Below are 72,089 nucleotides of genomic sequence, written 5' to 3' on the forward strand. Positions count from 1 at the left end.
CAGATGAGAGAGAGAGTTGTGCTGTGTGTGGCACTCTTCGTCCACACCACAATATAGGATCGTATTCTGTGTTGCCTGGATCACTGTCCATCCCCACAGACACCAATGTTTTGTCATTAAGATGACACAGGTGAGGGGGGAAAGTTAGACCAAGATTAGAAAACAGGCAATCTAGTACCTCCAGTATCGGCCGTGCTTTTAAACATTTAGCAGATTCAAGTCCGGTCCCAATTATATCCCTCACTCTGGGTGATGAAGAAGTAGTCCCGTTTTTGATTGATACTGGAGCAGCCAAGACAATTGTGCACAGCAAATATGGCCTCCTCTGACTTAATCTCCAAAAACACCAGTCCTTTAGTAGAAGTGGATGGGAAAGTAGTACACTCCCCTTTTTAACAGAACCCATCTGTGTTAGATTTGCCCTTACCCAAGAAGTTCTTGCCCAGTTGCTGGTCAGTGGTAACGTCCCCTGTTGCCTCCTGGGTACAGACTTGCTTGCAAAAGTACGTGCCAGCATCTCATACCAGGAGGATGGCACTGTGAAGCTCACAGGTGCCCTCAATGTCCAGGAATTTTGTTTATTAGCCGTTAGTGATAAAACTCCCTGGTCCATCTTTTTGTCAGTTCTCTTGGAAGATGAGAAGGAAGCCCTGCTTGCGGCAATGTTGGGCCATCTGTGGGCTATTGGACCCACGGATGTTGGCAAGCTCCCAGTTCCTCCTGTGGAAGTGCTGATGAAACCTGGTGCCCCACTTCCCAGGAAGATGCAGTATCTCTTGAGTATGGCACAGTCAGATGCCATATCTCAAACAGTCCGAGACTTTTTGAAAAAGGGGTTATAAAGGAGATTGTATCCCCTTCTAACACTCTTTTGTACCCTGTGAAAAAGAAAAGTGAAAAGGGCAAACCAACCTGACACCAGATGGTACGTGACCTATGTGCTGTCGATGAAGCAACAGTTTGTAACAGGCCCATTGTGCCCAATACACACCTTGTTGGCTCAGGTTCCCACTACCCCTACCCACTCCACTTTGATTGATTTGACAAATGTTTTCTTTTGAGTACCACTACATCCAGACAGTTGGTATTTGTTTGCCTTCACACATGTGGGTAAACAATATACCTGGGTGGTGCTGCTGCAGGGAGCCCAGAACTCACCTAGTATGTGTACTGCAACCATGTCACTCTTGTCCTTTTTTACAACATGGCTGCAAGTGAGAGAAAAAATAGAAACATTTCTGTTGTGTTGCATTACTGATGCCTTCCTGGGGTGAAACATCTCATCCGTGAATGTAAGAAGACTGTGGAGGACATCCCTTTGCCCAGAAACATGAATGCACAGAGGACATCATTTTTAGGCCCTGTTTTCACAGGTGAGGTGGTAGATGCCTTTTATGCCTAAAGATGACCAGTTGTTCTCCCCACACTGGGTCTATCAGATTACCACATTTAGATTGTATTATACAGAAGTGAATGGCCATGCCTCAGCTGTCCTCACCCAACTGCACGGCCAGTTACAACGCCCTGTGGCATATTATTCAGCCAGACTTGACCCCGTGGCCAGAGGTGCCCCTTTTTGCATCAGAGCTGTAGCAGTTGTACAAGCCATGCTTTATCAAGGTTCTGAGATAGTCCTGAACCACTAAGTGACAGTCATATTACGTCTATCCTCATGAAAGTACAACCCAAAAACCTTTTTGTTGCCGACAGAGTTAGATGTGATAACTTACAAAGTGTGTGGTTTAACTCTGCTAAATCCTTATGTGCCGGAAGAAGGCCACAATATGGTTAGGACTGAACCTCGGTATATCTCTGCTTGCTGATTTGAATGTTCATATTCATCCTGACTAAGGATAAGCGAATTGGTTCTCATATAGTTTTATAGGGCTTAGAAAAGACATCTGCCAATCCAGCTCAGCTCAGGAATTCAGTCCAAATTTCTCAAAAAGGCAAGAGAGAGACAATGACTAGTATACAAATGTTTGTTTCTCAACGGTATATACAGTACAGACCAAAAGTTTGGACACACCTTCTCATTCAAAGAGTTTTCTTTATTTTCATGACTATGAAGGCATCAAAACTATGAATTAACACATGTGGAATTATATACAGAACAAACAAGTGTGAAACAACTGAAAATATGTCATATTCTAGGTTCTTCAAAGTAGCCAACCTTTTGCTTTGATTACTGCTTTGCACACTCTTGGCATTCTCTTGATGAGCTTCAAGAGGTAGTCCCCTGAAATGGTCTTCTAACAGTCTTGAAGGAGTTCCCAGAGATGCTTAGCACTTGTTGGCCCTTTTGCCTTCACTCTGCGGTCCAGCTCACCCCAAACCATCTCGATTGGGTTCAGGTCCGGTGACTGTGGAGGCCAGTTCATCTGGCACAGCACCCCATCACTCTCCTTCATGGTCAAATAGCCCTTACTTTCAAAGTTTTCCCAATTTTTCGGCTGACCTACTGACCTTCATTTCTTAAAGTAATGATGGCCACTCATTTTTCTTTACTTAGCTGCTTTTTTCTTGCCATAATACAAATTCTAACAGTCTATTCAGTAGGACTATCAGCTGTTTATCCACCTGACTTCTCCTCAACGCAACTGATGGTCCCAACCCCATTTATAAGGCAAGAAATCCCACTTATTAAACCTGACAGGGCACACCTGTGAAGTGAAAACCTTTTCAGGGGACTACCTCTTGAAGCTCATCAAGAGAATGCCAAGAGTGTGCAAAGCAGTAATCAAAGCAAAAGGTGGCTACTTTGAAGAACCTAGAATATTACATATTTTCAGTTGTTTCACAGTTGTTTGTTATGTTATAATTCCACATGTGTTAATTCATAGTTTTGATGCCTTCAGTGTGAATCTACAATCTTCATAGTCATGAAAATAAAGAAAACTCTTTGAATGAGAAGGTGTGTCCAAACTTTTGGTCTGTACTGTATGTTTTAGTACACCAAAAAGTTACTAAATTAACAGTTAATAACTGATCCCGACCATATGTTTATTGTGTTGATTTCTTAACCTACTACTAACACATAGGATCATGTCATGGACTTTCATTCTAGATTGTATTACCTTTCTTGGCTTCTCACAATTGACACTGTTACAGACGCTCATGACGTATCACAAACTTATTTCCTAAAGCTTATAGATCAAGTGTTTTATGTACTATCATGGATTCATCGTGTTGATTATTTGTCCTAATTACTAATATATGGGACCACTCTAGATAATATTATCTTTATAGAATTGTTTCTCTATCACAGAATTCCTGCTATTGTAACTTTTTCCATCAATCTATTCATCAAAATATTGTGCCTATCAGGGATATTATTGTGTTGATGTATGATCATTCACTTTCTTTGATTAATGTAATGTGTTTTCATTGGCAAAGGGTATTCACATAACATCTGACATGTTCAAAGTTGTAATATTTTGGATCCAGCCTGTTGCCTCTGGATCAAGGGGGAGGGAAGAGTTAGGGCACTTTTCTTCCAGATCCAGAGGAAGAGGCTCATGACTGTTTGCAGATAAATGTCACAAGGGACAGCGGGATTTGGTAAATCAGCTTTAGATAATCCAGATCATGTGCTCTTTGTGGATGGATTAAGGTATGGCCAGGGTGGCAGTTACTATACAGGTTGGGCAGTGGTGATTAAACATGACACTAAGAAGCAGAGTCCTTACCACCACATGTGTGCCCAAGAAGCAGAGCTAAGGGCTTTGGAGATGGCTTGCAGATATGCAGATGGAAAAGCAGCCAACATTTACGCTGGTTCCAGGTACAGCCCATGACTATGGGCCCATTTTTAAAGCCAGAGACTTCCTGACCGCTTCAGGTAAACCCATCAAAATGGGGAAGCAGTGAGGTCTCTTATAGAAGCCCTCATGTCGCCAACTTGAGTGGCGGTGATAAAAACAAAGGTTACTGTAAAACAGACTCAGAGGAGGCAAAGGGAAAAGCCGAGACAGATCAGGCGACAAAAATGGCTGCCAAATTGCCCAGGCAGACCCCTGCCTTAAGTGGCTACAGCTGAGGTCCCTGAAATAACTCCTCCTATCTCGCTGGAAGTTCTTAAGACCTTACAGAACCAGGTGGGGAAGGAGGAAAGGGACCAGTGGATGTAAAAAGGGGGGACTGCAAATGAGGAAGGCCTAACACAGTTTCAAGGAACACTATGCATTCCCAGGTCCCTCTAATCCACGATGGCACAGGCAACCCATGGGGTGACGCACCAGTCAGAAGCTGCTGTGTGTTATTTAGTACATAGCGCATGGTACGCCCCAGGGTTTAGCACTGTAGCAGTTAGATATACTCAAGGATGTATGATTTTTGCCCAGAAAAACGTTAGACAAGGTGGTTAAGGTACCCCAGAAACACACGTATTGCCCTTTGTATCTGTTTCAACACTTGCAGACTACCCTCAACTACCCAAGGTGGTCATGTATGAGTACGCATTGGTGTGTGACGACTTGTTTTCAGGATGGCCAGAAGCATACCCGGTAGCTAAGAACACAGCAAAGAAGATTATGGCCGAAGTTGTATGCAGGTATGGGGTACCTGAGACCATTGAAAGAAACACAGGTGTTCACTTCACAAGTGAAGTGATGCAGAATATAATGAAGGTTTTCGGTATAGAACAGGCCTTACATGCTTCGTACCATCCACAAAGCAGCAGTAGAGAAAAAATAAAAAAGGAACTGAATGGGACACTAAAGGTAAAGATTAAAAATCCATGGCAGAGACTGGTAAGCCATGAACATGAGTGCCTGCTGGTAGCGTTTTTTCAGTAAGGTATACCCCTAACCGTGAGACACGCCTTAGTCCCTATAAGGTCCTTTGTGGGTCAGGCCCTAGGACAGGATTGTATTTCCCACAGTAGCTCCAGATGCAACATGGTTGTCTGACAGATTATGTGATCAGTTTGTACAAGGATTTGATTAAAATACATTCTCGAGTTTTTGCTTCACTTCCAGATGTTGATAAAGCACCAGGAACCTACCCACTTGTGTCTGGAGATTGGGTGGTGATAAAAAGACACGTTACAAAAGTCCTGTCCTCAAATCCTGGTTTGATGGTCCATTCCAAGTGTTGTTGACCACAAGCACATCAGTGAGGCTTGAAGGAAATCCTAATTCGAGTTATTTCATGAAAGTATTGAGTCGGGAGACTTTAAAGGATGTTTCTTGTTCCCCCTTGTGTGACTGCTGATCCTGACTAAAAGAATATGGATTCTTATTGAGATAGTAGAAATAGGTTTCTGGGCTGGATAAGAGGTGTGCAAAAGGAAGAACAAAGTTGTTACAGTCCGATACTTCTAGCCCAGTGACCCATTAATAGTATAGCCCAAAGACTCCCAGTATTGATAGTTCTTATGTTCACACTAATCAATGACCAGGTCATGAATGCCCTAAAAGGACTTACTTCCTATTCCTGAATTTTATCTTTAATTCTGCTATTTGCGTTAATTGTTTGATGTGTCATCCCCTGCATTAGAAGGTTTTTGTTTAAAGTCGTAGCTGAGGCTACCCCTGAGATGCTCATGGGAGATCTCCGTGAGGATGGGAGACAAAGCCCACTTAGCTCTGTTGGTCCCCCTTCCTGCTTACAACGCCACCTGGAGATCATCGACCATAGGGACTGACATCTGACTTTCCCATGCTAAGTCCAGTGTCATGGGAGGCTATACACTAGGCTAGGTCGTCATAGAAGCTGGCAAAGAGGATTCGAAGCATGGGGACAGATGTGCTAGGCTTTTGTTAGGGAAAGAATAAAGTCCAAAGGGGGACTGATAGAGATGTGGACTACATTCTTTGAATTCAGCTAAGAAAGATCCCAGATACTTTAGCTCTCAGACAACACCTTATCTTCTCCAGAGCCCAAAGGTTCCATCCTACAGAAGAGAACACGCCTCCTTGCTGCGTCATATATGCTTTTCTGTTGCTAGTACAGACTCCATTACAAGATGGCTGCTAGAGCTAGATATTTACATACCAGAGTAATGTACACCTGATTTTGTCCCCTACTTGGTTGTGCAGGGAAGGGATGGCTCGCCTGGAAAAGTAGTGGCGGCTGGGCACGACGTACTGTGGGACAGCCACCGCCATAAGGCCTTTAAAACTATCCATCTCCACCAGACGGAATGACAGCATTTCAAAGGCCAGTAATTTAGAAATGCTGGCATTCCGGGCTAGGGATAATGGGTGGGTAGGGGAGTACTTCCTCTTCCTCTCTAGTGTTTGGGAGATGGAGAGCTAAACACTTCCGTGGGACATTGTGGAGGTGCTTTGAGACCCAGGTGGTGGTGTTGCTGGAAGATCATCTCTTTGCAGGGTGGCAGGTGGCACTGTCACTCCAGAGGTGGATGAAGAGGCCGAGACTGCAGCAGAAGAGGAAGCAGGAGGAGCCAGAGACCTTTCTTGGTTTTTGAGGTGTCTACTCCACTGGAGCTCGTGCTTAGCACTTAAATGCCTGGTCATGCAGGTTGTGCTCAGGTTGAGAACGTTTATGCCTCGCTTCAGGCTCTGATTGCACAGCGTGCAAACCACTTGTGTCTTGTCGTCAGCACATTGTCTGAAGAACTACCACACCAGGGAACTCCTTGGAGCTGGCTTTGGTGTGCTTGGTCCCTTGCTGCGGTGGGCAGTAGCATGCGTACTGTCTAGAGGATGGCCGCTACACTTTTGCACCCTGCTCCCTCTTCTGCTGTGCTGGTGGCTCTGTGCGACCACCGCCTCTTCCTCCAAACTGCATAGGTCACTCGCATGACCTTGATTCCATGTGGGGTCGAGGACCTCATCGTCCTCCACATCATCTTCCACCCAGTCTTCACCCCTGCCCTCCTTGTCGGTCTGCACACTTTCGAAAGCCCCAGCAGTTGGCACCTGTGTTTCGTCATCATCCGAGACGTGCTGCGATGGTCCTCCCATGTACTCTGAAAGATAAGTGGTTGGGCATCGGTGCACTCAATCTCTTCCACTTCTGGGACAGGGATAGGTGGATGGCCCTGGATAACCCTGCTAACAGAGTCATCAAAAAGCATTAGAGACTGCTGCATGACTTGGGGCTCAGACTGCTTGGCTGATTTGCAAGGGGTTGAGGTGAAAGACTGATGGACATCGGCTGCAGGTGCCAACTCTGATCTTTCAGCAGGAGTCTGGGTAGGAGACAATGTGAAGGAACTGTAGCCACTGTCAGCAACCCAATCTACTATCGCCTGTACTAGTTCAGGCCTCACCATTCGTAGAGCCGCATTAGGCCCGACCAAATACCGCTGCAGGTTTTGTCGCCTACTCGCACCTGAGGAAGGGGTTTCACTTGTCGATCTGTGCCAGCTACACAAACCACGTCCACTTCCTGCAAAAGGAGCTCTACCAGCAGCACCACGACCTGGGCCACGTCCCTTATTTGACGCTCTCCTTATATTTCTTGAATTTAGGATCTTGCCCTAAATGGGTGTTTAATTAATAGTAGAATAGAACGACAGTATGTACAGGGTGTATCTCACACGCCCTGAACCAGACTAGGCCTCAATTAAATTTGTTTGCCCAAAATGGCTGTATTTCAAATACCTGAATAGAACCCCTGTATATAAAGGATGTATCTCACACGCCCTGATTCAGACTAGGCCTCAATTAAATTTGTTTGCCCAAAATGGCTGTATTTCAAATACCTGAATAGAACCCCTGTATATAAAGTGTGTATCTTACACGCCCTGATCCAAACTAGGTCTCAATTAAATTTGTTTGCCCAAAATGGCTGTATTTCAAATACCTGAATAGAACCCCTGTAAATAAAGGGTGTATCTCACACGCCCTTATCCAGACTAGGAACTAGTGTTAGGGACCACTCCATGGAGGCGACCTTGACGTGGTGAGTGGCTTATTACGCTTTGGCCAAAATGTACACCAATGCCTCATCCAGCATAGAGGCAGGGCAGAATGCTGGTTGCAGAGTGCCATTGCATTTGTGTCTTTTTCTTTGTATATGTATTTCGCCATAGCAATGTGCACCTACATATAGGGTTGTGCTGATTGAATCCCCCACATTTTTTCTTTGTAGTATATATTGGAGGCGTGGCGATCTCCATGCAGTCATGCACACCTGACCAGTCAATCTGTCCTGGAGGCTGGTTTTAAAGTCAGTATAAAAATGAGTCTGCACCTACCAGTAGCCATTTGGCTCCAGGAGAAGTGTATAGTGGGCTCAGCATGCATGTTGGTACTTGCATCCCTGGATCCGATGAAAGCTGTAATGGCACCGGACGGGGTTAAAAGCAGAGTGTGCTTGGCGTGCATGCTGCACCTGCATTCCCTGGACTTTGTGTGGCTGTCATGGCCCACAAACAGGTAGGAACTAGTGTTAGGGACCACTCCATAGAGGCGACCTTGACGTGGTGAGTGGCTTATTACGCTTTGGCCAAAATGTACACCAATGCCTCATCCATCATAGAGGCAGGGCAGAATGCTGGTGCAGAGTGCCATTGCATTTGTGTCTTTTTCTTTGTATATGTATTTCGCCATAGCAACGTGCACCTACATATAGGGTTGTGCTGATTGAATCCCCCACATTTTTTCTTTGTAGTATATATTGGAGGCGTGGCGATCTCCATGCAGTCATGCACACCTGACCAGTCAATCTGTCCTGGAGGCTGGTTTTAAAGTCAGTATAAAACTGAGTCTACACCTGTCATTACTGGAATAGTGGATCAGGTATGGAATCCTTTGGCAGGGACGAAATAATCCCCTGGACTTTATATTCATCATTGTTATCCACCTGAATGGGAGCGGGTGGCACCGGCACTCTGCCCACAAGGGTGTTGGCACGGTAGGGTTTCAGTAGTGATACATGAAACACCGGATGGATGGTAAATGAAGTAGGCAGGTTTAGTCTCGCCGCGACGTCGTTGACCATTGAGGCGATAGTGAATGGTCCCAAATAGCGAGGGCCCAATTTTTTGGACGGGCAGGTCAGTTTAGGGTGCTGAGAAGATAACCATACCCTATCCCCACTTCTGTACTTGGGGCTCTCGGTGCGTCTCCGATCGGCCTGAGTCTTTTGCTGTTGCTGGGTAGTGCGGAGCTTCCGCACTAGGGTACGTAGCAAACCCCGGAGACGATGGAGGCGCTGGGCCACTTCAGGTACGGGAATGTCCACCGGAAGGTCTGGAAGAGTCAAGGGATGGTACCCGTAATTCGCATAAAAGGGCGAGAGTCCCGTAGAGGTATGCTGCTGTTGATTGTATGCATATTCTGCCAGAGGGAGAAGGTCCACCCAGTCGTCTTGTAGGTATGACGAATAGCAGCGGAGATATTGCTCGTCCTCTCTGTCTGGCCGTTGGACTGGGGATGATAAGCAGAGGACAGGATGCGGGTGATGTGGAGGCAGCGGCAAAATTGGCTCCAGAAACGGGAGGTGAACTGCGAACCCCGATCAGATACAATAGAGGAGGGGAGTCCATGTAGGCGGAACACGTGCTGTAAAAACAATTTTGAGGTATGTTGGGCTGTTGGAAGGCCGGTCGTTGGAATAAAGTGGGCCATCTTGGTGCATCTATCTACTACAACCAAGATCGTAGTGTGGCCCTGTGAAGGAGGTAAGTCCACCACAAAATCCATGGCGAGGTCCCTCCAGGGCACTGTTGCCACGGGTAGAGGTTGTAGTGGGCCGACTGGCCGGGTGTGCGGTCTCTTGTGCATGGCACAGATGGTGCATGAGCCCACAAAGGAACGTACATCCGCCGCTAGGGAAGGCCACCAGAACTGCCTTTGCACGTACTCTAAGGTATTGCGTATTCCCCTGTGACCTGCGGTTGGGTGGTCGTGATGATGTTGCAGGATCGGCACCCGATGGGAAGTAGGCACGTAGATCTTTCCCTGATGGTAACGTAGACCCTGCCTTTGTGGCAGGTGTGCTGCTTCTGACGGTACGGTCACGCTGGCTTGTCGGATCTCTTCGAGTAATGAATGTTGTGTGGCCAAAAAGTAGGTGCTTGGAAGGATGGTTTCTGGAGGTGAAAACACGGCATCAGTGTCGTGAAGACGGGAGAGGGTATCGGCCTTCCCATTCTTTGATCCAGGACGATATGTTATCTGGAGGGTGAAGCGGGAAAAGAAGAGGGCCCACCTGGCTTGCCGGGGCCATAACCTCTTAGCAGTACGAAGGTATTCTAGGTTACTGTGATCAGTATAGACAGTTACCGGGTGCTTGGCTCCCTCCAGCAGATGCCGCCACTCCTCCAGCGCATTTTTTATGGCCAGTAGTTCCCTCTCGCCCACATCGTAGTTTTGTTCCGCCTTGGTTAACTTGCGGGAGTAGAACGCCACTGGGTGTAGGAGTTGTTTCTCCCCTTGTCTTTGGGAGAGAACTGCCCCGACGACTTTCTCTGAGGCATCTGTCTCCAGGTAGAAGGGGAGAGCAGTGTCAGGCTGCGCCAGTACCGGAGCTTGTGTGAAAAGCCTTTGGAGGGTTTGGAAGGCCTTATGAGCGGCAGGGGTCCATACAAATGGAACGTTGTTCCCGGTTAGGACCGTAATAGGAGCGCATATGGCCGAGAAATTCCGGATGAAGCGACGGTAAAAATTCGCGAAACCGATGAACTGTTGGACCATTCATCGGTTTCGTGGGATAGGCCATTCTAGGACGGCCTGAACCTTCTTGGGGTCCATCTGCACTTTTCCGGGGGACAGTATGTATCCCAAGAATTCAATAGAAGGAACCTCAAAAATGCTCTTCTCCAGCTTCCCATAGAGTCGGTGTGTCCGAAGGCGCTGGAGGACTACCTTCACATGTCTCTCATGCTGCTGGAGTGTGTGGGAAAAAATAAGGATGTCATCCAGATACACTACCACATATGTGTCCAGAAGGTCACGGAAGACATCGTTGATAAAGCTTTGGAAGGTAGCCGGGGCGTTGCAAAGCCCGAAGGGCATCACCAGATACTCATAATGGCCGAATCTGGAACGATTCCATTCATCGCCCTCACGGATTCGCACAAGATTATAGGCCCCCCGGAGGTCGATCTTGGAGAAGACTTTGGCATCCTTCACTCGGTCCAGGAGATCAGGGATGAGAGGGAGAGGGTATTTATTTTTCCTGGTGATGTTGTTAAGGCCCCGGTAGTCCACACAGGGCCGAAGACCCCCGTCCTTCTTCCCCACAAAAAAGATACCTGCACCGACTGGGGAGGTGGACGGGCGGATGAAGCCTTTCGCCAGGCTTTCCTCAATGTAATCCCTCAGCGCCTGGGTCTCGGGTTCAGACAAGTTGTATAACCGTCCGTACGGCAGCGGGGCCCCGGGGAGTAGATCAATGGGGCAGTCATAAGGTCTGTGGGGAGGTAAGGTGTCTGCCACTTCATTGAGTCCGGTATCTGGTGCGATCTCCCGGAACTCCGTAATGTAGTCCTCCACTGGACGCCTTCCTTGTCGCAGGGAACGGAGAGTGTCCCTAGAGGTGGAAGCACGCAGGGGGTCGTCAAAGAGTGCCTGCATGGCGGAAACAAAGGAGCCCCAAGAGGACAGCACTGGGCTATCAGTTTGCAGGAGCTGATGGGCCCAGGTCTGTGGGGGTCCCGTGAGCAGGGAGATAGCTGTCCGTACTTTGACGTAGTCCGAGGAGTAAGTGCGGGGTTTCAAGGAGAACAGTAGCTCGCAGGAAATAATAAACGAACGGCATTTCTTCCTGTCTCCAGAAAAGCGTTCTGGTAGAGCTACGGCTGGTTCACTGTTCACCACTTCTAGTGAGGTGCGTGGAGCGGGAGGAGGTGAGCGTGGTAGTGCAGCTCCTGGGCCTGGCGCAGCTCCTGGGCACGCATTCTCCCTAATAGGTGTGCATGGCTGGCCTGCATGTCCTGAAGGGCTTGCGCCATCATCGTCAGTTGTTCGGACAAAGAAGGGGCACCATCTGCAGGTCCCGCGGATTCCATGGTTTGGCTGAGTTATTATGTCAGGACTGGAATAGTGGATCAGGTATGGCAGGGACGAAATAATCCCAAAAATTAGCGTAGTACAAAAAAGGTCAATCCAATCGGGTAGTCGGTTCCAGTTCCAGGTCGTGGCGGGCAGCAGAATTCGTAATCGAGGAAACAGGCAAGGAGTCGGTAGCTGGGAAGTCAGATTAAACAACAGGTTCACAGGAGGGAGCTGGGTGTTCACCATAAGGTTGAATAACTCAGCAATGAGTCAAGGCTCTGACTGGCTTTAAGTACACAGTGAACCCAGGACCGCCCCCCTGGTTGCCGGGCAACCAGGAGGCTTCCTTAGTCAGAAGCCAATCATAAGGCTGAGGGCGGTGACAGAGGCTGAAGCCCTCCCCCAGCCTGAGTAGCACCTGTGGTCTGGAGTGGAGCATGTGCACTACGCTTGTATCCCTGCGCACGCGGCTTGTGTACCGCGTACGCGCACCCGGCGTCCGACTCGCGCAGGCGCACTGGCCACATTGACGTCAGGTGTCCTGTCAGGAGGAAGAGGAGGAGCTATCTGCGCCCGCCGCCCGCGCCTGCGAACCCGATGCGAAACGGCCCCCCTGGTTCCCTGACAACACCTACCCGTAGCCATTTGGCTCCAGGAGAAGTGTATAGTGGGCTCAGCATGCATGTTGGTACTTGCATCCCTGGATCCGATGAAAGCTGTAATGGCACCGGACGGGGTTAAAAGCAGAGTGTGCTTGGCGTGCATGCTGCACCTGCATTCCCTGGACTTTGTGTGGCTGTCATGGCCCACAAACAGGTAGGAACTAGTGTTAGGGACCACTCCATGGAGGCGACCTTGACGTGGTGAGTGGCTTATTACGCTTTGGCCAAAATGTACACCAATGCCTCATCCAGCATAGAGGCAGGGCAGAATGCTGGTTGCAGAGTGCCATTGCATTTGTGTCTTTTTCTTTGTATATGTATTTCGCCATAGCAATGTGCACCTACATATAGGGTTGTGCTGATTGAATCCCCCACACTTATCCAGACTAGGCCTCAATTAAATTTGTTTGCCCAAAATGGCTGTATCTCACAATGACATATTCAGCAAAGGCTGAAAAATAATTCCCCATTTTGCCTCCACCACTGCCTGCTGCTGTTTTTATTAACCCATGTACTGCTAGTGTGACAGTATACCACTCCCGCTTTTGGTTCCAGATCTCCCACTGCTTTGATCCTGCTGTCTTATGGACACGCTTCTGTAGTGTACGGGAACTGTAATACCCGTCACTACCAAAGTGTCACTTGGTGTGCTGTCGTCCCTCCTAATTATGGGGAAGTTGGTATATGTCAGTTTTATAAAATGTTATGTAATGTAATGTTATGTATTTCCCTGTTACTGTGAAACTTGCATGTACAGGCCTGCAGGGGTGTCATTCCAGCTTCTAGTCGCTAGAGGGAGCTAGAGAGCCCTAGTTTATATAAGGCCCAGACAAGGAAGTAAAAGTCAGTCTAGACCACAGCTCAGAAGTTTCTAGAGCCTGAGGAAGTGTCCAGAAGTTGAGAGAGACAGAGAAGCAAAGATCAGGAAAGCAAGAGGTACTCAGAAAGACAGAGGAGGTACTGATTAAAGCTATAGCCAAGGATATAAAGCCAGAACTAGGTTAATGGGCCTTGGTGAAGATATGCTATATTCCAGGATCAGACAGAATTAGAGTGCAAGCTCCTGTGCTGCAAGTCCTGTGTTCAACACTCTGTAATTACCCTGCTATAACTGAATTGCCTGCATCGACCGAATTGCAAAATCGACTGTATGCTTAGGAACTGCATTTCCAATATTGTCTCTGCTTGCAAAACTACTAAAGTTGGAGTTCTGTTTTAAGACCACGTTTCCTCAATTTATTCCTGCATCCGCAAACGGCGTGCCACTGTTTACTTGGCACTGGCGTCACGAACTATTTCTACCTATACCTGCCCTTGCAGAGAGTCAGCCGTACCAGGTTAGTGTCTATTGCACTACATCACCCAGAAACACCTATTGCACACAACTTGAGTACGCTGCGCCTCTCTTTTGGCGTCACGAACAGGATACGCACGCTTTCTAGTGCAAGAAGCGTGAACTTTGTGCCTTATACAGTTGCCCTGTGACCAAAGTGACAATTTGCCTGTTTATTGCAAGTGGACTTTGTGGACTGAAAATCATACCCAAAGTGTACAAAAAAACTCTAAAAAGCGCTGTGCAGTGTTGCGCTACCAAGAGGAAGAAAATCGCCACATTGGAGTGTGGTTTTGTGGACTTTTTACAATCCTGCTTGCTGTCAGTGAATGGACAGCGTTTTGCTAAAGATGGCCACTGGCTGCCTGGAGTAAAGTTTCCCGCGCCGCTGAGGACCTTCGTGGGCGGATCCCTGCAAAGACACAGAGAGTCCCGCCCCTCTTCATCATCGCACCGCCGCGGCCCTGCTTCTCCTGCGTCACCGCGGTCTCAGGACGTCCGGAATCTCGCGAGACTTGGCCTGCGCAAGACCAGCGATACCGGTAAGCACTTGTAACCGGAGGGAAGGGGAGTGTACCGGCCCCTTTAGTCGCCAGCGGCCACCTCTCAATAGACTACCATGTCAGAGCCAGGAGTGCCTGAGCAGCCGGCCCCAGGAAAGCTTGCGGCTCCTGATCACCCTACAGCCCCTAGCATGATGCCCTTTACCATGCCCTACTATTTCGGGGCCCCATGGTTCCCCCGCTACAGGGGAGAGACCCATACCCTACGGGACTTTGAAGAAAAGTTGCTGGCACTATTCCGATTATACCCTATAAATGCCGACCAGCAAATGGAAATCATGCTGGCGCAACTGGAGGGGGCTGCCCGCAGGGAAGTGTTATCATGGCCTGCTACTGAGCGGAGTACTCTAGAACAGATATTCACCCGCCTCAGAGCCACTTTTGAAACTAGGACTGCCTCAGAGATAAAGATGCACTTCTTTGGCAAGAAACAGAAGTCCGGTGAGTCCCTCAGTGACTATGCCCTCTCACTCCAGGAGGCTTTAGGGGCTGTAATTCAGATAGATCCCAAAGAGGCTGATAACCAGGACCAGACCCTGAGGGAACAATTTATCAACGGGGTGTCTAGTGAACAAATAAGGACCCAGTTAAAGATGCTGTCTGCCCAGCACCCTAACAGTGCCTTTCTAGACTTTAAAGAACTGGCTATAAAGATCCTGGGGTCCACAGTATCTCCTGAGTTGAGCGCCCTATCTGAGTCATCAGCCTGCAGGCCAAAACCGCTTATCACTAACCGAGCTGAGGCCGGCCAAGCTGTTCAAGTGTCAGCTACTGATACTATTGCCATGCTGACAGAGCAAGTAAATCACCTCACTAAAAGTCTAGAGAAGGTGTGCAGAAAAATAGAGGAATGGGAAAAACCCATAATGACAGAAGAAGAGTTCCTGTCATCTCCTAGGCCGTTCTCACCTCCATACCAAGAGACTCACCCCAGGGATCCTGGGAGGCGTAATAGAGGTCGCAAGAAGCCCGTGTGTACATACTGCAAAAAGCTGGGACACACAGAATCCACGTGCTGGCAGTTAAACGGGCAACCCCTGAGGCTGAGGACCACCCCTCGGGAGGTAGAACACTAGGTCCAGAGGATCCAAATTGGATGCCACGTTATGTAGGATCCCATCCTAAAATCAATATAGAGATCAACGGGGTCCCCTTTGAAGCCCTATTAGATACTGGGTCTCAGGTCACTACTATTCAGCTGCCTGCATTTGAAAAGTTCTGGGACACCAACCAGTTGACCCAACCGCCTGACTCCTGGGTGGAAATTATCGCCAGCAATGGCAAACCAGTAAAGGTTCATGGATACTGGGAACCCACCCTGCAGGTGGGAGAAGTAACCCTGCCTCAACAGGGAGTGATCGTAGTACAGGCCGGTGACAGAGGAGGACATCCTGTCATTCTAGGCACCAATGTCTTCAAAAACTGTTATTCAGAAATACTTGCTGTATTACATCAGACTTTGCCCACAGCTTCCTCTGCATCCAGGAGGGTGATTCAAAAGACTATCACTGTGTTAAGTGCCCAGCAGAGGTTTGCTAATGGGAAAGGAGAAATTTGTACTGCCAGGATCCGTGATATTAAGCCTGTGACTTTGCCTCCTAATTCTCAAACTCTTTTGTGGTGTCGTGCTGTCCTGGGAGTCGAAGGCCGAGATTATCCAGCCCTGGTGGAACCACTCCAGATGGAGGATTATCCTTATGTGAGAGCTGCCAAGTGCCTGGTGAACGTCTCCCAAGGTAAAGTACCTGTCCGTCTGATTAATCTGAGTAATCATCCTGTTGCGCTTACTAAGCATTGCCCTGTTGCCCAGCTGTCCCAGGTGTCCTTCCAAGACATCATTCGTCTTCCAGTGACAGAAAAGCCGCCAGCTGCAGACAGCAGATGTTCGCCGGTGACCCAGCCACAAGTGCCCTGGTGGGAAGAGCTCCATGTCGGGGACGAGAATACCCCCCAACGGCAACAAGAAGGGATTATACAGCTTGTCAAGGAGCACCACCAGGCCTTCAGTAAGCATGCCACTGATTATGGAGAGGTGAGTGCCATACAACACACCATACCTACTGGCTCTCATCCTCCTATCAAGGAGAGATACCGACCTTTACCGCCTACTTCATATCAGACTGTAAAGGAAATGATCCAAGAGATGAAGGACTCTAATTTAATCCGGGACAGCCGTAGTCCGTGGGCTGCACCCCTGGTCCTTGTAAAGAAGAAGGACGGTGGTATCCGTTTCTGTGTGGATTATAGGAAAATTAATCAAATAACCCACAAAGATGCATACCCACTGCCCCGCATTGAGGAGTCACTAACTGCTCTGGGCTCTTCTGCCTATTTCTCCACATTGGACTTGACCAGCGGCTACTGGCAAGTACCCATGGCCCCTGCAGATAGGGAAAAGACTGCTTTCACTACTCCCATGGGCCTGTTCGAATTCAATTGTATGCCGTTCGGGCTATGTAATGCCCCAGGAACTTTCCAGAGACTAATGGAACGGTGTTTGGGTCACAAAAACTTCGAAACAGTGCTGCTGTATCTAGATGACGTCATTGTGTACTCAAAAACATATGAAGACCATCTGAAACATTTGGCAGAAGTATTTGAAATCCTTATCAAATATGGCTTGAAGGTAAAGCCATCCAAGTGTCACCTGCTCAAACCTGCAGTAAGATACCTGGGGCATGTAGTAAGCGGAGAGGGAGTGCAACCTGACCCTGATAAATTAGCAGCTGTCCGTAATTGGCCGGTTCCTACTACCGTCAAAGAGGTGAGGAGTTTCCTTGGTTTTGCCGGCTACTATAGACGTTTTATCCCCCATTTTGCTCAAATAGCTGATCCTATCCAGGAACTCTTGAGGGGGCAACCCAAAAAGAGTCCTAGAACTCCTGTGCCCATTGAGTGGAATGAGGAAAGAGAGATAGCGTTCCAATTGCTAAAAAAGAAACTGACCGAGCCTCCCGTGTTAGGTTACCCAGATTATAGCAAGCCTTTCCATCTTTATACCGATGCTAGCAAGCAAGGCCTGGGAGCGGTGTTAGCCCAAATTCAAGAGGGAAAAGAGAGAGTGATAGCATATGCAAGCCGCTCCCTGAAAGGAGCTGAGAAAAATGACCAGAATTATAGTTCCTTCAAACTAGAGTTCCTGGCATTAGTGTGGGCGGTGACAGAAAAATTCAAGGATTATCTAGCCGCCACCCCGTTCATTGCATTCACTGACAATAACCCTCTGGCGCATCTAAATACAGCTAAATTGGGGGCCTTGGAGCAGAGATGGGCCTCTCGCCTTGCCAACTATAATTTCTCTGTAAAGTATCGTGCTGGACGCACTAATGATAATGCTGATGCTTTATCCAGACTTCCCACAGAGACAGCTCCTGATGATGTACGAGATGCTTGGGAAGATGTAGAGATGCCGGCTTTCTATAACAAGTTTGCTCAACAGGACCAGGCTCGAGCTACCAATAACAGAGCTGCAGTTCCTTCACCCTCCAGTAGGCCTGATCCTAAAGAAGAAAGGTGGGTGAAACTACAGTCTGAAAGTAGAGTGCTGGGCGAGTTGTTGGACTTCATTACTAGTGGCAGAGCCCCTGAGAGGATCCGGCGTAAGAGTGCAGATCCTGAGCTCATCAAACTGTGGAGACAGCGCCATCAACTCTTCATACAAAAAGGCCTACTGCTACGGAGAAGCCTAGACCCAGTGTCCAACGAAAGAGTACACCAGATTCTCATACCCCGACGAGATGCAGGTATGGTGTTGGAGATGTACCACAATCAATCCGGTCACTTTGGGGTCCAAAAGACTGAAGCTACTATCCGCCAGCGGTTTTACTGGGTAGGCATGAGAGAAGACATGGAGAAGTGGTGTCGAGAGTGTGTAGCCTGTGCCTTGAAACGAAGTGAGCACCATGATCAGAGGGCACCACTGAGACCCATTGTAAGTACCCGTCCTCTTGAACTTGTCGCCATCGACCATGTGAAACTGGAGCCTAGTCGCTCAGGGTATGCTTATGCCATGACTATTATTGACCATTTCACAAAGTTTGTTGTAGCAGTGCCTGTGAGAGACCAGACAGCCAAGACTACAGCCAAAATGTTCTGGAAGCACTTCCTCCTGCCCTATGGATGTCCAGAAAAGATCCTCACCGACCAAGGACCTGCTTTTGAGTCCCATCTGTTCCATGAACTGTGCCGCTTACACAACTGTAAGAAGATCCGGACAACGGCCTACCATCCTCAAGGTAACGGATTATGTGAAAAAATGAATCAGACCTTGATAGAGATGCTGAGGGCCGTGCCTCCTGAGAGCAGAGGAGATTGGCCCAGTCTGTTGCCACAGCTCATGTTCACATACAATCATACCATACATTGTTCCACCGGGTATACCCCTTTTTACTTGATGTTTGGGCGCCAAGGGACATTGCCTGCTGATCATTCATTGGACATACATGTACCTGATTGCATTAACCCATTACCTAACACCGACTGGGTTGCTGAGCAACTGTCATGGTCTTACCTTCTTGCTGTTCTCCTTCGTTTGACATGTGCTGGCGGCCATCTTGGTTTCTGGGTTTCTTGTAGCCTTCCACCCTGCGGCTCCTCCTTCCCACTGGGAGGAGATGGATGCCTAGCTCATATATATAGGAGGTCTGTGGCTTCAGTTCCTTGCTTGGTCCTCTTGTGTTCACATGCTTCTAAGACTGCTGCTGCTTCTGGTTCCTGATCCTGGCTTCGTCTGACTACCCTGCTGGTTCCTGATCCTGGCTTCGTCTGACTACCCTGCTGGTTCCTGATACTGGCTTCGTCTGACTACCCCTCTGGTTCCTGACCTCTGGCTTCGCAAAGACTCTGCTCGGTTTCACCATCCGTTTGGACTTTTGCTTTACAGCTTTATTTTCAATAAAGCCTTCTTATTTTCTCTTATCTCTTGTTGTACGTCTGGTTCATGGTTCCGTGACATTAGGACCAAGCCATGACTTCTGACGGTACAGGGCCATCCTCGCTACCCACGCTGGTTGCCAGACTTGATCAGCAGGATCACCTGTTGGGTCGGTTCGCTGTGGCGTTGCAAACCCTGCTTGAACGCACGGCTCATTTCGCTCCCGTTGCCGATGGGTCGGTTGTCGCTCCTGGGCTCGCTCCTACTGCCGCTCCGGTTGTTGCGCCAGAGTCTACCCCGACACCTGTTGTTGCGCCTGCGGTGTTTCGGGGTATGACCGGTTCTGCCCCTCTTCCACGGCGCTTTGGGGGCGAGCCAACTCAGTGCCGAGGTTTCCTTAACCAGGTGGGCATTTATTTCGAGTTGCTGCCACATGCCTTTCCTACTGAGAGATCAAAGGTGGGCTTCTTGATCTCGCTGCTCTCGGACAAGGCCTTGGCCTGGGCCAGCCCTTTATGGGAGAACAACAATCCGGTGGTTGCCGAGTTTTCCGGTTTTGTTGCTTCTCTTCGGAAGGTATTCGATGTGCCGGCTCGTGCTGCCTCTGCTGCGAAGCTCCTTATGTCCATCAGACAGGGTTCACGATCGGTAGCTGAATACGCCATTGAGTTTCGTACCCTGGCAGCAGAGGTGGGCTGGAATAATGAGGCTCTGGTCGCTGCTTTCTCTCATGGTCTCTCGGATGCCTTGAAGGATGAGGTTGCAGCTAAGGACCTACCAGTTGAGCTCGAGTCTCTTATTTCTTTCCTGATTTTGATTGACACCAGACTCAGGGAGAGACCTTCCTTTAAGGAGAACCTGCGGAGGTCTTCTAACAGATTGGTGCCTACGTTTGCTGTCCCACCCGTGCCTCCCTCTCCTCCCACGCCTCCTGGGGATGACTTGTCTGGGGGTGAACCCATGCAGCTGGGGTTTGCTCGCCTGTCCGAGGGGGAGAGGGCACTCCGGAGACGCGAGGGCCGATGCATGTACTGTGGTCTCGGTGGGCATTTTCGGTTGGCATGTCCGAACCGTCCGGGAAAACGCTCGTACCTGAGATCCTGTCGGGGGCAGATCTTGGGTGGAGTCTCCTCGTCCCCGGTTTCCCGTGTTGACAAACCACTGATCACTGTTGTCCTCTCCTGGGTCGGGGGCTCGGTGACGACCCAGGCGTTGGTGGACTCTGGTGCTGGTGGTTTGTTCATTGATAGTGTGTTCGCTGCCGCCAATTCCATTCCTCTGCAGGCTCGAGGTTCCCCACTGGCTCTTGAGGCGATAGACGGCAGACCCCTTCTGCCGCCACACGTGACTCATGAGACCCTTCCAGTGGGGATAGCCATTGGTGCCGTTCACAGAGAGTCGGTCTGCCTCCAGGTTATTTCGTCTCCACACTACTCGGTGGTCTTGGGGTACCCCTGGCTCCAGAAGCATAATCCGACTTTCGATTGGAGATCGGTCGAGATCCTCTCGTGGTCACCGCAGTGTGGGGCTAGTTGCATCCATGGGTCTGTCAAGTTGCTGTGTACTGCCTCGGACTCTCTGTTGCCTCCTGAATACGAGGAGTACCGGGATGTATTCGATAAGGCGCGCGCGGTTGCCCTACCTCCGCACCGCCCATACGATTGTGCCATAGAGTTACAATCTGGTGCCGTTCCTCCTCGTGGCAAAGTCTATCCACTGTCGGTAGCGGAGAATGAGGCCATGGAGGAGTACGTGAGGGAGGCGCTTTCACGCGGACACATTCGCAAATCTTCGTCCCCGGCAGGGGCTGGATTTTTCTTTGTGAAAAAGAAGGGCGGTGAGTTGAGGCCTTGCATCGATTACAGGGGTCTCAATCGCATCACGATCAAGAACGCTTACCCGATACCCTTGATTTCCGAGCTGTTCGATCGCCTTAAAGGGGCCACGGTCTTTACCAAACTCGACCTGAGGGCGGCATATAACCTGGTAAGGATCAAGGCGGGCGATGAGTGGAAGACCGCTTTTAACACCAGGACCGGTCATTACGAATCCTTGGTTATGCCCTTTGGGTTGTGCAATGCGCCCGCAGTCTTTCAGGAATTCATCAACGATGTTTTCCGTGACCTGTTGCAGCAGTGTGTGATGGTCTATTTGGATGACATCTTGGTATATTCTGAATCCATGGAGGCCCACATTCTGGATGTCAGACGAGTGTTGCAACGGTTACGAGAGAACAAGCTGTTCGGTAAGCTTGAGAAATGCGAATTTCACCGATCCCAGGTAACCTTCTTAGGTTACATCATTTCCGCTGAGGGGTTCTCCATGGATCCTGAGAAGGTTTCGGCTGTCTTACAGTGGCCCCAGCCCAGTGGTCTTTGTTCCCTGCAGCGCTTTTTGGGCTTCGCCAATTATTATCGGAAGTTCATCAGGGACTTTTCCATGCTGGCCAAGCCTCTCACGGATCTGACCAGGAAGGGCAGTAATTCCCAGGTCTGGCCGCTCGAGGCCATCCGAGCTTTTGAGGCCCTAAAGTCCGCCTTTGTATCGGCTCCGATTCTGTCGCATCCCAACCCTGGGTTGCCCTTTGTCCTCGAGGTGGACGCGTCTGAGACGGGAGTAGGCGCCCTTCTGTCTCAGCGTAGAACACCAGAGGGTCCTCTGCTTCCTTGTGGGTTTTACTCCCGGAAACTGTCTTCCGCGGAGTGCAACTATCAGATTGGAGACAGGGAGTTATTGGCCATCGTGCAGGCCCTTAAAGAATGGAGGCACTTGCTCGAGGGTTCGGTGGTTCCGGTTCTCATCCTGACGGACCATAAGAATCTGACCTACCTTTCTGAGGCCAAGAGATTGACACCACGTCAGGCCAGATGGGCTCTGTTCTTGTCACGTTTTAATTACGTGGTCTCCTACCTACCCGGTTCCAAGAACATCAGGGCGGATGCCTTATCACGGCAGTACTCCGAGCTGTCCAGGGAGGAGTCGATTCCGACTTCGGTCATACCTCCGAATCAGATCCTGGCCGCCATTCGCACCAGCCTGACCTCTCCCCTGGGTGAGCAGATTTTGGCGGCTCAATCTGGTGCTCCCTCTGGGAGACCCAACGGCAGATGTTTTGTGCCTGAGGAGTTGCGCACTCGGTTGTTGCGAACCTACCATAACTCCAAGACCGCGGGGCATCCTGGAAAGAATTAGCTGTCCTGGGCTGTTTCACGTCTGTTCTGGTGGCCTTCCCTACGTTCCGACATCGCCGCATATGTAGCGGCATGCTCCGTTTGTGCCCAGAGTAAGTCCCCTCGGCACCTTCCGTTGGGCCTTCTGCAACCCATAGCCACCGGGGAGCGCCCATGGTCACACCTGGGGGTGGATTTCATTGTGGACCTCCCTGCATCCCGAGGCCATACGGTCATTCTCATGATTGTGGATCGGTTTTCCAAAATGTGCCACTGTGTTCCTCTCAAGAAGTTACCCTCTGCACAAGAGTTGGCCACGATTTTTGCCAGGGAGGTCTTCCGGTTGCACGGTTTGCCCAAGGAGATTGTGTCGGATCGGGGGAGTCAGTTTGTGTCCAGGTTCTGGCGCGCCTTTTGCTCCCAGTTGGGGATTCATCTCTCCTTCTCCTCGGCCTACCACCCTCAGTCCAATGGGGCCGCAGAACGATCCAATCAGGCCTTGGAGCAATTCCTTCGTTGCTATGTCTCCGATCACCAAGACAATTGGGTTGACCTCCTGCCTTGGGCTGAGTTTGCCAGGAACACGGCGGTGAACTCTTCCTCTGGGACGTCTCCCTTCATGGCCAATTATGGGTTCCAACCTGCCGTGTTACCGGAGGTATTCTCTCCCCAGGATATTCCGGCTGTGGAGGATCACCTTTCCGTCCTACGTGCTTCTCTGGTACAGATCCAGAAGTCCCTTGAGGTCTCTGCGCAGCGCCAGAGACTCCAGGCTGATCGCAGACGAGCGCCTGCTCCTTCCTACCAGGTCGGAGACCGTGTATGGTTGTCCACCCGCAACCTCAACCTTCGAGTGCCCACTCCCAAGCTGGCGCCTCGCTTTGTTGGTCCCTTCCGAGTGCTTCGCAGGGTAAACCCGGTAGCCTATGCCCTTGCGCTTCCTCCTGGCATGCGGATCTCCAACGTGTTTCATGTCTCCCTGTTGAAGCCACTGGTGTGTAATCGTTTCACTTCCTCGGTTCCTCGGCCTCGTCCGGTCCAAGTGGGCAATCGTGAGGAATATGAGGTGAGCAATATCCTGGACTCACGTCTGGTCCGCGGTCGGTTGCAGTTTTTGGTCCATTGGCGTGGTTATGGTCCAGAGGAGCGTTCCTGGGTTCCCTCCGCAGATGTCCATGCTCCTGCCTTGCTCCGAGCCTTCCACGCACGCTTCCCTCAGAAACCGTTTTGTGCTCCGCGGAGGAGGGGCCCTTGAGGGGGAGGTACTGTCATGGTCTTACCTTCTTGCTGTTCTCCTTCGTTTGACATGTGCTGGCGGCCATCTTGGTTTCTGGGTTTCTTGTAGCCTTCCACCCTGCGGCTCCTCCTTCCCACTGGGAGGAGCTGGATGCCTAGCTCATATATATAGGAGGTCTGTGGCTTCAGTTCCTTGCTTGGTCCTCTTGTGTTCACATGCTTCTAAGACTGCTGCTGCTTCTGGTTCCTGATCCTGGCTTCGTCTGACTACCCTGCTGGTTCCTGATCCTGGCTTCGTCTGACTACCCTGCTGGTTCCTGATCCTGGCTTCGTCTGACTACCCCTCTGGTTCCTGACCTCTGGCTTCGCAAAGACTCTGCTCGGTTTCACCTCCGTTTGGACTTTTGCTTTACAGCTTTATTTTCAATAAAGCCTTCTTATTTTCTCTTATCTCTTGTTGTACGTCTGGTTCATGGTTCCGTGACAGCACCAAAGGCGATTGGATGCAGCCAAAGCCATTGTTCAGGAACGTATGGACTTTGCTAGAGACCGACAGCAGAGAGACTATGATCAGGCAGCCCATGCAGAACCCTTGACCATAGGGGCCGTGGTATGGTTAAAGAATAACCGTCGTACCAGCAAATTGGACAGTAAGTGGGAGCGAAGTCCCTATGTTGTCACTGCAATCCCAAATGTTGGAACTCACACTTATGAGATCACCCGGGAAGACAAGGGATCCCAAATTGTACACCGAAACAGGTTGAAGCTCTGCCTAACACCAGAACCTAGTGCTGAGAGTTCTGGATCTGAATATCCTGTGTCAGAGTCAGCAATACAGCCCGAGGATCCTATGCAGGCTGTTAGTAATCTGAGGTATGACGCTGATCCCATGCATTGGCTTCTGACACCTTGGTTGAACTTGCTGGTGCCTGCTCCGGCACCTACTGTAGCTTCACCTCCAGAAGAGCCGGTTCAAGATGCTCCGGATCCAGTTCTCCCTCTCGTGGATATTGTTGTTCCAGTTGTTCCTGTTGTTCCAGTTGTTCCTGTTGTTCCAGTTGTTCCTGACCGAGGTCTCACGGATGGAGACCCTCCTGTTGCTCCTCTCCCTTCTACCTCGTTGCTAAGGGAAGAGGAGACCCCTGTGTTGAGAAGGTCTACCCGGATGACCAGGGGACGTCCGCCAGTCCGTTTAGGAGACTTTGATTATTCTGGTGGTGTCTCCTCCCAAACAGTTGCCACGGGCAATACCTTACTTGACATTTGTGCGCAAGAATGGACTCCTCCACGTGAGCCCTTGCCTGTGATACACCCACGGGAAACTCCTGGGTAGTTCCGTTATTATACTGTTTTACCGTTTCCTACTGTTCTATCATGGACTTATTCATTGTCATGGACTATCCTGGTTATAATGTTACGCTGTGCCAGGTCAGCGCCCCCGTTCCATTCATTATCCTGAGAGAAGAGAACGACGCCCCTTGTCACTACCCTTCACCTTTGCCAATTGGACCTGATGTAAATGTAAATGCAGCTGAATTACATGTATGTATGCCTGCATGTCTCTTTTTTCTGTTTCAGGTAGAGATTCCAGTTGGGCGACCCATGATGGAGTACGAGGTCGTACTCAGCTTAAAGCAGTGGGGTATGTAGTGTACGGGAACTGTAATACCCGTCACTACCAAAGTGTCACTTGGTGTGCTGTCGTCCCTCCTAATTATGGGGAAGTTGGTATATGTCAGTTTTATAAAATGTCATGTAATGTAATGTTATGTATTTCCCTGTTACTGTGAAACTTGCATGTACAGGCCTGCAGGGGTGTCATTCCAGCTTCTAGTCGCTAGAGGGAGCTAGAGAGCCCTAGTTTATATAAGGCCCAGACAAGGAAGTAAAAGTCAGTCTAGACCACAGCTCAGAAGTTTCTAGAGCCTGAGGAAGTGTCCAGAAGTTGAGAGAGACAGAGAAGCAAAGATCAGGAAAGCAAGAGGTACTCAGAAAGACAGAGGAGGTACTGATTAAAGCTATAGCCAAGGATATAAAGCCAGAACTAGGTTAATGGGCCTTGGTGAAGATATGCTATATTCCAGGATCAGACAGAATTAGAGTGCAAGCTCCTGTGCTGCAAGTCCTGTGTTCAACACTCTGTAATTACCCTGCTATAACTGAATTGCCTGCATCGACCGAATTGCAAAATCGACTGTATGCTTAGGAACTGCATTTCCAATATTGTCTCTGCTTGCAAAACTACTAAAGTTGGAGTTCTGTTTTAAGACCACGTTTCCTCAATTTATTCCTGCATCCGCAAACGGCGTGCCACCGTTTACTTGGCACTGGCGTCACAAACTATTTCTACCTATACCTGCCCTTGCAGAGAGTCAGCCGTACCAGGTTAGTGTCTATTGCACTACATCACCCAGAAACACCTATTGCACACAACTTGAGTACGCTGCACTTCCACCCTGCTGTCTTACAGGCACACCTTCACCCTGCTGTCTCATGTGTACACTGCCATCCTCGCCCCCTGATGATGATGCTCCCTCTTCACCCGGCTCTCATGTGTAATCGGCTACATCATCATCTACATCTGTTGGTCATCACTTGTGTCACCCTCCTTTGTCTCTTGTGCACATCCCTGACCTCTCGCAACATGTGCTCCCACCCGGTAACTGCTGACTGTCCTCACAAAGCTCATCGTCGCTGAAAAGTGGAGCAGAGCAGGCAGCTATCATTACTTGGCTAGCAGAAGGAGCAGCTCAAGCAAGAGGCAGGTTCAAGACAGGTGAGGGCACAGAGGAAGTTGCTGGGACATGCCAACTAAGCGTGGTGTCAGAGGCACCCACCGATTCCTGGCAGTGTGTATCTGTTGTCATTTGAAGTGATGTAGAAGAGCGAGTCAGCCATTCCAGTACAGCTGGATTGTTGGTCAAAACACGATCGCTGGATGACAGTGGCAGCTCTGGCCAGTTGTTCCGGGTGCTACCACCACTCATTCTTCTGCTGTTACTTGTGTCAGCTACAACAACATTTTTGCCACTCCCCGTTCCTTAGAGGGGTCCAGGCTACTGTCTGTTGGCCATAGTGTACAGTAACTGTATCAGTAGTATAACGGATTAACTAAGAATCTGGCAACAGTTGAACAAGATAAACACAGCGATATATTAGACTGCCCTTTAATATTGAGGTTCAGTAATTCTATGTATAAAGTAACAGATTAACTTGGAATGTGACAGTTTAACAAGATGCACACAGCGATTGCACTCACCCTGCACTGTGCTGCAGTCTCCCTATGCTCTCCCTATGCTCTCCCTACTGTCTCAAAAAACTGTCCCAACAATCTCCTTGCACTCTCCCTCTCCAATATTCTTCTATTAATACAGTAGCTTTTTGCAACACTGTCCCTAGCGCATAAGCGCCTGTAACGTCTCTAAGCTCAGCTCACAGTGAAATGGCAGAGGCCACGTGGGATGAAGCTTTTATAGGGCTGTGACATCACAGGGACTAGCTACCTGCTGATTGGCTGGCTTCACTGCATTATGAGTCATGTCACGTTCTCAGGCTTTTTACTTTCACATTGTAACAAGGGCAGCAGCTATTTTAGAAATAAAATGATTCATTACCACAAAGTGCGAGGAAATTCAGATTCGTGGCAAATCAATTTTTTCTTAAACTTCGTATCGAATTCCACTTCGGATGCTTCGATTCGCTCAACACTAATGGAGATGAGGAACATGGATGGTTCAGGAATGTACAGTAGATTAGGAACATGGATTGATCACGGATAGAAATGAGGCACAAGGATGGGTGGCATGTTATGCTGACTGAGGTTTCTCCTGATGTTACTAGTCTTATCGCTGGAGGTGGTGGAATTATCTTTAGATGAAATGGAAGATATGGGAGGAGAAAGTTGGATCAAAGTAGAGACTTTACGTTTTTGCGGTCTGTAAAATGTGGGATTCACAAAATTCGGATGATGTCTGTGTTGCATCCATTTCTTTTGTGGATGCATTGACTTCACTGGGTCAGTGAGATGCATCAAGAATAGGACATGTTCTATCTTTTGTAGAATGGACACGCACATGCAGAAAGCACATGGAAGACATCCATGTGTCTCCCCACCCATTTGTCCATTTGGCAAAAGATAGAATATATGTGCAACAACAGCAGTCCGCAAGGGGTCCCTTTAAGATAAGTGTTTTGTGATGCCAGTTGCAATGAAACAACGGAACAGAGTCCCTTTAAGAAATGGTGTTGGTATCCAGGTGTAGGAATGGCCGGGTGATATAGGGTGGCCTATAATGTCCCTTAATGTTTTCTGCACGTGTCACAGTGTTTCTACCTGGATACTCTGGAACCCTAGGCGTTGGCTCTGAAGCAGACAAATAGGGTGAACAATTGAGGGATTTGAAGAAATATTTGAGACCAGACCTTGTGATGAAGTTCAATGGTAGCTGTACTTTGCATAAACGTTTCTCCAAAAGATTTACAGACTTTATCTTGGTTCCAGTCTGGCAGGCAAACAATCTCAACTGTTCTACATCGGTTTCTCTTTGGCTCTGCTGTACTAATAACCTTAAATGGAATCTCTGCTTCTGCAGGATGCTGCAACTACTCTCTGTAGTCTGACTCTGGATTATGCCAGGGAATAGGTTAGAATCCTGGCAGCTCCAACAGGGGAGTCTCAACCAGAACAAAGCAGAACTCCCTACTTCAGGAGTGGCCCACTTCTGACAAAAAAAAGGAGAAGAGAATGGACTGGTGAGTTCCATTCTCTCCAAGTGTAGTTCTACCATACTTATGCCACCTGCTGGTGAACCAGGCACATTACATGAACAATTACATAACACTATTTTAAATGCACAGTGTTGAGTGACCTGGAAATAAATATATAGGTGACATACAGGTTAGACCATAAAATATAGTAGCAAGGTGCAGAAGTGGTAACACCACTTTAGGGTGTTAGATATGCTATTCTTGGCCGTAAATGTCATGGACGAATGGAAGTCAATGGGTTTGCAAAAATGAGAGACAAACACCACACGAATGTTATGTGTATTTTGCGGACTGCAAAATACATATGGTCATGTGAATCCCCCCTTAGGGTGAAGTAAGACCATATAAGAATATGGGATCAATAGGAATTCTATAATTATAATCTATAATAATATATAAAATTTTTGAAAGCCATCATGAAAGTGGCTTATCTTCTGTACATTAACCTTCTTTAACCGCTTCCGGACCGCCTAACGCAGGATCGCGTTCCGGAGGCGGCAGCGCTGCGCAGAGTCATGCATATACGCGTCATCTCGCGAGACGCGAGATTTCGCTCAAAGCCGGCCCGCGCATGCGCATCGCGGGCCGGCAAAAGTTAAAGGACAATTTCGTCACCAGCCTGCCAGCAACGATCATTGGCTGGCAGGCTGGCGATTTTCAAAAAAATGAATCACAAGCCATATAACAGATCATATTAGTAAATATGATCTGTTATATGGCTTGTCTGCTCCTCTGCTGGTCCTTTTCGTCGGTTGGATCAAGCAGAGGAGCAGGCTTCACAGTGAGTAGCACCAACACCACACTTTAGCCCCAGATCACCCCCTGCACCCCAATTAACCCTTTGATCACCCCTTTGATCGCCCCTGTCAATCACTTAGTGAAAGACAAAAAGTGATCAGTGTAAACTGTCACATTTTTTTTTCACTAGTATTGGCTGTTAGGTTTTAGGATAGTTTAGGCCTCTTGGTTAGGTAGTTAGCGATCGGTTAGCGCCCAGCCCACCGCACCGCAGTCACTGATTCGCTGATTAGCGTATCGCTAATCAGCATTTGTACTTTTATAGTATCTGTAAGTGATCAAAACTGATCACGGTCAGATCTATAATAGTATTAGTGTCACTTTAGTTCGCCCTCCACCCAAAACGCAGTGTTTGCCCGATCAGGCCTGATCGGTCGCCCACACGTGCGTTCACCCATGCCCGCCCCACCGCAGTGACAAAAAATATATATATTTTTTAACATTGCACATTCACTTTGCAAGCACTGCGGCGATAAAAAAATCAGTTTTGATATTTTTTATCAACCGCAGCGGCCTCCGGTACTTCGCTAGCCTCCCCTTTGTAAGACAGGCTTGCTTTTTTTCTTGGGTAGTCTCAGGGAATACCCCTAAATTTAGTAGTTTAAAAATGGCAAACAGGGGGTATTCTTCTGAAGAGGCCTACAGGATTCTGACCCAGTTGGATGAGGAATGGGAACCCTCATCTGACGAATCTAGCGGGTCAGAATATGAACCCGTAGAAAGCAGTGGCTCTCTGACCCAAAGTTCGGACGAGGAGGTGGAGGTCCCTGATAGAACCAGGCGTACCCGGCCCTGTGTCGCTAGACCACAGGTTGCGCAGGATCCGCTTCAAGAGCAGCAGAGTGGGGCTGGCGCTGCCGGATCACGTGGTGAGGCATACACAAGCAGCGCAGCCCTCCCTGGACCTAGTACCAGCACTGCCGTACAACATGGTGACGTGGCGAGCACCAGAAGGGCAGTTGAAGCTGGTACGTGGCACGTGCAGTAGTTACCCCGTCGCAGCCACCGCACAGATAGGCTCGTAGAGCCCCTAGAATCCCTGAGGTGCTGGCAAACCCTGATTGGCAGTCACCAACTTCAGCCGCATCATTAGTTCCCACTTTCACCGCCCAGTCTGGAGTTCGGGTTGAGACGGCTCAGATCGGTTCGGCCCTGGGATTTTTTGAGCTGTTCTTGACTGCGGAGCTCTTGGACTTAGTCGTGGCAGAGACAAACCGGTATGCCACACAATTTATATCCGCCAACCCGGGAAGCTATTATGCCCAGCCTTTCCGGTGGAAACCAGTCCAAGTTTCCGAAATTAACATTTTTCTGGGCCTTCTCCTCAACATGGGTCTCATATTAGCCACGAACCTGATTTATCACATGCCCATGTTCTCTGCTGCTATGTCCAGGGCACGATTTGAGGCCATCCTCCGTTTCCTGCATTTTAGCGACAACACCACCTCCCGTCCTAGAGGCCACCCAGCTTTTGACCGGCTCCACAAAATTCGGCCCCTCATAGACCACTTCAACCAGAAATTTGCAGATTTGTATATCCCCGAGCAAAACATCTGCGTAGACGAGTCCCTAATACATTTTACCGGGCGCCTTGGCTTCAAACAATACATCCCAAGCAAGCGTGCCCGGTATGGGGTCAAATTGTATAAGCTCTGTAAAAGGGCCACAGGCTATACCCACAAATTTCGGATCTATGAGGGAAAAGATCAGACCCTGGAGCCGGTCGGTTGCCCTGACTACCTGGGGAGCAGTGGGAAGACAGTCTGGAACTTGGTGTCACCCTTATTTGGCAAGGGGTACCATCTTTATGTGGACAATTTCTACACAAGTGTGGCCCTCTTTAGGCATTTGTTTCTAGAACAGATTTGCGCCTGTGGCACCGCGCGAACTAGTCACGTGGGCTTCTCCCAACGGCTCGTTACCACCCGTCTTGCAAGGGGGGAGAGGGCTGCCTTGTGTAACGAAGAACTGCTCGTAGTGAAATGGAGAGACAAGCGTGACGTTTACATGCTCTCCTCCATTCACGCAGACACGACAATACAAATTGAGCGAGCAACCCGTGTCATTGAAAAGCCCCTCTGTGTCCACGACTATAATTTGCTCATGGGAGGGGTGGACTTCAATGACCAGATGTTGTCTCCGTATTTAGTTTCCCGACGCACCAGACGCTGGTATAAGAAGGTGTCTGTATATTTAATTCAATTGGCTCTGTACAATAGTTTTGTTCTCTACAGTAAGGCTGGGAGAACAGGATCCTTCCTCAAATTCCAGGAAGAGATCATCGAGAACCTCCTGTATCCAGAAGGTTCCGTGGCCCCATCCACCAGTGTAGTTAGCCGTCTACACGAGCGACATTTCCCCAGTGTCGTTCCTGGTACCTCAACCCAACCGTCACCCTGAAAAAGATGTTGTGTCTGATGCAGGAGTGGAATAAGGCGTGACACCCGCTATTTCTGTCCTGACTGTCCTGACCACCCTGCCCTATGCTTTGGAGAGTGTTTCCGGAAGTACCACACCCAGGTACACTTAGCATAGGGATTGCATCTCACAGGACAGGCACACAGGGCTATTAGGGCCCTTTTACTCACAGCTGCTGCAAACCTCTCCTTTCACCTGGGATAAAGTGCATAACGTACTTCGCCACATCTTTGGGCGATTTGCGCTTTGCACATTGTCCCATGGGGAAGAAGAGGTTTGTTCTATAAAGGTAAAAAAAAACTAAACAAAAAAAAACCGGTAAGTAAAAAAGTTAAAATTCAGTTAAAAAAGTTAAAAAAGTTTATATGTTCTGTTCAAAAGTTAATAAATTTATTGCGTTGCGGCCTGGTTTTTTCTTTTTTGTTTTGTTTTTTTTACCTTCCAGGTGGACCGATCGACTAGCTGCAGCACTGATGTGCATTCTGACAGAAGTATTGCGCTGCTGTCAGATTACACGCAAGTCGTTGTATGCGGCGCTGCAAGACTAGATTTCTGCTGTAAAAGATACGTTTGCCGAGGCATATGAGCTGAGGAGGTGGCGGTGTTCATATACTTTGGCAAACACTTTGTATATATAAAAAAAAAATCCCGGCAAGGATTTATTCATCCACATCGATTGATGTGAATGGAGAAATCTGGTTTGCCAGGGCATACGAGCTAAGTGGGTATGGATGTTGGGCGGAGCTCCTATGTCCTGGCAGACGCCTTTCCCCTCCTTTTTCTTTTTTTGGCAGAGATTTTTTCATCCAAATTGATCGATGCGAATAAAGAAATCTGTGCCGTTCACTTTTTTTCTTACAAAGTCTCATATTCCACTAACTTGTGACAAAAAATAAAAACTTCCATGAACTCACTATGCCCATCATTGAATACCTTGGGGTGTCTTCTTTCCAAAATGGAGTCACATGTGGGGTATTTATACTGCCCTGGCATTTTAGGGGCCCCAAAGCGTGAGAAGAAGTCTGGTATCCAAATGTCTAAAAATGCCCTCCTAAAAGGAATTTGGGCACCTTTGCGCATCTAGGCTGCAAAAAAGTGTCACACATGTGGTATATCCGTACTCAGGAGAAGTTGAGAAATGTGTTTTGGGGTGTCATTTTACATATACCCATGCTGGGTGAGAGAAATATCTTGGTCAAATGCCAACTTTGTATAAAAAAAATAGGAAAAGTTGTCTTTTGCCGAGATATTTCTCTCACCCAGCATGAGTATATGTAAAATGACACCCCAAAACACATTCCCCAACTTCTCCTGAGTACGGAGATACCACATGTGTGACACTTTTTTGCAGCCTAGGTGGGCAAAGGGGCCCACATTCCAAAGAGCTCCTTTCGGATTTCACCGGCCATTTTTTACAGAATTTGATTTCAAACTCCTTACCACACAATTGGGCCGCTAAAATGCCAGGGCAGTATAACTACCCCACAAGTGACCCCATTTTGGAAAGAAGACACCCCAAGGTATTCCGTGAGGGGCATGGCGAGTTCCTAGAATTTATTATTTTTTGTCACAAGTTAGTGGAAAATGATGATTTTTTATTTTTATTTTTTTCTTACAAAGTCTCATATTCCACTAACTTGTGACAAAAAATAAAAACTTCCATGAACTCACTATGCCCATCACGAAATACCTTGGGGTGTCTTCTTTCCAAAATGGGGTCACTTGTGGGGTAGTTATACTGTCCTGGCATTCTAGGGGCCCAAATGTGTGGTAAGAAGTTTGAAATCAAAATGTGTAAAAAATGCCCTGTGAAATCCGAAAGGTGCTCTTTGGAATGTGGGCCCCTTTGCCCACCTATGCTGCAAAAAAGTGTCACACATCTGGTATCTCCGTACTCAGGAGAAGTTGGGGAATGTGTTTTGGGGTGTCATTTTACATATACCCATGCTGGGTGAGAGAAATATCTTGGCAAAAGACAATTTTTCCCATTTTTTTATACAAAGTTGGCATTTGACCAAGATATTTATCTCACCCAGCATGGGTATATGTAAAATGACACCCAAAATACATTCCCCAACTTCTCCTGAGTACGGAGATACCACATGTGTGACACTTTTTTGCAGCCTAGGTGGGCAAAGGGGCCCACATTCCAAAGAGCACCTTTCGGATTTCACCGGCCATTTTTTACAGATTTTGATTTCAAACTTCTTACCACACATTTGGGCCCCTAGAATGCCAGGGCAGTATAACTACCCCACAAGTGACCCTATTTTGGAAAGAAGACACCCCAAGGTATTCCGTGAGGGGCATGGCGAGTTCCTAGAATTTATTATTTTTTGTCACAAGTTAGCGGAAAATGATGTTTGTTTGTTTTTTTCTTACAAAGTCTCATATTCCACTAACTTGTGACAAAAAATAAAAACTTCCATGAACTCACTATGCCCATCAGCGAATACCTTGGGGTGTCTTCTTTCCAAAATGGGGTCACTTGTGGGGTAGTTATACTGCCCTGGCATTCAAGGGTCCCAAATGTGTGGTAAAGAGTTTGAAATCAAATTTTGTAGAGAATGGCCGGTGAAATCCGAAAGGTGCTCTTTGGAATGTGGGCCCCTTTGCCCACCTAGGCTGCAAAAAAGTGTCACACATCTGGTATCTCCGTACTCAGGAGAAGTTGGGGAATGTGTTTTGGGGTGTCATTTTACATATACCCATGCTGGGTGAGAGAAATATCTTGGCAAAAGACAATTTTTCCCATTTTTTTATACAAAGTTGGCATTTGACCAAGATATTTATCTCACCCAGCATGGGTATATGTAAAATGACACCCCAAAATACATTCCCCAACTTCTCCTGAGTACGGAGATACCACATGTGTGACACTTTTTTGCAGCCTAGGTGGGCAAAGGGGCCCACATTCCAAAGAGCACCTTTCGGATTTCACCGGCCATTTTTTACAGATTTTGATTTCAAACTTCTTACCACACATTTGGGCCCCTAGAATGCCAGGGCAGTATAACTACCCCACAAGTGACCCTATTTTGGAAAGAAGACACCCCAAGGTATTCCGTGAGGGGCATGGCGAGTTCCTAGAATTTATTATTTTTTGTCACAAGTTAGCGGAAAATGATGTTTTTTTTTTTTTTTCTTACAAAGTCTCATATTCCACTAACTTGTGACAAAAAATAAAAACTTCCATGAACTCACTATGCCCATCAGCGAATACCTTAGGATGTCTTCTTTCCAAAATGGGGTCACTTGTGGGGTAGTTATACTGCCCTGGCATTCTAGGGGCCCAAATGTGTGGTAAGGAGTTTGAAATCAAATTCTGTAGAAAATGGCCGGTGAAATCCGAAAGGTGCTCTTTGGAATGTGGGCCCCTTTGCCCACCTAGGCTGCAAAAAAGTGTCACACATGTGGTATCTCCGTACTCAGGAGAAGTTGGGGAATGTGTTTTGGGGTGTCATTTTACATATCCCCATGCTGGGTGAGAGAAATATCTTGGCAAAAGACAACTTTTTCCATTTTTTTATACAAAGTTGACACCCCAAAACACATTCCCCAACTTCTCCTGAGTACGGAGATACCACATGTGTGACACTTTTTTACAGCCTAGGTGGGCAAAGGGGCCCACATTCCAAAGAGCACCTTTTGGATTTCACCGGCCATTTTTTACAGAATTTGATTTCAAACTCCTTACCACACATTTGGGCCCCTAGAATGCCAGGGCAGTATAACTACCCCACAAGTGACCCCATTTTGGAAAGAAGACACCCAAAGGTATTCGCTGATGGGCATAGTGAGTTCATAGAACTTTTTATTTTTTGTCACAAGTTAGTGGAATATGAGACTTTGTAAGAAAAAAAAAAGAAATCATCATTTTCCGCTAACTTGTGACAAAAAATTAATAGTTCTATGAACTCACTATGCCCATCAGCGAATACCTTAGGGTGTCTACTTTCCAAAATGGGGTCATTTGTGGGGTGTTTGTACTGTCTGGGCATTGTAGAACCTCAGGAAACATGACAGGTGCTCAGAAAGTCAGAGCTGCTTCAAAAAGCGGAAATTCCCATTTTTGTACCATAGTTTGTAAACGCTATAACTTTTACCCAAACCATTTTTTTTTTTTACCCAAACATATTTCTTTTTATCAAAGACATGTAGAACAATAAATTTAGAGCAAAATTTATATATGGATGTCGTTTTTTTTGCAAAATTTTACAACTGAAAGTGAAAAATGTCATTTTTTTGCAAAAAAATCGTTAAATTTCGATTAATAACAAAAAAAGTAAAAATGTCAGCAGCAATGAAATACCACCAAATGAAAGCTCTATTAGTGAGAAGAAAAGGAGGTAAAATTCATTTGGGTGGTAAGTTGCATGACCGAGCAATAAACGGTGAAAGTAGGGTAGGTCAGAAGTGTAAAAAGTGGCCTGGTCTTTAAGGGTGTTTAAGCTATAGGGGCTGAGGTGGTTAAAGAGGTTTTGTCACTTTAGCAAATGGCATTTATCATGTAAAGAAAGTTAATACAAGGCACTTACTAATGTATTGTTATTGCACCTCAATGGGGAAGGGGCAGCTGTGTTGGGGGAGAAGATGGCTAGAAGGTTGGAGGAGTGTTTAAACTAGCGACGGAAATTACATTATAGGAGGGGAAGATAGTGCAGATAGAGACCGGGGGCGAGGTAGTGGGACTGGGGAGGAATGGATGGAGGGACTGGAACAGTTCAGAAGGAATGGTGTAGGGTAAAAAATATACATAAACCTCTCAAATGTATGTATACTAATGCCAGGAGCCTGACTAATAAAACTGGTGAGCTGGAATTAGTGATGTGTGAGGAGGACTATGACAGTGGGAATAACTGAGACATGGCTGGATGACAGCTATGACATAGTGGGAATAACTGAGACATGGCTGGATGATAGCTATGACTGGGCAGTTAATGTACAAGGTTACAGTCTGCTTAGAAAGGATCGTCAAAACCGGAGAGGGGGAGGGGTCTGCCTTTATGTAAAGTCCTGTCTAAAGCCCACACTCTGTGAAGATATAAGTGAGGGACATGAACATGTGGAGTCACTGTGGGTAGAGATACATGGAGCTAAAAACAACAATAAATTAATAATAGGAGTTTACTATAAACCACTTAATATACCAGAGTCCACAGAAAATCTACTACTAAATAAGAGGAGGGAGGAGGGAGGATGGGCGGGCGACGCGTCACTCACTACGTCATGCACCTGCGCGCCCACTTTATGAATGAAGCAGGCGGCGCGTGACGTAGTGAGTGCCGCACCGCCCGCCCGACTCCTGCCTGCCTACTCCCTCCTCCCTGCTATGGAACTTAGCTGTAAGTAATACAGCTGGATTACAAATTATTATTAGATTTTTACAATGCCTACAGGTTAGATAAGAATAAGGTTATACAACAGTGAGCGGGGGCGGAGTCTAGTGGCCGAGTCGGATGCAGGAGCTCCGCCGCTGACCGAGTCCTTTTGAGCACTTTTAGCCATTATCAGAGCACTAAAATGGGAAAACTCAGCCATTAAAAGTCCAAAGACACCCCGGGGAGGCCGATGGCGCCTGCACGTCATGCGACTCACACAGGCGACAAAGAAGCCGATTCAGAGGGTGATGAGGACAGTTAACAGGAGCAGCCTGCTCCAACTGAGGACTTACCTCTCTCCGGGGCTTTTACGAAGGATTTCTTGCATGTTGCTTTGGAACCGATCCGGCAAGATCTCTCTGAAATAAAGAAAGATATGTGTTACCTAAGCTCCAGAGTGGACAAAATCGAGACTGCACAGCATGTCATCACTGAGTTCAGCGGCCAAGTTTCCCACAACCTGGACAATGCGCAAGCCCATATAAATTACTTGTACTCCCTGGTGGAGGACCAGGACAACAGGGGCCGCCGAAACAATATCAGGATGAAGGGTATCCCTGAGTCGGTGTTGCTGGATTCCCTACAGCATAAGGTCGTCCAATTGTTCACCCGCCTTATACCGGATAGCCAAGCAGATCTCTTTGAAATGGACAGGATTCATAGAGCCCTTCGGCCGATACCATAGCTGCAGGATCCCCCTAGGGACGTCATATGCCGCATGTCAAGCTTTGCAGTAAAGGAGAGGATCATGGCTGCTGCAAGAACGAACAATACAGCAGAGATTGCGTGCTCTGTAGTGGCGCTCTATCAGGACTTATTACCTATGACCCTGAGGAAGAGGAGACATCTCAAACCCCTTCTAGAAGTCCTACACCAGAAGAAACTAACGTACTGATGGCTACACCCGTTTGGTCTCCTGGTTAATACCCCACTCCGAAAACAAGTGGTCAGGAGCCATGCGGACTTGACAAGAGTTTGTGAAGCTTTGGACATACAAGAGCTGGATATTCCGGATTGGTGTCAGGCGCAAAATGTGTCTGAACTATCACCTTTACCTGTTAAGGATACCTGGCAGGACGTTTCTACTAAACAACGGAGACCCAAGAGGATCCCTCGACATATTACTACATGAAAGACAAACTTTTGTATGGTGACTCTCTTTTGAAATTTCGATATATCGACCCTCTTGCCACTTCAATGATGGGTCGCGTCAGCCATGAGAGATAAGCATATGGGCATCAATGCCCGGTCTCCTTTCTGTCTCTCTCCTTCTCATTATTTTTCCTGCCCTGCTTATATATCTCTCTTGTCCTCTTTATTACCTTTCTCCTTCACCTGCTCCTTCCGTAATGCAGTCTTCTTCTTCATCGCTTAAGCTACTGTGCCACTGAAGATTTGGATATCTTCGATATATAGTCACTTGTGTAAATCGCAATGTTAATGATATGTGGTTATAGAGCAACATCTAGTGTCTGTGGCCGATACTGCAGCTTATTTCTCTCTCATCTTTTTATATCTCTCTCATCTTTTTACTTTCCTGCCTCCTCTCCATTACAGCTTTCCCCCTTGCACTCTTTAGTTCAGATTATACAATGTAAGTTTATTTCCCACAATAGAGGGCTCAAAGGGTCTCTTGGTCACCCAAGATTGACACCTCTCCCAAGTACACATGTCCATCAATTGGACTTTATTCGTTAAGAATTGTTATCTGTTTATTTATTGCAATTGTTTCCTCCACCCTCCACTTCCTTTTGTGGGGCCTTTCCTTCCCTCCTCCCATCCGCTACCCTACCCTCACCTCGACCTACATCACATCTCGCTGGAACAAGAATGGCAAATAGCCCTGTCCATATTCTTCACCGTATATGGCTAACCTAATTGTTTGTACGTATAACGTTAAGGGTTTGAATGCTCCTACCAAAAGGAGTCAAGTTTGTCAGCACTTGCATAAACTAAAGGTTCAAGTAGCCCTACTTCAGGAGACCCATTTTCGCACAAATCACATTCCTAAGCTATATCACTTGATCTATAACCAATGGTTTCACAACCCCTCCCCCACGGCTGCCTCTAAAGGGGTCAGTATTGCTATTCATAAAAATACCCTATTTTTGCATCATGATACGTTACGAGATGAGAATGGTAGATTCATCTTTGTGAAAGGCACAATAGGCCCTCAACTGTTTACCTTTGGTAATGTCTATGCTCCCAACACTGGTCAAGCTGCGTGGTTCCCAGACGCCATCGCAAAGTTTGGGGATTTTGCGGAAGGCTTAGCCGTTCTAGGCGGTGACCTCAATGTTACATTGGTGCCCCACCTAGATTAATCATCGGGTTCCTCGACATTATCAAAAATATCTTTGAACAAAATAAATACTGCTTTGTCCCAATGCGGATTAATAGATACCTGGAGGTCAATGCACTCTAATGAAAAAGATTATACTTTCTTTTCAGCAGCCCACCAGTCATACCATAGACTGGATTATATATTTCTTTCTACGCAATCTCTTAGTAATTGTGTTAGCTCAAAGATCGGGAGTACTCTTCTTTCGGACCATGCCCCGTTTATCATCTCCTTTACTATACCTAATATGCAAAAGGCAGAATATAGATGGAGACTCAATGAGACGCTATTGCGTAGCCCTCGCATTTCGAAATTGACTGGTCTGCTGGAGGAATATTTCCGATTGAACGAGTCTGTAGATATATCCCCTATGTCACTTTGGGACGCACACAAAACAGTCATTAGAGGTCACTTGATTGCTCTAGGCTCGTATTCAAAAAAACAAAAACAGAAAAAAATTGCAGAGCTTACATTGGAAATCTCTAGATTAGAAATGCCTTATAGAAGATCGCTGAATGAAGTCACTTTGGCACATCTGGAGACCCTGAGATCTGAATTAAAAAACATATTAAACGCTAATACAGCCAAACTTTTTTTTATCAACCCAATACAAATATTATGCCCATGGCAATAAAGCCTCAAAGCTAATGTTCTCTCAACTTAAAAAGATAAAGGACGCGTCATATATATCCAATATTAAATCTCCGGACTCATAGCTAGTCCATAAAACAGACTTGATTACTTGATTGCTGAACAATTTTGCAGCTACTACAAACAGTTATATAATCTGCGAAATACTCTAACCCCCGCTCAGAATGACCTGAGGAAAAAACACATACAGTCATGGCTGAACACGCTGAATCTACCCTCGCTAACGACGACTCAGGTGGCCAAACTAAATTCCCGCTTTACGTTGTCTGAACTTCAAACAACTTTAAGAAACTCCCCTGTTAACAAAAGTCCAGGCCCTGATGGACTTCCGATTCTTTATTATTCTACTTTTAAAGAGGTTCTATTACCCAGAATGTTAAATGTCTGTAACAAAGCACGCCAAGGTGCAGCTTTCTCCATTGATATGTCATCGGCACAGATTACTATAATTCCTAAACCTAATAAGGACCATACACTCTGCTCGAATTACAGACCAATCTCTCTTTTAAATAATGACCTAAAACTGTACGCGAAAATGCTGGCTAATCGGCTAAAACATACTTACCGGATTTTATTTCGGCAGAGCAAGTCGGTTTTATCCCTGGTAGAGAGGGGAAAAAACAATATAATCAGAATCATTCAACTTATGAAAATAGCTAATAAAACGAAAACACAGTTGGCCATTCTCAGTATGGACGCTGAGAAAGCGTTCAATAGGGTAGATTGGTTATTTATGTAGCAAGCTTTGGTCAAATTCGGTATCCCGGACACCAGCTGAGCGAAGCTGGCCCCCCTTCAATCGGCACAAACAAAAACTCCAGTGTGTTTCTTTAGTGCTACGTTTGTGCTGTTTTGTGCTGCAGAAATTAACATTTGTGCTGCTTTTATTTTAAAGATAATAGCAATTGTTTGTTTCAAGATGATGACATCACCAGCCCCCCTACAACAGCAAAAAAGACATTAAAACTTGCTGGATGGTTAGTGCTACGTTTGTGCTGGTTTGTGACGTTTAAATCTCCAATCTATCTCCTTTCGTTGTCAAGTTATTAACCATTTATTAAAAGGTCAACAAAGGTCACCCAGCCCCCCACCACAGCCAAAAGACACGAAACCAGGCTGGCTGGTTAGTGCTACGTTTGTGCTGGTTTGTGCCATTTAAATCTACATTCTACCTCCTTTCGTTTTCAAGTTATTAACCATTTATTGAAAGGTCACCAAAGGTTACCCAGCCCCCCACCACAGCCAAAAGACACAAAACCGGGCTGGTTGGTTAGTTCTACGTTTGTGCTGGTTTGTGACATTTAAATCTACATTTTATCTCTGTTACCGCCAGTTCTGTGAGAAGGTCTGACAGACGTCCTTCTCTACCTCTTGCATGATGTTCTTTGTTTTGGTTTCACTTTCTCATCTTATTTCCTTCTCCCAGGTGTCACCTATTTAGACTAATCCTTTTTCCTTTATATTCCCTCCCATACTGCCTCACTTTGCGGTTTATACTACTTCCTGGGTGAAGTGTTCAGTGCTTGAGGCTTCTGCTTCTGCTGCTGCTTGTTCAGATAAGTCCTTTCATGTATTGTGTTTCCTTGCTGGCTTGATTCTAGGTGACCCTGACTCCCTCCGTATGAACCCTATAATAGTGAGGTCCCCTCACTATTATAGGGTTTTCAGGTGTCACACAGTCTTAGGTAAGTGGGCATACAATCGTCTACCTTTGAGACCCTTGTATGTGCTTAGCAGTTAGAGTGAGCTCTTAGGGTTTTATAGGGGTCACCTATATGCTCCTTAGTTTGGGATCAAGCCAGTCGGACGTTTATTCATTAATTCCAGCTATCTGTAACATCATCCATGACAATCTCCTTTCATTGTCAAGTTATTAACCATTTATTAAAAGGTCACCAAAGGTCACCCAGCCTCCCACCATTGCCAAAAGACACGAAACCGGGCTGGTTGGTTAGTGCTACGTTTGTGCTGGTTTTTGCTGTAAAAATTAACCTATATGCTCCTTAGTTTGGGATCAAGCCAGTCGGACGTTTATTCATTACTTCCAGCTATCTGCAACATCATCCGTGACATTATAAACCGCCATTACCGTCTTAAGCATGGATCCGGTTTCAGCCTTGATTAACCGCATGCAAGGTCTTTCACTGGAGGTAGCAGATCTCCGTAAAACTGTGTCTCAGTTTCAGGTGACCGGTTCTGCTTGCGTTCATGGAGTTTGTTCCAAGCCTAAGATCTCGCTTCCGGATACGTTCTCCGGGGGTAGTGAGAATTTTGTTCGCTTTAGAGAGGCTTGCAAACTCCATTTTTGCCTACTTCCCCATTCCTCTGGTGATGAGGAGCAGAGGGTGGGGATCATCATCTCGCTGCTCAGGGATAACGCTCAGTCTTGGGCCTTTTTGCTGCCGGTGGGGGCACGGCCCCTCCGATCAGTGGATGAATTTTTTGTAGATTTTTTTGTAGCCCTGGGGCAGATATATGATGACCCGGATCGTATTGCTCTGGCTGAATCTAAACTGCATCTTTTATGCCAGGGTAAACAGTCCGCAGAGATATATTGTTCTGAATTTTGGAGATGGGCAGCTGATACTGGTTGGAACGATGCTGCACCCCGAAGTCAATTTTGCCATGGTCTTTCGGAGGGATTGAAAGATGCATTTGCTTTTCATGAGAGACCAGCCTCGTTGGAGTCTGCCATGTCTCTAGCTGTTCGTATTGACAGGCGTCTTAGAGAGCGAAAGAGACTACTCCTTCCTGTCATATTCAGCCCAAGGACAGTGGGGCTGTCTCATTCAGTGTGCAGGGGCCTCTGTCTCTCTCAATCCCCTCTGAGCAGGAGGCCATGCAGCTGGGCTTGCCTGCCTCTGATAGTAGAGGATTCAGCTCTCAGAGGAGGGTTTGTTTCTGTTGTGGGGGTATAAATCATTTGGCTAATGTTTGCCCCTCTAGGAGATTCATGGAGTTTTCTGAGGGTAATAAAAAAAAACTAAAATAAAAAAAACTCTAAAAATTTTCCATTTCCTACTATTGGCAAGGTTGATGCGGAAATTAAAGGTTTGCCGTTTTTCCGTTTTCTCCTACCTGCCAGGATGGCGCTAGACAGCAAGAACATTGTTTGTGAGATTTTTGTAGATAGTGGAGCAGCTTCAATCTCATTGATAATCAATTTTCTATAACGCATGGTTTCCAGGTATGCACTTTGGGAAAGGATATACCTGTTTTTGCTATCGATTCCGCTCCACTTTCTCAAAGATCGTTAAAGGGCATAGTTCACAATATCCGTTTGACTGTGGGTGATGCTCATGTTGAGGATATGTCATGTTTCGTCCTAAGCGGATTACCTACTCCTCTAGTGTTGGGGCTACCCTGGCTCACTAAACATAACCCCACCATTGATTGACAAGCAAGGCAAATAAATGGTTGGAGTGACTTTTGCAGAGAGAATTGCCTCACGGCGTCTCTTTCAGAGGTTTCTACCAAGACTGTACCATCTTTTCTCTCTGAATTTTCGGATGTGTTTTCTGAGAGTGGTGTCCAGGAGTTGCCTTCTCACAGGGACTACGATTGCCCTATTAATCTCATCCCAGGCGCCAAGCCGCCAAAATCACTTTTATACAATCTCTCCCAACTTGAAAGAGTCGCTATGCGTACTTATATCTCTGAGAGCCTGAGAAAGGGACACATCCGACCCTCAAAGTCATCTGTTGCCGCTGGTTTTTTTTTTTGTTAAGAAAAAAGATGCTTCTTTAAGACCTTGTCTGGATTTCAGGGAGCTGAACCGTATCACGATTCGTGACCCATATCCGCTTCCTCTGATCCCGGACCTGTTTAACCAGATTGTTGGGGCTAAAGTTTTTTCTAAGTTGGATTTAAGAGGGGCATATAACCTAGTCAGGGAAGGAGACGAATGGAAGATGGCCTTCAATACCCCTAAGGGTCATTTCGAGAATTTGGTTATGCCCTTTGGTTTTATGATTGCTCCAGTCGTCTTCCAACATTTTGTGAACAGCATTTTTTATCATTTAATGGGGAAATTTGTACTGGTGTATCTAGATGACATTTAGATTTTTTCTCCTGATTTTAAAACTCATAGGGACCACCTACGTCAGGTCTTGCTGATTCTGCGGGAGAATAAATTGTACGCTAAACTGGAAAAATGTGTGTTTGCGGTTCCGGAGATTCAATTTCTTGGTTTTCTTCTCTCCGCTTCTGGTTTTCGCATGGACCCTGAGAAGGTCCGCGCTGTGCTTGATTGGGATCTTCCTGAGAATCAGAAGGCGCTGATGCGGTTTTTGGGTTTTGCCAATTATTACAGAAAGTTCATTTTGAATTATTCCTCTGTTGTTAAGCCACTCACTGATATGGCTAAAAAGGGGGTGGATTTTTCCTCCTGGTCGGTAGATGCGCTTAAAGGGGTTATCCGAGTTATTTTTTTGTTCTTTCTATGTTCCTAACTGGGCAAATGTAACAGCTTTCCAATTCACTCACTTTATCTCCAGTGGCTGGTTTCTCAGATTTCACTGAGGGTCACATGACCTGTGATGTCAGCTTCTCTCCCTGCTCTGATTGTTTACAAGCCTGTAAACAAAACTTCACTGTGCTGGCCACGCCCCCTTCACTGCCGGCTGTCTGCTCTATCCTAGGAATCTTAACCCCTTCAGCTGTTCAGACTCAGGGCTGAAGTGTTTACTGTGTAGCTGCAGGCAGTGAGGAGACAAATGCTGAGCACAGGAGCTGAAAGAGAAGTTCTGCAAAGCATTACAGGTAGGGGGAAGATCCTGTGTGTATTAGCAGTGTCATTATATAGGTGGAACTTGTAGTTCTACACTTACAAGTTGCTGTTTTCTCCCAGCACTCAGGGCAGCTCTTGTATCCACTCCCTTAGCAGTGTCATTATACAGCTGGGACTTGTAGTCCTACACATACAACAAGCTGCAGAGTCTCCCAGCAGGCAGACATGTCACTCAGGGCAGCTCTTGTATTTACTCCCTTAGCAGAGCAGGGGGAGGGGCAGAGATTGTTTTTATTGCTTTTCTAGGTTTAATTTTGTTGTCACGTTCCTCCCTGGGGTTAAAAATGTGAAGGCGGATGCCCTGTCACATTGTTTTCCGGGAGGGGGGAACTTTGAAGACCCGGGTCCCATTTTGGCTGAAGGGCTGGTCGTCTCTGCTCTTTATCCTGATTTGGAGGCAGAGGTTCAGGCAGCCCAGGCAGAGGCTCCTGATCTTTGTCCTCCTGGGAGGTTGTTTGTGCCTCTCGCTTTATGACACAAGGTTTTTAAGGAGCACCACGATACTGTCCTTGCTGGGCACCCGGGGAGTAGAGCCACAGTAGATCTCATTGCTCAGAGATTCTGGTGGCCGGCTCTTCGTAAGACGGTTGAGGGTTTTGTGGCAGCCTGCGAGACCTGCCCTCGTGCCAAGGTCCCTCATTCACGGCCATCGGGTTCTCTCCTCCCGTTACCCATTCCTTCCCATCCTTGGACGCATCTGTCTATGGACTTCATTACGGATCTGCCTCGTTCCTCGGGGAAGACTGTGATTCTGGTGGTAGTGGACCGTTTTAGCAAAATGGCGCATTTCATTCCCTTTCCTGGGTTACCCAATGCTAAGACGTTGGCGCAAGCGTTTGTTGATCACATTGTTAAATTGCATGGCATTCCTTCAGACATTGTTTCTGATAGGGGCACGCAATTTGTTTCCAGATTCTGGAAGGCCTTCTGTTCTCGCTTGGGGATTCGGTTGTCATTTTCTTCTGCTTTTCACCCGCAGTCGAATGGTCAGACCGAACGCGTCAATCAGAATCTGGAGACATATCTGCGCTGTTTTGTGGCGGAGAATCAGGAGGATTGGTATTCTATTTTGTCCCTTGCTGAGTTTGCTTTAAATAACCGTCACCAGGAGTCCTCTGATAAGTCACCATTTTTTGGTGCATATGGGTTTCATCCACAGTTTGGGACATTCTCTGGGGTCTTCTGGTTTACCTGATGAGGAGAGATTTTCCTCGTCTTTGTCATTTATTTAGCAAAAGATTCGGGGTAATCTGAAGAGGATGAGTGAGAGATATAAGCAGGGCCGGTACAAGGCAGGGGCCGAAGGAGCGGGTGCCCTGGGCGCTACCATTTGCGGACAGGAGGGGGGCGCAGGTGAAGTGCCAGCAGCAGTGGCGTCGCCAGGGGGGGGCCAGAGGGGGCCACGGCCCCCCCTACATCATGCTGTGCCCCCCCATGTGCCCCCCCAACTAAAATGACCCCCCCCCCCCAAGTGAGCAGCCGCCGCCGGGCACAGGGAGATGAGCGCTTCCATTGCGCTCATCTCCATTGTAAACTGTCTGTGCCAGCGGAGGTGCAGGGGAGGGAGAGGCGTGTCCCTTCCCTTTCCTCTGATAGGCTGCAGGCAGGCACCGAAGTGGAGGAGAGGCCCCGCCCCCTAATTACTCCTGTTTACCTTTCTAAAGCTAAAGGACCTTTGATGATGTCATCACAGGTCCTGTAAGGGAACTGCACAGTGTAAAGTGTAGTTCCCAGGTTAGAACAGTGCATCTGCCAGGACCTGTGATGACATCATCTTCAACATCACAGGTCCTGCAGAATCTAGCAAAGGAACTGCACCAAAAATGGTGTAGTTCCTAGGTTTCAAAGGTACATCTGCCAGGACCTGTGATGACATCATCACAGGTCCTTCAACCCCTAACAGCAAGTATTAAAAGTTCACAAGCAGCTCTGTATTGATCCATACAGACTGGAATGGAGAGGTAAGAGGAGGTCCTCCACTTTTCATCATTTACACCCCCCCCCCTCCATGCCCTGTTTTTACTCATTGCTCACTCATGTATACTACTTCAGACAGTTACCACTACCTCATGTACCTCACAGTGACTATAATGCATAACTGACCACATATTTCTATAAACACTGCATCTACAGTATTATACCTTCTATGTGTCACATCAATACACTGCTCTGTATATATATATATATATATATATATATATATATATACACACACATACATGCACACACACTGCATATATTACACAGTATTATACATGCAATATGTACAGATATATAGTATATACCGCAGTGCACTGATATGTGAGGTACAAGGTATAATAGATGCTGTGTGTACAGATATCAGTACACTTCTGTATATACTATATATGTGAGGTACGAGGTATAATAGATGCAGTGTGTACAGATATATAGTATATACAGCAGTGTACTGATATGTGAGGTACGAGGTGTCAATACACTGCTGTATTTACTATATACCTGTACACACTGCATCTATTATACCTCGTACCTCACATATTACACTACTGTATATACTGTATACACTGCATATATTATACCCCGTACCTCACATATCAGTACACTGCTGTATATACTATATACCTCTACACACTGCATCTATTATACCCTGTACCTCACATATCAGAACACTAGGGAATATACTATATACCTGTACACACTGCATCTATTATACCGCGTACCTCACATAACTGTACACTGCTGTATATAATATACATCTGCATCTATTATACCTCTTTTGTGTGCCAGGGCTGTTTTGTAATCCCATTCCGGCCCTGATGGCATAAATTATAAAACGCAGCAGCAAGAATAGTTCATGGAACAAAGGGAGGGGCTATAAAAGGGGAATGGGGGCCCAATTTAGATTCCTGCTATGGGGCCCAGTGATTTTTATGTACGCCCCTGGCTGCAGGCACTAGGCCGGCAGCCTATCAGAGGCCGGCGCAATGACGTCATCGTGCCGCCTGAGCCTTACATTACAGCGTGGGACACAGGAAGAGGCTGCATCGCATCGCTGACACTTAGGTAAGTATAAGTGTTTTTTTTTTGTTTTTTTTTACAATAGTGTTACTGGCACATTGGGGGGGCTTATTACAAAACTGGCACATGATGATGGGGGGGACTTTATACTGGCACATGATGATGGGGGGGAACTTTATAGTGTCTGTGACTTTCAAAGTCCCACAGTCCTTTGTTCTATTGCTTTAAGTATATTCTTGTTTTGAAACAACATTGATTCTTTCTTAAAAACGGGGGGGGGGCGCAGTTTGCCATCTTCGCCCTGGGCACCAAATGGCCTTGTCCCAGCCCTGGATATAAGCATGTGGTGGATAAGAGACGTGTGCCTGGTCCGGACCTGAATGTGGGTGATCTGGTGTGGTTGTCTACAAAGAATATCAAACTGAAGGTTCCCTCCTGGAAGTTGGGTCCTAAGTTTATTGGACCTTACAAGATCTTGTCCGTCATTAATCCCGTTGCCTTCCATCTTGATCTTCCTCAAAATTGGAAGATCCATAATGTTTTTCATAGGTCCCTATTAAAACCTTATGTCCAACCCACTGTACCCTCCTCTTTGCCTCCTCCTCCGATTGTTGTTGATGGTAATCTTGAATTTCAGGTTTCTAGGATTGTGGATTCTCGCATTATCCTCGGTTCTTTCTAGTACCTCGTTCATTGGGAGGGTTATGGTCCAGAGGAGAGGATGTGGGTCCCAGTGGTGGACATTAAGGCCACTCGTCTCATCAAGGCTTTCCATAGGTCTCATCCTGAGAAGGTGGGTTCTGAGTGTCCGGAGTCCACCCGTAGAGGGAGGGGTACTGTCACCGCCAGTTCTGTGAGAAGGTCTGACAGACGTCCTTCTCTACCTCTTGCATGATGTTCTTTGTTTTGGTTTCACTTTCTCATCTCATTTCCTTCTCCCAGGTGTCACCTATTTAGACTAATCCTCTTTCCTTTAAATTCCCTCTCATACTGCCTCACTTTGCGGTTTATACTACTTCCTGGATTAAGTGTTCAGTGCTTGAGGCTTCTGCTGCTGCTTGTTCAGATAAGTCCTTTCATGTATTGTGTTTCCTTGCTGGCTTGATTCTAGGTGACCCTGACTCCCTCCGTATGAAGTGCAGGGAGCCGGTGGTCGTGTCCCCTCACTATTATAGGGTTTTTAGGTGTCACACAGTCTTAGGTACGTGGGCATACAATCGTCTACCTTTGAGACCCTTGTATGTGCTTATCAGTTAGAGTGAGCTCTTAGGGTTTTATAGGGGTCACCTATATGCTCCTTAGTTTGGGATCAAGCCAGTCGGACGTTTATTCATTAATTCCAGCTATCTGCAACGTCATCCGTGACAATCTCCTTTCGTTGTCAAGTTATTAACCATTTATTAAAAGGTCACCAAAGGTCACCCAGCCTCCCACCACTGCCAAAAGACACAAAACTGGGCTGGTTGGTTAGTGCCACGTTTGTGCTGGTTTTTGCTGTAAAAATTAACATTTGTGCTGCTTTATTTGTAAAATAATAGCAATTGTTTTTTTTTGTTGTTTTTTTAAGATGATGACATCCCCCCCCCCCCCCCCCCCCCCCGCCCCTGCAACAGCCAAAAGACACGAAACTGGGCTGGTTGGTTAGTGCTGCATTTGTGCTGTAAAAATGATCATTTGTGATGCTTAATTTTATGAATTCCATTAACAGGGCTGAAGCATACTCACTTTACACAGGTAGTAAGACAAGTTACTATGGACTGACATCACTTGAGATAAGAATGATTATAGCTACAGACAAAACAATTAATGCTAACTATCAAGAATTAGAATAGTAAAATGTGTCTTAAACATTTTTATTCTACAAATCATTTTACAAACTGTCAATGACAAATGAAGAACAAATAAATCAAAACATAGAGATATCCATATTAAGTTCTGACTTTTTTAGTCTTCATTAAATGTCCATGGGAAGTGAATAAAAAAGTAGATTATCTCAAGCTAAAACCTTTGCTAACTACGCTTAACAAATGGTAATTGGGAACTACAAGCAGCTAATAATCCCAAATCACCTGCACTCAATACAGCGTACAGACCTTGAGTAAGAGGTTGGTGCTTGAAGTGACAACATGGATCGCGCCATGTCAGATACAGTCCACAATAGAAGTCACCGGCACTCGATGATATGTGCAAGAAGTAAAGCACTTTTTATTCAATCGTCACATGCGTCAAACAGCCAACGTTTTGGGGCCACACAGGGTCACTTCTTCTAGGCGACATAGTGACCGTCACAGCACAAACCAGCACAAACGTAGCACTAACCAAGCAGCCCGATTTTAGTCTTTTGGCTGTGGTGGGGGCTGAGTGACCTTTGGTGACCTTTCAATATTCAAAAATTCAGGTGTGAGTTTTACCCCTAAGAACGTTATCAAGCACGAAGTCGACTGAAAAGAGGTAAGTGTCTGTAATGCAGTCATTTCTGTTGCTGGGAGAGACACATTTAGAACCGTAGATTTTGAAAGATTTACAGAGAAATTGGATAGTGTATGGAATGTCTGAAGGATTGCCACAATTGCTGGGAACGCAGACTTGGGGTTAGTAATCAGTATTAAAACATCATCTGCAAAGGCAGCGGTCTTATGGATTGTGGATCCCACTAACACTCCAGGAATATCGGTATTTTGCCTAAAAGACTGCAAGAGCGTTTCAATTACTAGTACAAATAGTAACGGTGAGAGAGGGCATCCTTGACGCGTACCATTCGTAATGTGGAACTTTGGGGAAAGGGTGCCATTCACTAAGATGCGGGCTGTGGGATATTGGTACATAGCCATGACCCCCGCTATGAAGGTGTCCGGAGCTGGGCGAAGCTGTTATTTTAGCACAGCCAGGGGTAGAATAACTCGAAAACAAAAGGAGGTAGAATGTACAGTAGATTTAAATGGCACAAACCTGCACAAACGTAGCACTAACTAACCAGCCCGGTTTTGTGTCTTTTGGCTGTGGTGGGGGGCTGGGTGACCTTTTAATAAATGGTTAATAACTTGACAACGAAAGGAGATAGAATGTAGATTTAACGGCATAAACGTAGCACTAACCATCCAGCAAGTTTCATGTCTTTTTGCTGTTGTAGGGGGGCTGGTGATGTCATCATCTTGAAACAAACAATTGCTATTATCTTTAAAATAAAAGAAGCACAAATGTTAATTTTTGCAGCACAAAACAGCACAAACGTAGCACTAAAGAAACACACTGGAGTTTTTGTTTGTGCCGATTGAAGGGGGGCCAGCTTCGCCCAGCTCCGGACACCTTCATAGCGGGGGTCATGGCTATGTACCAAGATCCCACAGCCCGCATCTTAGTGAATGGCACCCTTTCCCCAAAGTTCCACATTACGAACGGTACGCGTCAAGGATGCCCTCTCTCACCGTTACTATTTGTACTAGTAATTGAAACGCTCTTGCAGTCTTTTAGGCAAAATACCGATATTCCTGGAGTGTTAGTGGGATCCACAATCCATAAGACCGCTGTCTTTGCAGATGATGTTGTAATACTGATTACTAACCCCAAGTCTGCGTTCCCAGCAATTGTGGCAATCCTTCAGACATTCCATACACTATCTCCTGCATTGCCACATTGGATTCAGAAATGTGATCAACTATATCGCCTTGAGCAAATAGCACACTGGGACTCCCGTGACTCTCACCAGTTTGAGAAGGTTTGGGGGCCCTGGAAAAATCACAGAAACTTCTCTGATACCTAAATTAGTAGGGTACATGAGAGGGGGTTAGTTCCCAATATAATATATGACTTTTGTGTAGAGTCCTGGTTCCTCCTACGCTTTCACTATTCTACATGTCCCTTTTATGTACTACGTTACATTTATGCAATATCTTCGCACTCCAGCGAGATAATACATAATACATGAGGTGTTTCACCTGAAATTATAACCCACTTCCCTACCCTTTTTCCCTCTAATTCCCTCTTCCTTTTTCTCCTTCCCCCAGAATGCTTCCCCCCCCCCCCCCCCCCCCGGTTATAACTGGTTCAAGTTTATTGTCATGCAGTTATGCCTTGCTCCTCGGCATTTCACCAACTTCTGAAACTGTATCTTGGCACGACATTGTAATTATGCTTTGTAACTGCATTATATATTGATTGATTTTCTATAATGCCCTGTGTAACGGCATTTATGTTATTGTGAATTGTTTGTGCAAAAGTTCAATAAAAAATAATTTTACAACAACAACAGTGAGCGGGGCCGGTGCATTAGAATACAGGGACTGCACCGGTCCCCCCTGTCGGGATTCGTCGAATTCAAATTTTACAAAATAGGTCGGGATTCGAGTCCACGAATCCCTCGAATTTTGTTAGATTCGAGGGCTTTGTGGATTTGACGGATTCGTAGTACCACCTCTAGTAAAAAGTATAAATTTGAAGGTGTCGGCCCTCTACAGAGCAATGAGGGGGAAGTTGCAGAGAGCGATGATGAGAAAGAAAAGCTATTAAATATTTTTTTCTCCACTGTATTTACTGAGCAAAATAAACTGTCAGATGAAATGCAAAATGTAAAAGTAAATTCCACATTAAGGGTCCATTCGCACGTCCGTAATTTGGGTCCGCATTCGTTCTGCAATTTGCGGACCCATTTACTTTCAATGGGGCTGGGACGGATGCAAATCCGCATTTTTGGGATCCGCATCCGCATTTTCGGGATCCGCATCAGTTTTTTCGGGATCTGCAATTCCGTTCCTGAAAAAAATAGAACATGTCCTATTCTTCAAGGCATTTTCTATTATAGTGTTTGTGATGTGCCGTCCGCAAATTGCGGATCGCACATTAAAGGTGTCCATGTTTTGCGGATCCGCAATTTGCGGATCCGCAAAACACTTTCGGACGTGTGAATGGACCCTTAAAGTGCCCTGTCTGACCCAGGAAGAAGTACAAAAGCGACTTACAGATTAAAATAGACAAATCGCCAGGAACAGATGGCATACACTCCGTATCCTAAGACAATAAAGTAATGTCATAGCCAGACCCTTATTTCTGATATTTACAGACTCTATACTGACAGGGGGTGTTCCACAGGATTGGCGCATAGCAAATGTGGTGACAATATTCAAAAAGGGTGCAAAAACAGAGCCTGGAAACTATAGGCCGGTAAGTTTAACATCTGTTGTGGGTAAAGTGTCTGAAGGTTTTCTAAGAGATGCTATCTTGAAGGATCTCAATGAAAACAAGCAAATAACCCCATGTCAGCATGGCTTCATGAGGGATCGGTCATGTCAAACTAATTTAATCAGTTTCTATGAGGAGGTAAGTTCTAGACTTGACAGCGGCGAATCAATGGATGTATATCTGGACATGTCCAAAGAATTTGACACTGTACCACATAAAAAGTTAGTATATAAAATGAGAATGCTCGGACCGGGAGAAAATTTCTGTATGTGGGTAAGTAACTGGCTGAGGGATAGAAAACAGAGGGTGGTTATTAACGGTACACACTCAGATTGGGTCACTGTCACTAGTGGACTCAGGGGTCAGTATTGGGCCCTATTCTCTTCAATATACACTCACCTAAAGAATTATTAGGAACACCTGTTCTATTTCTCATTAATGCAATTATCTAGTCAACCAATCACATGGCAGTTGCTTCAATGCATTTAGGGGCGTGGTCCTGGTCAAAACAATCTCCTGAACTCCAAACTGAATGTCAGAATGGGAAAGAAAGGTGATTTAAGCAATTTTGAGTGTGGCATGGTTGTTGGTGCCAGACGGGCCGGTCTGAGTATTTCACAATCTGCTCAGTTACTGGGATTTTCACGCACAACCAATTCTAGGGTTTACAAAGAATGGTGTGAAAAGGGAAAAACATCCAGTATGCGGCAGTCCTGTGGGCAAAAATGCGTTGTGGATGCTAGAGGTCAGAGGAGAATGGGCCGACTGATTCAAGCTGATAGAAGAGCAACGTTGACTGAAATAACCACTCGTTACAACCGAGGTATGGAGCAAAGCATTTGTGAAGCCACAACAAGCACAACCTTGAGGCGGATGGGCTACAACAGCAGAAGACCCCACCGGGTACCACTCATCTCCACTACAAATAGGAAAAAGAGGCTACAATTTGCACAAACTCACCAAAATTAAACTGTTGAAGACTGGAAAAATGTTGCCTGGTCTGATGAGTCTCGATTTCTGTTGAGACATTCAAATGGTAGAGTCCGAATTTGGCGTAAACAGAATGAGAACATGTATCCATCCTCTGATGGCTACTTCCAGCAGGATAATGCACCATGTCACAAAGCTCGAATCATTTCAAATTGGTTTCTTGAACATGACAATGAGTTCACTGTACTAAAATGGCCCCCACAGTCACCAGATCTCAACCCAATAGAGCATCTTTGGGATGTGGTGGAACGGGAGCTTCGTGCCCTGGATGTGCATCCCTCAAATCTCCATCAACTGCAAGATGCTATCCTATCAATATGGGCCAACATTTCTAAAGAATGCTATCAGCACCTTGTGGAATCAATGCCAGGTAGAATTAAGGCAGTTCTGAAGGCAAAAGGGGGTCCAACACCGTATTAGTATGGTGTTCCTAATAATTCTTTAGGTGAGTGTATATATTAATGATTTTGTAGAAGGCTTGCATAGTAAAATACAGTTTTGTGAGGAGGAAAATAAGAAAAAAAAAATTAACCAATAGGTGTGCTTTTGGTGGGTTGTGAACTAATGGTGGTCTGTGCATGACACTATTATGGGGGATCTGTGGATGACGCACTGTCATGTGGGGGATCTGTGGATGGCACTGCCATGTGGTGGATCTGTGGATGGCACTGTTATGGGGGATCTGTGGATGGCACTGTTATGGGGGATCTGTGTATGGAACTGTTATGGGGGATCTGTGGATGGAACTGTTATGGGGGATCTGTGGATGGCACTGTTATGGGGGATCTGTGTATGGAACTGTAATGGGGCGGGGCATCTGTGAATGGTACTATTATGGGGTGCTGGATCTGTGGGTGGCATCTGTGGGTGGCACTGTTATGGGGTGGGGGATCTGTGGATGGCACTGTTATTGGGGGGATCTGTGGATGACACTGCTATATATGTGTCATCCACAGATCCCCCTCATAACAGTGTCCCCCAATACACCGGCCCCCGCAGTATTTCTAAATATTAACCCTTAGCCTCTTAATAAGCTTAACAAAAGCTGCGCTCTCCCCTGTATCAGTACTGTACTTACTAACAAGCTTCCATAGCAGGCAGAAAGGACAGCAGCAGTAACGTCACTCACTGAGGTCGCCCGCCTGCTCCGCCTGCAAAGTGGGAGGAGCAGGTGCGCGACATCAGTGAGTGACGTTACTGCTGGAGTCCGCTATGCCTGCTATGGAAGCTTGTTAGTAAGTACAGTACTGATACAGGGGAGAGCGCAGCTTTTGTTAAGCTTATTAAGAGGCTAAGGGTTAATATTTAGAAATACTGCGGCGGGCCGCAGTACTGATACAGGGGAACAGGGGAGAGCGCGGCTTTAGTTAAGCTTATTAACAGGTTAAGGATTAATGTTTAGAAATACTGCGGTGAGCGGCGGGGCCCGGTGTAAGAGTACAGTGACTGCATCGGGCTCCACCCAAAGTTCTGGACTTCAGCCCCTCCTCTTTCCCCGCTCATACATCGAAGGCTGCGATGCTGCAGCATCGCAGACTGCGATGTAAAATGGAAGCATTCGCCCCATAAGACGCAGGGGCATTTCCCCCCCACTTTTGGGGGGGAAAAGTGTGTCTTATGGGGCTAAAAATATGGTATACATTTTTGCAGATGACACTAAACTGTGTAAAGTAATTAACACTGAAGAGGACAATATACAGCTACTGTACAGAGGTATCTGGATAGATTAGAGGTTTTGATAGAGAAGTGGCAGATGAGGTTTAACACTGACAAATGTAAAGTTATGCACATGGGAAGGAATTATGCAAATCACCCGTACATACTAAATGATAAAACACTGGGTAACACTGACATGGAAAAGGACCTAGGAATTTTAATAAACAGCAAACTAAGCAGTAAAAACCAGTCAGGCAGCTACTGCCAAGGACAATAAGATAATGGGTTGCATCAAAAGGGCATAGATGGCCGTGATGAGAACATAGTCCTACCACTTTACAAATCACTAGTCAGACCACTCATGGAGTACTGTGTAGAGTTGAGCGGACACCTGGATGTTCGGGTTCGGCAGGTTCGGCCGAACTTGAAAAAAAAGTTCGGGTTCGGGACCCGAACATGACCCGAACTTGACCCCAAACCCGAACCCCATTGAAGTCAATTGGGACCCGAACTTTTGGGCACTAAAATGGCTCTAAAATAGTCCTGGAAATGGCTAGAGGGCTGAAAAAGGCATCAAAATGTGCTTAAGAGCATGGCAACTGTTCTGCAAACAAATGTGGATAGGGAAATAACTTAAAATAACATAAAATACAGAAAAATTTAAAATAATAATCTGGGTCTAGGAGTAGGAGGTTGAGGAGGCGGTGGATAAGTGGATGTGGCGGTGTAGGTTGACATGGCGGTGTAGGTGGAAGCGGCGGTGAAGGAGGAATAGGTAGCCAACACTGATTTGTGTTGTTTTTTATTTTTAAATTGGGGTATCCCCCAAAATATTGGGACATATAACAAAATAAAACTAAGAATAAGTGCATTTGAGTACAAGAATGGATGGTTGAGGCTGGTATAAATGTCTATTCTGCACAAGGTACAGACAAGTCCTGTGGGATCCATGCCTGGTTCATTTTAATAAACGTAAGCTTGTCCACATTGGCTGTGGCCTGTGATAATGCTCTCTGCCGTGCTAAACACACATTCACACTATACACTGGCTGCAGGGCAGGTCAGCACCTCCAAGGCTGACAAAGCTTTTCCGCATTTTGGCCATGGTAACCCTGCCTTCTCAGGTGCTGGTGGTGCCTCAGCTGCGTTGGCGACCTCTTCCTCCTCCTCTGCCTTCGCCTTGAGCTACCACTGTGCCCCCGCTGTCAGGTGGGAATGCTATTATCAGCGTACACTTGTAGTCGTGCATCTTCCGATCAGTAACAGATGTTTTCACTAGATTTAGTTCCCTGTCAGCAATGCAGAGCAGGGGTTCATTCACGGCAAAACGGGGTTCTTGTCACCCAGCAATAGAACAGAGGATTTTGAGAGATTTATCCCCCTGTCAGCAACGCAGAGCAGGGGTTCATTCATGGCAAAAGGGGGTTCATGTCACCCAGCAATAGAACAGAAGATTTTGAGAGATTTAGGCCCCTGTCACCCAGGCACAGCAGGGGTACATTCACAGCAAAAGGGGGTTCATGTCACCCAGCAATACAACAGAGGATTTTGAGAGATTTAGGCCCCTGTCAGCAAAGCAAAGCAGGGGTTCATTCACGGCAAAAGGGAATTCATGTCACCCAGCAATAGAACAGATGATTTTGAGAGATTTAGGCCCTTGTCAGCAATGCAGAGCAGGGGTTCATTCACGGAAAAAGGGGGTTCATGTCACCCAGCAATAGAACAGAGGATTTTGAGAGATTTAGGCCCCTGTCAGCAATGCAGAGCAGGGGTTCATTCACGGCAAAAGGGGGATCATGTCACCCAGCAATACAACAAAGGATTTTGAGAGATTTAGTTCCCTGTCAGCAATGCAGAGCAGGGGTTCGTTCACGGCAAAAGGGGGTTCATGTCACCCAGCAATACAACAGAGGATTTTGAGAGATTTAGGCCCCTCTCACCCAGGCACAGAAGGGGTTTGTATACACCAAAAATGGTAAAATGTCACCTGACAATTGCAAATAAGAATTTTTTCAATTTAGGGCACTAAAATTTGCACTTTTTTTTAATTAAAATGGCTCTAAAATAGTCCTTGAAAAGGCTAAAGGGATGTAAAACGCAGTAAAATGTGCTTAAGAGCATGACAACTGCTCTGCAAACAAATGTGGATAGGGAAATAACTTAAAATAAAATAGCTAAATATTACAAATTATTAACCTGAAACTCAGAGAAGGAGGTGGATATGGAGTCGGAGGTTGAGAAGGCGGTAAATGTGGTGTTGTAGGTGGAGGCAGCAATGGAGGAGGAACAGGTAGCCAACAATGTTTTTTTATTTTTTTATTGGGGTAGGTAGCCCCTAAAATATTGGGACAAATAAAAAAAAAGAAAACAGGAATCATTGCACTTGACTTGAGTACAAGAATGTATGTTTGATGGTGGTATAAATGTCTATTCTGCACAAGGTATAGACAAGTCTTGTGGGATCCAAGCCTGGTTCATTTTAATGAACGTGAGCTTGTCCACGTTGGCTGTGGACAGGTGTCTGCGTCTGTCTGTAATGACGCCTCCTGCCATGCTAAATACACGTTCAGAGAGTACACTGGCTGCAGGGCAGGCCAGCACCTCCAAGGCATACACGGCAAGCTCTGGCCATGTGGACAATTTGGAGACCAAGAAGTTGAATAGGGCAGAACCATCAGTCAGTACGTGTAGGCGTGTGCACAGGTACTGTTCCACCATGTTGTTCAAATGCTGCCTCCTGCTAACACGCTCCATATCAGCAGTTGGGGCGGTTGTTGCGCCGAGGTGACAAAGCTTTTCCACATGTCGGCAATGCTAATCCTGCCTTCTTAGGTGCTGGCGCTGACACAGCTGCGTTGACGACCTCTTCCTCCTCCCCTGCCTTCACATTGTGCTTCCTCTTGTCCCCCGGCGTCAGTCCGGAATGTTCTCAGGAGCGCGTCTACCAGCGTGAGCCTATAGTCGCGCATCTTCTGATCACGCTCCAGTGAGGGAATTAAGGACGGCACATTGTCTTTGTAACGGGGATCCAGCAGGGTGGCCACCCAGTAGTCAGCACACGTTAAAATGTGGGCAACTCTGCAGTTGTTGCTCAGGCACTGCAGCATCTAGTCGCTCATGTGTGCCAGGCTGCCCAGAGGTAAGGGCAAGCTGTCCTATGTGGGAGGCGTATCGTCTGCATCCTCCATATCCCCCCAGCCACGCACCAGTGATGGGCCCGAGCTGCGTTGGATACCACCCCGCCGTGAACATGCTTCATCCCCATTCTCCTCCTCCTCATCATCCTCCTCCTCCTCGTCCTCCAGTAGTGGGCCCTGGCTGGCCAAGTTTGTACCTGGCCTCTGCTGTTGCAAAAAAACTCCCTCTGAGCCACTTCTAAAAGACTGGCCTGAAAGTGTTAGGGATGACCCCTCTTCCTCCTCCTCGTCCTGGGCCACATCCTCTTCCATCATCGCCCTAAGTGTTTTCTCAAGGAGAAATAGAAGTGGTATTGTAACGCTGAAAACGGCGTCATCGCCACTGGCCATGTTGGTGGAGTACTCGAAACAGCGCAACAGGGCACACAGGTCTCGCATGGAGGCCCAGTCATTGGTAGTGAAGTGGTGCTGTTCCGCAGTGCGACTGACCCGTGCGTACTGCAGCTTAAACTCCACTATGGCCTGCTGCTGCTCGCACAGTCTCTCCAGCATGTGCAAGGTGGAGTTTCACCTGGTGGGCGCGTCGCATATGAGGCTGTGAGCGGGAAGGCCGAAGTTACGCTGTAGAGCAGACAGCCGAGCGGCGGCAGGATGAGAACGCCGGAAGCGCGCACAGATGGCCTGCACTTTATGCAGAAGCTCAGACATGTCGGGGTAGTTGTGAATGAATTTCTGCACCACCAAATTCAGCATATGCGCCAGGCAAGGGATGTGCGTCAAAAGGCTAGTCCCAGAGCTGCAACGAGATTTTGCCCATTATCGCACACCACCAGGCCGGGCTTGAGGCTCACTGGCAGCAACCACTCGTCGGTCTGTTATTCTATACCCCGCCACAACTCCTGCGCGGTGTGGGGCCTGTCCCCCGAACACATCAGTTTCAGAATGGCCTGCTGATGTTTACCCCTGGCTGTGCTGAAGTTGGTGGTGAAGGTCTGTCGCTGACCGAATGAGGAGGTGGTAGAAGAGGAGGAGGAAGCCGAGTAGGAAGAGGAGGCAACAGGAGGCAAAGAATGATGCCCTGCGATCCTTGGTGGCGGAAGGACGTGCGCCAAACAGCTCTCCGCCTGGGGCCCAGCCGCCACTACATTTACCCAGTGTGCAGTTAGGGAGATATAGCGTCCTTGGCTGTGCATACTGGTCCACGTATCTGTGGTTAGGTGGACCTTGCCACAGATGGTGTTGCACAGTGCACACTTGATTTTATCCGATACTTGGTTGTGCAGGGAAGGCACGGCTCTCCTGGAGAAGTAGTGGCGGCTGGGAACGACGTACTGTGGGACAGCAAGCGACATGAGCTGTTTGAAGCTGTCCGTCTCTACCAGCCTGAAGGACAGCATTTCAAAGGCCAGCAGTTTAGAAATGCTGGCATTCAGGGCAAGGGATCGAGGGTGGCTAGGTGGGAATTTACGCTTTCTCTCAAAGGTTTGTATGATGGAGAGCTGAACGCTTCCGTGTGACAAGGTGGAGATGCTTGGTAAAGGAGGTGGTGTTGTTCGTGGCACATCCTCTGTTTGCTGGGCGGCAGGTGCCAACGTTCCTCCAGAGGCGGAGGAAGAGGCCGAGGCAGCAGCAGAAGAGGGAGCATCTTGGTTTTGAAGGTGCTTACTCCACTGCAGCCCGTGTCTCGCATGTAGATGCCTGGTCATGCAGGTTGTGCTAAGGTTTAGAACGTTAATGCCTCGCTTCAGGCTCTGATGGCACAGCGTGCAAACCACTTGCGTCTTGTCGTCAGCACATTGTGTGAAGAAGTGCCATGCCAGGGAACTCCTTGAAGCTGCCTTTGGTGTGCTCGGTCCCTGTTGACGGTGGCCAGTAGCAGGCGAACTGTTTTGGCGATGGCTGCTCTGCTTTTGCACCCTGCTCCCGCTTTTTACAGTGTTGGCTCGGTCTCACCACTGCCTCTTCTTCCGAACTCTGAAAGTCAGTGGCACGACCTTCATTCCATGTGGGGTCTAGAACCTCATCGTCCCCTGCATCGTCTTCCATTCTGTCTTCCTCCCTGACCTCCTTTTCGGTCTGCACACTGCAGAAAGACGCAGCAGTTGGCACCTGTGTTTTGTCATCATCAGAGACGTGCTGAGGTGGTATTCCCATGTCCTCATCAGGGAACATAAGTGGTTGTGCGTTAGTGCATTCTATGTCTTCCACCCCTGGGGAAGGGCTAGGTAGATGCCCTTGGGAAACCCTGCCAGCAGAGTCTTCAAACAGCATAAGTGACTGCTGCATGACTTGAGGCTCAGACAGTTTCCCTGATATGCACGGGGGTGATGTGACAGACTGATGGGCATGGGTTTCAGGCGCCACCTGTGCGCTTTTTGCAGAAGACTGGGTAGGAGATAATGTGAACATGCTGGATCTACTGTCGGCCACCCAATTTACTAGCGCCTGTACTTGCTCAGGCCTTACCATCCTTAGAACGGCATTAGGCCCGACCAAATATCGCTGTAGATTCTGGCGGCTACTGGGACCTGAGGTAGTAGGTTCAGTAGGACGTGTAGCTGTGGCAGAACGGCCACGTCCTCTCCCTGCACCAGAGGCTCCACCAACACCACCACCACGACCATGACCGCGTCCCTTATTAGATGTTTGCCTCATAGTTAGCGTTCACAAAGCAAAGTAAGAAGTGGTTTAGTCTGTTAAAAATAATTAACCGCCAATAAAAACCCTGATGTAGGGTATTGCACTAAATTTTTTTTTTTAACTCTATATGACAGCGGTATTTGTGGCCTAAATGTAACACTCACTTATGCACGTCTTATCCCAGATGTGCAGTATATCAGAGCGTTTTTTTCACCCCAGTATGCCAAAGCCGTATTTATGGCCTAAATGTGACAGTGACTTATGCATGTGTAATCACAGATGTGCAGTATATTAGAGGGTTTTTTCACCCCAGTAACCAAAAAGCTGCATTTCTGTCCTAAATGTGACAGTGTAAATCACAGAAAAAAATGCTCCAAACGGATATGCCACTGACTATACTAGCTAGTCATACAAGCAGATATTAAAAGCTGAGACTTTTGCCAATATATTCCTGTCAGGAACCCATCGGAGCCCATCATGCACCACGTCATGGTCTCTCAGCATGGCAAGGGTCCTACCACTGCTCTAAATATGGTCTGAACAAGGTCTGAAGGTGATGAAATCCAGCTCACAGCCAAGCTTCCACACAACCGCCTAGAAGGACAGCTAGTCCAATGTGAACAAAGCAAGACTGTAAGCCACACCCATATCAGACCGTGTGATGGAGGCTACCAGGTGCAAAAGAATGTTTAAATGCCAGGTGGAGGCACATTAAATACATATAAAACAAAATCACAGAAATATAGTGGCAAATATGGGGGAACTACTCAAACCCCAAACACTGTAGAGTGTTTCTCATTGGGGGAGCAGTCCCACCGCATGTGGACCGCAGCAAACGACTATCCCCAGCAAAATATGCGTACAATGGAGGATGCCGGCGCGGTCCACATGCACCACAGAGGCATCCTACACAAAACGTAACATTGTGCGGATGAAAATATAATTATATAAATGCACCAGGAAAAAATGCACCAAACGGATATGCCACGGACTATACTAACTAGTCATACAAGCAGATATTAAAAGCTGAGACTTTTGCCAATATACTCCTGTTAGGAACACATCGGAGCCCCTCATGCACCTAAATGTGACAGTGACTTATGCACGTGTAATCACAGATGTGCAGTATATCAGAGCGTTTTTCACCCCAGTATGCCGAAGCTGTATTTCTGGACTTGCAGACATACAGATAGCCTGTGCTGGTGCACTATCGTTGCATAAAATGGCTGCCGATCAGGTATTGATATTGACTAAATGAAGAAAAAAAAGTTCGTTTTCAGCAGTAGTTGGCTCAAGGCAGGCTTAAAACAATTGTGCACTGCACCCAAAAAATACTTTTTCTGTAGATCGCTGAGTACATAAACCAGTTCTTGATAAGATTTCTGCCTGATCTCTCCCTCACAGCAGCTGCAGCCTCTCCCTACACTAATCCAAGCAGAGTGACGGGCGGGCGCTACGTGCTTAAATAGAGGCTGGGGTCCCGCTGTGGACAAACTTGGGTTGCTAGCAACCCAGAGAGATTGTACCACCACTTCAGTACACCGGAGCGCACCTCACTCCATGTGTTCCCGCTGGATCACGGTGTACGATGTATTGTATATAGTCAGTAAAGTTATATTGGTTCACACAGCTCACTGTCCATGCGTTCATTCTTGTGTGGTTCACTGTATCTCAGCAGACTCCCTTTGGTCCCCTTCTTACATTACCCATATTTTCCTGAGGATAGGTCAAATATCTGATCAGTGGGGGTCCGAAACCTGGGACCCCCTCCAATCAGCTGTTTGAGAAGGCACCAGCGCTCATGTAAGCACCGCAACCTTCTTGCAGTTCCCGAAGCACAGCGACGTACATTGTATAGTGGCTGTGCTTGGTATTGCAGCTCAGCCCCATTCAGTTCAATGGGGCTAAGAACGTTACCAAGTGTAATACACCAGAGTGGTATTACCATTCCTACACCCAGCTACTGTCTCTAATGGGCTAACCATAATGTCATCTGTATATTTATTCCAGGTCCTTTGCACTGTGCATTTCTATTATTGCTATGTAACTACTATTTGTTGTATTGCATGTTATATGCCGTTTCACCAGAAGGTGGCAGCGTATAGGGCAGAGAGATCTTTAGATAGAATGGAACTTACCATTTGATCAATTGATATTATGTTTTATGGCATGTGAGGTGTAATGTTTATATTTTTTTTCCATAGCGTTCACCTGATGAGGTAGATCATGTGGTATTTTTATAGAACCAGTCATTACGGACACCGCAATACCAAATATGTCTATTTTATTTATTTTAATTTTTTTATTTTTTATTTAATGTATTCGTAATTGTACAATCATAGAGAAGCAAAAATCATACATACAGGGAGTGCAGAATTATTAGGCAAGTTGTATTTTTGAGGATTAATTTTATTATTGAACAACAACCATGTTCTCAATGAACCCAAAAAACTCATTAATATCAAAGCTGAATATTTTTGGAAGTAGTTTTTAGTTTGTTTTTGTTTTAGCTATTTTAGGGGGATATCTGTGTGTGCAGGTGACTATTACTGTGCATAATTATTAGGCAACTTAACAAAAAACAAATATTTACCCATTTCCATTATTTATTTTTACCAGTGAAACCAATATAACATCTCAACATTCACAAATATACATTTCTGACATTCAAAAACAAAACAAAAACAAATCAGTGACCAATATAGCCACCTTTCTTTGCAAGGACACTCAAAAGCCTGCCATCCATGTATTCTGTCAGTGTTTTGATCTGTTCACCATCAACATTGCGTGCAGCAGCAACCACAGCCTCCAAGACACTGTTCAGAGAGGTGTACTGTTTTCCCTCCTTGTAAATCTCACATTTGATGATGGACCACAGGTTCTCAATGGGGTTCAGATCAGGTGAACAAGAAGGCCATGTCATTAGATTTTCTTCTTTTATACCCTTTCTTGCCAGCCACGCTGTGGAGTACTTGGACGCGTGTGATGGAGCATTGTCCTGCATGAAAATCATGTTTTTCTTGAAGGATGCAGACTTCTTCCTGTACCACTGCTTGAAGAAGGTGTCTTCCAGAAACTGGCAGTAGGACTGGGAGTTGAGCTTGACTCCATCCTCAACCCGAAAAGGCCCCACAAGCTCATCTTTGATGATACCAGCCTAAACCAGTACTCCACCTTCACCTTGCTGGCTTCTGAGTTGGACTGGAGCTCTCTGCCCTTTACCAATCCAGCCACGGGCCCATCCATCTGGCCCATCAAGACTCACTCTCATTTCATCAGTCCATAAAACCTTAGAAAAATCAGTCTTGAGATATTTCTTGGCCCAGTCTTGACGTTTCAGCTTGTGTGTCTTGTTCAGTGGTGGTCGTCTTTCAGCCTTTCTTACCTTGGCCATGTCTCTGAGTATTGCACACCTTGTGCTTTTGGGCACTCCAGTGATGTTGCAGCTCTGAAATATGGCCAAACTGGTGGCAAGTGGCATCTTGGCAGCTGCACGCTTGACTTTTCTCAGTTCATGGGCAGTTATTTTGCGCCTTGGTTTTTCCACACGCTTCTTGCGACCCTGTTAACTATTTTGAATGAAACGCTTGATTACGCTTCAGAAGCTTTGCAATTTTAAGAGTGCTGCATCCCTCTGCAAGATATCTCACTATTTTTGACTTTTCTGAGCCTGTCAAGTACTTCTTTTGACCCATTTTGCCAAAGGAAAGGAAGTTGCCTAATAATTATGCACACCTAATATAGGGTGTTGATGTCATTAGACCACACCCCTTCTCATTACAGAGATGAACATCACCTAATATGCTTAATTTGTAGTAGGCTTTCGAGCCTATACAGCTTGGAGTAAGACAACATGCATAAAGAGGATGATGTGGTCAAAATACTCATTTGCCTAATAATTCTGCACGCAGTGTAGACAATAATGATTTGTACAAGGTAAGTAATTCGGTTGTAAACAGTAACAGAGAAGTGAAACTGTAACATGGACACATTTGATGAGTATTAAGTACAGTTAAATAAACACATTTCTATGAGAATTTGAGAAGAGGAAAGGTTTGTATTCGCTTACTTTTCCAATTTATTGATTAGATGACTATTATTCAACTCTCTACTAACTCTCTACTGACTAGAGAGTATTGTATAAATTGTATATAATCCAGTCGGCAAAGATTGTTTATTTGATAGGGATAGTTCGCTCGTGATTAGAGTGTCTGTGTTTGACCCATTTAGCCCATCTACCTTTAAATTTTTTGGTAATTGTGTGCTTCAGCAGCCGCCAGCTCTTCAAATCTAAATATAGAGTCAATCTTTTCCCTCCATAGATCTGGAGACGGAAGTTCGGCCGTAAGCCAGAAACGAGGTAAAAGGAGGCGTGCGGCCATGAGCAGAGTGAGGACTAATGGAGGAATCCTTGAGGTAGAATCTGGTGGTGGAACACTTAACAAGGCAAGCTGGGGGTTTGATGGTATTGAGGTTTCGCATATTTTATTACTCAGGTTGAATATGTCCTCCCACCAACTTAATACTCCTGGGCATAGCCACCATATGTGGAAGAAGTTTCCCCTAGATTCATTGCATATCTAACACCTATCTGATCTAGAGCTTTTGTATTTGGACGTGATGTCAGGGGTTTTGTACCACCTTGTCAATAATTTGTAACCGTTTTCCTGAATGAGGACACACCTTGAGGATTTATGTGGGAAAGTATATAACTTGTTTAAGTCATGTGGTGAGAAAGAGGTTTTCAAATCTTTTTCCCATAAGCCCACAAAAGCTGGCTTTGGCATGTTAATGAGAGAATTCAGTCTTTTGTATAGTTCAGAGATCGGCTTACTAGTTGTAGTTTGGCTGCATATCCATCCTTCAAACCAAGTGATTGGTCTGAGAAGAGTTTGAAAGGGGATATGTTTGGTAATGTAGTTGTGGAGGAAAGATATTGGAGGAAGTGAATCCGAAGTGGAGAGTAATGTGGCAATATCTTTTTTGTTTGCTATCTTCCCTTCTACGTCAAACAATGATATAATAGGAATTTGGGATGTTTTAAGTGATTTGGGGAGGCATTGTTTCAACTCCAATGGAGCCAGCTCCAACACGTCTCTCACTTGAATCAAGGGTGAGGGTAAGGGAAAACCCCAGTTGGATTCTTGAAACCCTTTCCACACTTTGAGCGAGGAGTTTATAATCTGGCTGGTTTTGGAAAGGGAGGCAAATCTTTCCTTGTCACCCGTCAATAGTGCCCTGAATGAGAATTGAATTATGGAGGACTCTATTTCTACCCAAGATTTATAGGATGGTTCACGAAACCAGTCAAGAACTCTGGTTAAATGGATAGCTTTGTTGTAGAGTTGGGGGTTGGGAAGGCCAATACCTCCCATTTCCCTGGGTTTTTGCAAAGTAGTTGTCGCCAGTCTCAGGCTTTTTTGTTTCCATATAAGTTTACGGACCATTTTTATTAATGTAGTGAATTTTTAATTTTTTTTTATCATCTGTGTTTTTATTAGTTTGAATAGCTAAAGGAATCCATTCAACAATGTCATGACAGGTTACAAAGATTCCCAATCGGGATCAAAAACGACAATGGTTTACATGACACATTCTCAATACAATGAATGACTAGTGTTACAGCAACTATAGGTTACATATTCTGATGACATCTTACCGAACAACAACTTTATTTATATCTACAAACTAGATAAGGAGTTGATGTATATTTAGTAGAGAATATGCATAGAATAATAAGTATAAACGTATAAAATAAAATATAAGGGAGGAGGATGGGAGGGGAGGAGAGGCGATGTGGAAGGACATCTCTTCAAATCTACAGATTTGATGTACTTTTTCAATCCATTCACTAGTAGAAGGAGGAGCAATACTTAGCCATTTCAAGGGGATTAGGGACTTGGCTGCTGCGAGAAAATGACTAATTAAGACTAGGGGCTGTTGACTTCTATCCGATAAAGGAAGCCCAAGTAAAACCAGGGTCGGGGTCAATGTTAGCGTTATACCCAAGATGTCTGTTATTTTAACTTCAATTTCAGACCAAAAGGGGCGTATGAGCACACAATCCCACCATATATGTGCATGTGTACCAACCTGAGAGTTACACCTCCAGCATAGGTTCGATAATGATAATCCGTGAGCATACAAAAACTCAGGCGTTTTATACCAACGAGCTAAAATCTTGTAATGTGTTTCTTGCAAGTGTACACATCTAGAATGGCCATGGGACTTCTGGAGGATTTGACGTTTTTCATTCTCAGAAAAGGATAGACCCAGTTCCCCTTCCCAAGACACAATGTACCCAGGATCAATCAGATTTTTAGCCTCTCTCACTACGGATATCAATCTAGAAAGCTTACCAAACCCTGGGCCCGTAGAATAAAGGTTCCTTTCAAAATCAGTAAGCTCTCTGGTTTGTAAAAAGATCTCACAACATCTGTTAAAGTGTGAAATATGCAAAAAAAGTGAGAACAAAGTTTGGAAGTAGCTCCTTTAACTCTGTGAGGTCCGGAATCCCTCCGCTCGGGAATAGTTTTGAGACTGTCACATGTCCCAGCTGATCCCACATGGGTTTGAAGGTCAAAGAGTCCCTACCAACGACCACAGGTATTAAGCTGGAAGGTAATAACGGCGAGATCTTAGGGGCTAGAGAGGGTGACAAAGAAGCCCAGCCCACTATAGCGCCTTTGAAAAGCAAGTTATTATCTGATGGGTCAAACTTCATACGTGTTTTGGCTGGAATCCATAAGTCTCTCAATAAATCCCCTTTGTAAGCTCTCTTAGACCATCTGAACATATTCTGCGGATCAAAGAAGCCAGCCAAACTGGTCCATCTTCTCAATTGAATCGCTTTATATAGTGTATGCACATCTGGCAAGCCTATCCCTCCCTTCTCTCTAGTTTTAACCAAAAGTTCATGTGCCAATCTGGGCCGTTTCTGTTTCCATATATAACTCGAGAACAGTGATCTTAATTTGGTAAAAAATGTTTGTGGTAAAGCAATCGGTAACATTTGCATTTTATATAGAATCTTGGGGAGAATATACGTTTGTATGACATTTTTCCTACCAAACCACGAGATTAGAGGTAGGTCATATTCTGAGAGTATTTTTTGAATTTCCGTAAGGAGCGGGCGAAAGTTCATGTCATATACTTTGAGTATGGACGAAGGAATATGTATCCCTAAGTATTTAAGTGAAGAGGAGGCCCATATGAAGGGGGAGATATCTTTAACTTTGATATATTTTTGTTTAGTGAGGGAAATATTTAGTAGTACCGATTTTGTAACGTTCACTTTAAAATTTGAGATTACTCCAAAAGCCTCAAACAGATCCACCAGGCAGGGCAGCCCCACCTCCGGTTCGGGCAACAAAAACAGCAGATCATCCGCAAAAGCTAAAGCCTTTAATTCTCCTTCAGGAGTAGGGAATCCTTTAATGCGCAGGTGTTGTCTTACCCTTTGAAGCAATGTCTCCATAACCAGAACAAATAAAGTTGGAGAGAGAGGGCAGCCCTGCCTGGTGCCATTCGCTATCTCAAAGGGAGATGATAGATAATCATTTACCAGCAGAGAAGCTGAAGGTTGAGAATATAGCGAAAATATAGCTTCTATGAAGCTATTTGGGAAACCAAACTTTATGAGTGGAGCGCATAAAAATCCAACTCACCCTATCAAAGGCCTTCTCAGCGTCTACTCCGAGAAGGACCAATGATCTAGTTTCTGCATGTGCTTGGTGTATTGCGGTAAGAAGCTTAATCGTGTTGGTCCTCCCCTCCCTCCCCGGGACAAAACCTGACTGTTCCTCACCTATCAAATGAGGTAAAAGTTTCTTTATTCTTAAGGATAAAAGCTTAGCCCATATTTTTAAGTCTAAATTTAGAAGCGAGATGGGTCTATAGCTCCCACATTCTTCTGGATTTTTCACCTCTTTTGCTATAAGGGTGATATGAGCTTCTTGAGCTTGTCTAGGTAGTGGTGTACCCTCATACAGTGAAGAACAGAGATCCACTAGATGAGGCATGATTACATCTTGGAATTTTTTGTAATAAAGCAAAGGTAGACCATCCGGGCCTGGGCTTTTTCCTGGGGGGAAAGAGGCGAGGACCATAGATACTTCCTTCTGTGTTATAGGAGTAAGAAGGGAGTTTGTCATCGCTTGGTCTAATTTCGGTAAGGAAATGTCTTGTAAGAAATTATCTATTAGGATTTTTTTCTGTCCGTCACTATATGTAGTATTAGTTTTATCTATATTGTATAATGCTGAATAATATTTTTGGAACGCTGCTGCCATCTCTGGGAGAGATGAAGTTACTTTCCCAGTATGAACCTTAATTTTATGGATGTGCTGCTTAGCTTTCTCTTTTATAAGCAGTGCCATCATAACTAGAGTTGAGCGAACACCTGGATGTTCGGGTTCGAGAAGTTCGGCCGAACTTCACGGAAATGTTCGGGTTCGGGATCCGAACCCGAACCGAACTTCGTCCCGAACCCGAACCCCATTGAAATCAATGGGGACCCGAACTTTTGGGCACTAAAAAGGCTGAAAAACAGCCCAGGAAAGAGCTAGAGGGCTGCAAAAGGCAGCAACATGTAGGTAAATCCCCGGCAAACAAATGTGGATAGGGAAATGAATTAAAATAAAAATTAAAAAAATAAAAATGACCTAATATCAATTGGACAGAGGTCCCATAGCAGAGAATCTGGCTTCACGTCAGCAGAGAATCAGTCTCTTCATGCCATAGCAAAGAATCTGGCTTCATGTCAGCACAGAATCAGTCTCTTCATGCCATAGCAGAGAATCTGGCTTCATGTCAGCACAGAATCAGTCTTCATGTCATAGCAGAGAATCAGGCTTCACGTCAACCACCACTGGAACAGGCCACTGTCACACATTTAGGCCCCCGGCACCCAGACAGAGGAGAGAGGTCCTGTAACAGAGAATCTGGCCTTATGTCAGCGCAGAATCTGTCTTCATGTCATAGCAGAGAATCAGGCTTCACGTCACCCACCACTGGAACAGGCCACTGTCACACATTTAGGCCCCCGGCACCCAGACAGAGGAGAGAGGTCCTGTAACAGAGAATCTGGCCTTTTGTCAGCACAGAATCTGTCCTCATGTCATAGCAGAGAATCAGGCATCACGTCACCCACTACTGGAACAGGCCACTGTCACACATTTAGGCCCCGGCACCCAGACAGAGGAGAGAGGTCCTGTAACAGAGAATCTGGCCATATGTCAGCACAGTATCTGTCTTCATGTCATAGCAGAGAATCAGGCATCACGTCACCCACCACTGGAACAGGCCACTGTCACACATTTAGGCCCAGGCACCCAGGCAGAGGAGAGCGGTCCCGTAACAGAGAATCTGGCCTTATGTCAGCGCAGAATCTGTCTTCATGTCATAGCAGAGAATCAGGCTTCACGTCACCCACCACTGGAACAGGCCACTGTCACACATTTAGGCCCCGGCACCCAGACAGAGGAGAGCGGTCCCGTAACAGAGAATCTGGCCTTATGTCAGCGCAGAATCAGTCTTCATGTCATAGCAGAGAATCAGGCTTCACGTCACCCACCACTGGAACAGGCCACTGTCCCACATTTAGGCCCCGGCACCCAGACAGAGGAGAGCGGTCCCGTAACAGAGAATCTGGCCTTATGTCAGCGCAGAATCAGTCTTCATGTCATAGCAGAGAATCAGGCTTCACGTCACCCACCACTGGAACAGGCCACTGTCACACATTTAGGCCCAGGCACCCAGGCAGAGGAGAGAGGTCCCGTAACAGAGAATCTGGCCTTATGTCAGCGCAGAATCAGTCTTCATGTCATAGCAGAGAATCAGGCTTCACGTCACCCACCACTGGAACAGGCCACTGTCACACATTTAGGCCCAGGCACCCAGGCAGAGGAGAGAGGTCGCGTAACAGAGAATCTGGCTTCATGTCAGCACAGAATAAGTCTTCATGTCATAGCAGAGAATCATGCATCACTTAACCCACCACTGGAACAGGCCACTGTCACACATTTAGGCCCAGGCACCCAGGCAGAGGAGAGAGGTCCCGTAACAGAGAATCTGGCCTTATGTCAGCGCAGAATCAGTCTTCATGTCATAGCAGAGAATCAGGCTTCACGTCAGCCACCACTGGAACAGGCCACTGTCACACATTTAGGCCCCGGCACCCAGACAGAGGAGAGCAGTCCCGTAACAGAGAATCTGGCCTTATGTCAGCGCAGAATCAGTCTTCATGTCATAGCAGAGAATCAGGCTTCACGTCACCCACCACTGGAACAGGCCTGTCTCGGATGGTGTACAGGAAACAAGACAATACCATATAAACAATGTCTCTCTGGATCCACAACTAAGGAACAAAGGGAGACCCCTGCAATAGACCTGCCGCTCTCCCTCACTGCTCAGCCTATGCGAACACCCCAAAGGTGGATGGCCGCATATCCACGTTCCTCGGCTATCTATTACCTGAAGACCCTACAATAGTGAAGGGACACGACCACCGGCTCCCTACACTGACACGGAGGGAGTCAGGGTCACCTGGATCCAGAAAAGACAAAATCATAAATACATAAACAGCACTTATCTTGCA

At 46.6% G+C, this 72,089-nt stretch overlaps 1 long non-coding RNA gene across 1 annotated transcript; it reads right to left on the minus strand.

Annotated features, from left to right (window-relative positions):
• Positions 1 to 27,424: 27,424 nt before the first annotated feature.
• LOC120992931 lies at positions 27,425 to 38,487 on the minus strand. The gene is made up of 3 exons (XR_005777122.1): positions 38,439 to 38,487; positions 37,410 to 37,475; positions 27,425 to 27,459 (listed from the first exon to the last, which is right to left on the minus strand). It is a non-coding gene; the product is annotated as an uncharacterized LOC120992931 (long non-coding RNA).
• Positions 38,488 to 72,089: the final 33,602 nt, after the last annotated feature.

The sequence above is a fragment of the Bufo bufo genome, chromosome 1 (assembly GCF_905171765.1).
Source record: "Bufo bufo chromosome 1, aBufBuf1.1, whole genome shotgun sequence".
Lineage (NCBI taxonomy): Eukaryota > Metazoa > Chordata > Amphibia > Anura > Bufonidae > Bufo > Bufo bufo.